We start from the raw sequence: 72,089 nt of genomic DNA on the forward strand, positions 1-72,089 counted from the left end.
GTTTAGCTGCAGGAGCTAGGGTGTACTTGTCCATGATGATCTGTCCATGGCACAGATTACCAGGTTGTATTAACAGAAGCCTCACTTGGCCATGGAAAGGATTCTTCCAACCTCCATCTGACAATGGTATTCAGAATCCTGTAGGAAAGCTCCTCTCCCAATATTTCATCGCTCCGCAGGTGCTGGCAGAGAGTTAGGCTGGTTCGTGTACAGCCTACATTCAGGATATTCCTAGATTTTCAGCAATACTCATATTTTGCTTGTGTACAAGGCTATGCCAAGAGGCTAAAGTCGGATATTTAACTGTGATTACCTTCCAACAGTATTCATTCGGTTACAAAAGCGAAGTACTGCAGACGCTTGAAATCTGAAAGAAAACATGGAGAATGCTGGAGAAACTCAGCAGGTCTGACAGCATCTATGGAGAGAAATTGGACATGTTACCAAACCTGCTGATTTTCTCTGAAATTCTCTGTGCTTGTTTCAGCATCCAGGCTTCATTCGATTTCTCTGTTACAATACTTCCCTTACCATTCTCTCTCTCACAATCTCTCCTTCAAACTTTGTACCCCCACAACCTCTCCCCTTAACCTTTCCCTCATAATCTGTCTTCATAATCTCTCATCCCTCTGCAATTTCCCTCTCAATCTCTCCCCAAAACCTTTCTTGCAAACACTTCTTACAATCTTTCTCTTGCAGCCTCGCTCTTTTGCAATTGCACCCCCACGATTTCTTCCCCCCGCAATCACTCCTCTTAAATCCCTCTGTCTCAATCCTTCTCCCCCAATCTTTCACTCACAATGTCCGACGTAATTTCTGCTCTGCAATCTCCACCTCAATCTCTCCCTCTCAAACTCTCTCTCCACCATCTCTACCTCACAGTTTCTTCTCTGCAATCTCTCCCACACAGTCTCTCCCCTGTAGTGTCTTTCCCAAAATTTCTCTCTCATGATCTCTCCCCCTCAAACTCTATTCTCATGATCCCACTCCCACCAATCATTCCACCCCACCATGTCTCTCTCACGACCACACTCTCATCTTCAAAATGTCTCCCCTTAGTTTCTGTCAGGATAATTGATGTTCAAATGGTCTTGATAAAATGTCCCGAAAAATCTTCCACTGTTTATCAAGGGGTCCTTCTCACATTTCCAGCTTTATCAGCACGAAATGGTGAGTTTTCCTTGAGGTGATGGCTCTTTGTGTGATGCTGCAAATTGACTTAACGCTGTGTTTACTCCTGAACAGCCAGTTGTTACTAGGTGAAGATATTAAGAGAAGCACTAACCATTAAAATGATGTGTAGTCTCTTAAATGAGCCTAGCAAGCACTTCATTTGGCAATCAACTGTTTAGTAAATCTCCAGATAACTGTTCTTAATGCGGACTTCAACTCCTGTAACAAGACTGTGGTGAACATAGATTAAGCCAGCCTTGCAATTTAAGACCACATCTTAGTCATCCTTTTTTTTTAAGCAGTCTAGCATCCAAACACAGCCCCGGGGCATCCTTCACAATCTCAGGGTGTTCCAAACCAATTAGAGCCATACACCAGTGTGTTTTGAAGTGTTAAAGTTACCATAGTCCCATAGGGCTGCTCTTTCATTAGAGAAAGAGAGAAAGAGAGAGAGAGAAAGAGAGAGACAGTTGGTGATGGTGTAGCCTGAGGGTCACCATGCCTGAGGTGAGGGGAGTGGTTGAGAAGAACAATCTTTCATGGTAGCCTCAGCCTGTGTGGGAATTGAACCCATGCCATTAGTATCACTTTCCATTGAGAAAGTGTTCCACAGAGAGAACACTGCAGCTCGTTTGTACAGCCCAAGTTCCCACAAGCAGCACAGAAATACATGTTCAGACCATTGAATCAGAGAATCATTGAATCCCACAGTGTGGAAGCAGGCCACAATGGGATATTTATTATTTTGAGTTCTCCTCATGAGAGAGTATGTACATGTATTCCTCTTCTCCAGGAAAGTCCCAGTTTTCCCAACACAGTTCATACAATCCCTACAGTGTGGAAGTAGGCCATTCATCCCATCAAATCCACACCGACCCTCTGAAGAGCATCCCACCCAGCCCCATCTTCCCACCCTATCCCTGTAACCCTGCATTTCCCATGGCTAACCCACCAAGCCTACATATCCCTGAACACTATGAATAATTTAGCACAGCCAATCCACCCTAACCTGCACATCTTTGGACAGTGGGAGAAAACCAGAGCACTCAGAGGAAACCTACAGAGACACAGGGTGAACGTGCAAACTCCACACAGGCAGTCATCTGAGGTTAAACTTGGACCCGGGTCCCTGTTGCTGTAAGGTACTTTGTTTAAACATAAATTGAACGATAAATATTTATCCAGGATGCTGGGGGGAAGTATTGCGTTATAAAGTTAAAAGTCACACAACATCAGATTATAGTCCAATAGGACGCTAGTGCTTGCAAATAAACTTGTTGGACTATAACCTGGTGTTGTGTGATTTTTAACTTTGCACACCCTCCAAATTTCATTATAAAGTGTGTTGACTGCACAGTCATGGCTTCAATTTGCTATCACATCAAAAGGAAACAGCAGCACTGACAGTGTAGCACCCTTCAGTGCTGTAATGAGAGTGCAAGTATGGTTAATGTGTGCAAGTCTCTGGAGTGGGACTTGAACTCCTGATCTTCTGATTTCAGAGCAAGAATGCTACAAATGGAGACAAGGCTGACATGTGGAGCATTGAATCTGTGACTAATAACTTCTATTTCGTTCTGACAAGACTAGATTATCCAGCAAATTACACATCTCCAAGTGTCACAGAGCTGCTCTTGGCTCCATTGTTGCCTGGCCTTTGTCCTGAAAGCAGAAAACTGCACTTGGTGTTCCACTTCATCAATCAACTGACGGTAATGATTATTGACCCTTCAGCATTGCAAAGTTAGAATCGTAAAGCTGTTGATGAGATGTTATTAGGGTGTCATGCTTAAAATCCATCGCAGTCTTAAGCAGTCAAACTGGATTTAGAGAAAAAAGGCAGTGTTTCATAGAATCCCTACAGTGTGGAAACAGGCCATTCAGCCCAACAAGTCCACACCAACCTTCCAAAGAGCATCCCATCCACAGTCACCCCCTTACCCTTTCCTTGCATTTGCTATGGCTAATGCACCTAGCCTGCATATTCCTGGACACTATGGCCAATCCAACTAACCTGCACATGTTTGGGCTGTGGGAGGAAACTGGAGGACATAGAGGGAACCCACACAGACACAGGGAGAACGTGCAAACTTCATACAGGCTGGCATTGAACCCAGGCCCCTGCTGTTGTAAGGCAGCAGTGCTAACCACTGAGCCACTGCGTCTCCTCATGCTTACCTAATTTCTTTGAAGTATCAGCTGACAATCTTTCCAAAGCTCTGGGTTGGCTGCAACTAGGAGGATTGTGTTCAGTTCTGGTCACCGCATTTTAGGAAGGAGTGTGAGGGTCCTCTTGTGGGTCGAGTGAAGATTTATCTGAATGATTCCAGGGATGAGTGATTTTTGCTCCAAGCTAGAGAAGCTGCAGACATTCTCTTTCGAGTAAGGGAGATTGAGGGGCGATTTCATAAAGTTGTGCAATATTACAACATGTTTAAATAAAGTGGACCAAGAAAAGCTGTAAACAGAACGGCTAGGTAAATACAGGTTCAATGTTTTGGGTAAGATGTTCAAGAGGCATGTAAGGAAGGGCCTTTTTTTAACACTGCAAGAGATAAGAAGCTGGAAGAACATTAGAAACAGGTAAAGGAGTAGCCATTTGGCCCCTCTAGCCTGCCCTGTCAGTCAATAAGATCATGGCCTCAGGCCTCAGCTCCATTTGAGAGTTGGCACATCATACCCCTCAACACCACCACCTCTTCAAACACGTCCAGTAATCCAGTCAAGGGTCGTGAATGGATGGATACTTAATGTAATATACTGTACTTACAGAGGTACAAAGACTGGGTCAATGACGATGACTGAATTGCCTGACAGAAAGTCAGCATAGACTTGATGAGACGCATGCCCTTCGGTGTTTTAATGCATCAATGAATCATGTGGTAAATTAAGGTCCTGTCTGCCCTCTGATTTGATTTAAGTTTTATTGTCACACGTACTTGAGTACAGGAGTACAGTGAAAAGTGTAGAATGTCATGACATAAGGCACCATCATAGGGATGAAGGGACCTCGGTACAAACCTTAGGTACAAGTAGCAACAGACAAGTTGTTCTTGTTATAAGTAGAAAAATAAATAAAGTTAAATATTAACCCTCTCCCTCTCCCCTCTGTGCTGCTGGACCCACTCTCGCTCTCTCTGTGCTGCTGGGCGCTTTCTCTCTCTTTCCTCTGCACTGCTGGACACTCACCTTCTCTCCCCTGTGCTGCTGGACCCTCTCTCTCTTTCCTCAGTTCTGCTGGACCCTCTCCCACTCTCCTCTCTGCTGCTGGACTCTCTCCCTCTCTCCTCTGTGCTGCTGGACTCTCTACCTCTCTCCCCAGTGCTGCTGGACCCACTCTCTCTTTCCTCTGTGCGGCTGGACCCTCTCTCCCTCTCTCCCCTTTGCTGCTGGACCCTCTCTCTCTCTCTCTCTCCTCTGTGTTGCTGGACCCTCTCCTGATGAAGGGCTTTTGCCCGAAACGTCGATTTTGCCTGTCCTCAGATGCTGCCTGAATTGCTGTGCTCTTCCAGCACCACTGATCCAGAATCTGGTTTCCAGCATCTGCAGTCATTGTTTTTACCTCTCCCTCTCTACCTAGTGCTGCTGGACCCTCTCTCCCTCTCTTTTCTGTGCTGCTGGACCCTCTCCCTCTCTCCCCTTTGCTGCTGGACCATCTCCCTCTCTCCTCTGTGCTGCTGGACCCTCTCCCTCTCTCCCCTTTGCTGCTGGACCATCTCCCTCTCTCCTCTGTGCTGCTGGACCCTCTCCCTCTCTCCTCTGTGCTGCTGGTCCCTCTCCCTCTCTCCTCTCTGCTGCTGGACCCTCTCTCCCTCTCTCATCTGTGCTGCTGAACCCTCTCCCTCTCTCCTCTCTGCTGCTGGATCCTCTCTCTCTCTCTCCTCTGTGCTGCTGGACCCGCTCTCTCTCTCCTCTGTGCTGCTGGAGCCTCTGTCTCTCCCCTTTGCTGCTGGACCCGCTCTTTCTCTCCTCTGTGCTGCTGGACCCTCTCCCTCTCTCCCCTTTGATGCTGGACCCTCTCACTTTCTCCTCTGTGCTGCTGGACCCTCTCGCCCTCTCTCCACTGTGCTGCTAGACCCTCTCCCTCTCTCCTCTGTGCTGCTGGACCCTCTCACTTTCTCCTCTGTGCTGCTGGTCCCTCTCTCTCTCTCTTCTCTGAGCTGCTGGACCCTCTCTCCCTCTCTCCTCTGTGCTGCTGGACCCTCTCCCTCTCTCCTCTGTGCTGCTGGACCCTCTCCCTCTCTCCTCTGTGCTGCTGGACCCTCTCTCCCTCGTTCCTCTGTGCTGCTCGACCACCTCTCCCTCTATCCCCTGTGCTGCTGGACCCTCTCTCCCTCTCTCCTCTGTGCTGCTAGACCCTCTCCCTCTCTCCTCTGTGCTGCTGGACCCTCTCACTTTCTCCTCTGTGCTGCTGGTCCCTCTCTCTCTCTCTTCTCTGAGCTGCTGGACCCTCTCTCCCTCTCTCCTCTGTGCTGCTGGACCCTCTCCCTCTCTCCTCTGTGCTGCTGGACCCTCTCTCCCTCGTTCCTCTGTGCTGCTGGACCCTCTCCCTCTCTCCTCTGTGCTGCTGGACCCTCTCTCCCTCGTTCCTCTGTGCTGCTGGTCCCTCTCTCTCTCTCTTCTCTGAGCTGCTGGACCCTCTCTCCCTCTCTCTTCTGTGCTGCTAGACCCTCTCCCTCTCTCCTCTGTGCTGCTGGACCCTCTCACTTTCTCCTCTGTGCTGCTGGTCCCTCTCTCTCTCTCTTCTCTGAGCTGCTGGACCCTCTCTCCCTCTCTCCTCTGTGCTGCTGGACCCTCTCCCTCTCTCCTCTGTGCTGCTGGACCCTCTCCCTCTCTCCTCTGTGCTGCTAGACCCTCTCTCCCTCGTTCCTCTGTGCTGCTGGACCACCTCTCCCTCTATCCCCTGTGCTGCTGGACCCTCTCTCCCTCTCTCCTCTGTGCTGCTGGACCCTCTCCCTCTCTCCTCTGTGCTGCTGGACCCTCTCCCTCTCTCCTCTGTGCTGCTGGACCCTCTCTCCCTCGTTCCTCTGTGCTGCTGGACCACCTCTCCCTCTATCCCCTGTGTTGCTGGACCCTCCCCCTGTATCCCCTGTGCTGCTAGACCCTTTCCCTCTCACCTCTCTGCTGCTGGATCCTCTCCCTCTCTCCTCTGAGCTGCTGGACCCTCTCTCCCTCGTTCCTCTGTGCTGCTGGACCCTCTCCCTCTCTCCTCTGTGCTGCTGGACCCTCTCTCTCTCTCTTCTGTGCTGCTGGACCCTCTCCCTCTCTCCCCTGTGCTGCTGGACCTTCTCCCTCTCTCCTCTGTGCTGCTGGACCCTCCCCCTGTATCCCCTGTGCTGCTAGACCCTCTCCCTCTCAGCTCTCTGCTGCTGGATCCTCTCCCTCTCTCCTCTGAGCTGCTGGACCCTCTCTCCCTCGTTCCTCTGTGCTGCTGGACCCTCTCCCTCTCTCCTCTGTGCTGCTGGACCTTCTCTCTCTCCTCTGTGCTGCTGGACCCTCTCCCTCTCTCCTCTGTGCTGTTGGACCCTCTCCCTCTCTCCTCTGTGCTGCTAGACCCTCTCCCTCTCTCCTCTGTGCTGCTGGACCCTCTCCCTCTCTCCTCTGTGCTGCTGGACCCTCTCCCTCTCTCCTCTCTGCTGCTGGCCTGTTCTCTCCTGCTGCCCCAGCCTTAAAATGACTTCAAAAGAAAAACGACAACAAAAGAAACAAAGAAAGCAGGTGGAGACGGACCAAATGCAGCCATGCTACTCCGCCACTATCAGCAGCACCTTCTCAAACCAACTAGAGACAGACAATCCAGCTGCCGGCCAATCAGCAACATCCATGTCCCACAAGTCAACAAAAAAAGAAACAGTGGACGAGTCTGCTCAAAATGAAAATGCTCAAAAATCGACAACATTACTACGGCCTCACTGCTGTCTGTGAGAGTCTATGGTACAATAGTGACTCAAACTCTCAATGCACTTCATAGAATTAAGAGTTTAATAGCCTCTTGAGTTTGTAAACGTCCTTAACGAATTCCAACTTTGTCTTCCAGCCTTTATAGACATTGCGTGCCATCCCTTTAAAAGGAATCTTGCAGCTCAACTAGTTCCCTCTGAGCCTGAAGGCCCTGAGCTCAAGTTCCCTTCGACTGGGACGGACGGCATGTTCATGACGTGGCCTGTCATGTTATTTGTATCTTGCAGAATCATCCAAAGCTCCCCACCATCCTTCGAAGGAGAAACACAAAGAAATGTGTTGTACAGGACAGTTAGTATCTGGAAGATTTCATTGATATCACAAGGTAAACGCTGATCATCAGGCTATAACAGACCGTTCCTGTGAGGAGCTAGGTGGTCTGTGAGAATTTGTGAGATTAGCTTCTTGCTGACCTGGTGTGAGGATGATTTTGTGACTGAAATGTGAACTTACTCTTAAGCTGAGTCTGATACCTTACAAGACACTGTGATTAATCACACTTGCTATGAAATAGCTATTAAGTACTATGTAATAAACTTGCACTGTTTCTAAACATTAGCCCATCTTCAGACAAAGACAATGTGTGTTATCATTCCATTATAACCTGTAACTCTCTCCTGACATTTAACCCAAACCCCAGATTCTGAGATGTCAACCTTCTGAGGGCAACCCGCTGATTGGTGACAAAGGTGAGTGAAATGAAATGGAGAAGGAGAGTATAAATGTTCAGCAGGTCTGGGAGCAGCTGTGGAGATAGAAACAGACTGGTGGAACTTTACCACAAATTGTCAGGGTACCCATTGAGGCCTAGTTCATACAGGGTTTCTCAGTGGCTGACTTTCTCCTGGTATTCTCAGAAATCTGTCTCCTGAGGCACATCTGTGGTACCCCAGTCATTCTAGCTTCTGTCTTGCCAGAGACTGAAATACTCATCACTTCCTGGAGCTCTCAGGATTCCACACGCTATTTACGTTAGGACTGAAGTAATCAATGGTAGTGCTTCAAGCCTCAGCCTCTCAAATTGGTTGACCACTCAACAAATCTTCATCTTCCCTCTTTGCTGCCCTCCCTGTCAACCCATTGGTTTTGATCTCCCTCGTGTTCCCATTCAACCTGCTTATTCAACTGATCCTTTCCCCACTTGACCCCCTGAGACCTGATGCATATGGAGTCATCGTTGTGCATTACCTCATTACACCTGTGTGGCCTCTTTCCCTCCCTTGTGCTCTCATGTCCGTCCTTTAAATGTTGAGACTCCCCCTTCACAATTCCACCCCCCCCACTCCCGCTCTGTATCCCAGCCTGCTATCTCTGACTGAGTTTCCCAGCTTCCTTACCACAGTGATGGCGATCCCAGGAAACCATTACCTGTGCCTCTCCTTGACTTTGAGTGACCAGACCTCGCTGGGACTGATGTATGTGCAGCTCTCTGGCTGACTTACCGTTAACCCCCACTCTGATTGCAGTGGACCTATCGGGCTGACACTGTCCCATTCCCCTGACCCTGACTGCCACAAGCCAGCTGACTGACCACATCCATGTCCCTGGACTAATAGCAGACATTGCCCTTGACTAACTGCGCTTTTGGGTGCTGACTGCAGACTGTCTCTCTTGACTTGATTGAAGACAAATCTCCTTCTACTTTGAGACATGGCCATTTCTCGTTGTACTTTTGTCCTTGAGTATATGTGATGATAGAATCTCATTCTAGTTCTAATTCTAATGTTGTTGAAACACATGCAGCCATGTTTGCCATGTATGCTGTGAGATTGGCAGAGATTGGCAGAGCCCAGCGCCATGCAGGAACACGTCCAGCCCCTTCGATGACTATTGACAATATTGAAAGTCTTCTTGACTTTGAGTCTATGCTAAAAGGATAAAGCAGGCATGCTGTGAGCCTTTATGCTCTGCAGTAAACACTGCATCGAGGCAAAGAGAATAGACACAAAAGAGTGAGTACCATGACAGGATGCGGCTCTGAGGTCAAACCCAGGAGATGCTGCCTATTCTTGCGCACACCTTGTCTTGGCAGTGAAAGGTTCCAGTGTGCTCCAAAGTGGAGCATTGAAACAGAGTAAGATAGTTCATGGATCAGCGGTGTGCCCTGAGGCTGGCACAAGTCTAATGCCAACATCCATGGATTAGGGTCCTCGTGGAAGCTGTGCCCATAGAGTGATGGTGGTGTCTGGTGTCCAAGGTAAAGGTGCAAAGGAGCAAGCAAGGAGGCTACAGTCACCAGGTACTTGAGAAATATCACCAATTAATTTCTATCCAGTTGTGGGAATAATGGGAAACAGCATTGTGGACCAGGATTATAAGGCCGGAAAAGCTCAGCAGGTCTGGCATCATATGTGAAGAGAAATTTGAGTTAACGTTTCAGGTTGAGTGATATTTCATGAATTCTTTGTCAGAAGTCAAATGACACCAGGTTATAGTCCAACAGGTATATTTGAAATCTCAAGCTTTTGAAGTCTTCACCTGATGAAGGAGCAGTGCACCAAAAGCTTGTGATTTCAAATAAACCTGCTGGACTATAACCTGGTGTCATGTGACTTCTGACCTTGTCTAACCCAGTCCAACACCAGCACCTCCACATCATGGCTTCCTGAGTCCTGAGGAAGGGTCACTCAATCAGAACAATTAATACTGATTTCTCTCCACAATGGCACCGTCCTCTTGACCTGTCCATCTTCCTTCCCACCTATCCGCTCCACCCTCTACTCCAACCTATCACCATCACACCCCCCCCCCCCCCCCACCTGCATCTACCAATCGCCTTCCCAGCTACCTCACCTCCACCCCTCCTATTTATGTCTCAGCCCCTTCCCCCTCCCGCCCTACCCACATTCCTGGTGAAGGGCTTATGCCCAAACTCTCGATTCTTCTGACCCTCGGATGCTGCCTGGCCTGCTTTTCCAGCACCACGCTTTTCGACTCCTATGTCAATGTGCCAAGATCATCTAATATTGATAGGTTAATGCATGCAAATGGAGAAACACCTTTTACTGGTCACTAGCAAGATTCCCATCTCACCATTCAACACTCAGTTGCAGAATCAAACCTTTTTTCGTCAATGTCAATAATCAAATTTCTCCCAATCTCACCCTTATCATCCCAACTGACTTGCCAATGGCCATGTCATTCAATTATTTCAGATTGATGAACTATTATCAGAACTGGAAGTAATTAATGATCATTGGGTTTTAAGCAAGTACAGAGAAAGAGCTAAAGGGTTTGAAAAAACAATTTGAAAGGTTTGTGACGGTGTTCAAGGGATGAAACATTTTATGACTAAAAGGACTTAATGGGAAAAGTAAATAAGCAAAAGGTAGGTCTGCAGGAGAGCTAAGCATCAGGAGCAGACCAATTCTAACATAAATGAAATATATTCTGAATTATGAATCATTCTTTGGCCTGACAGAAATTGATCTGAAAAAAAGACATGTTTTGCCAAAGTATTTACTTTTGCACACATCAGGACAATTCACAAGAAATCATAGCATAAGGGGAAGAGAACATTTATAAAGTATGAGAGGAGAATGCTGATTGGCTGACAAGTAAACTCCGATTTGCAGAAGCCGGTCTGTGGATAATGTATTAGTTGATTGACAGTTAACTGCCAAGTTTTGTTTAAATTTGACATCAGGCATGTTGACTCCGATTGTTTAAGACCTTACCCTGAGAAATGAACCAGAATCATGGAATTTTTATGGTGTAAAAGATTTGGGCCATTAGGTTTGCACCAGCTCTTTAAATGAGCATCGTCACCCAGCGCCAATCTCCTGCTTTTTCCCTTTCCCCTTACACATCATTTCTATTCAGGTAAAGGTGGCTGCCTCCTCTGTTATTGAGTGGAAACAGGTGCAGTATGTACATATTCTTTCAGTCAAGCACATAGAAGTCACCCGAGGGGATAATAGCTACCCAGAGCCAGTGTGAGCGCTATAATGTACAACACAGAGCCATAAAGGGGGAGAGTACTGGGGCACGTAGGCAAACATTAGTGAAACACAGTGGAATTAACTGTCTTAAAGGAGGAGAGTGAGGTAGTGCAAGAACATCCACTTGGTCTCAACGTTCTGACCTTTAATTTGGATATTATTGGCAGGTAACAATTTCAATCCTGCTCCACTATAAGTGTCTCACTTTTATTAAACCACTAAGCAATTGTGCAGATTCACAATGATGTTGGTTCCTTGGTAGCCTTGTGATTTAGAGTGTGTATCGAGCAGTCAATTTGTCAACAGATCCCTCCATGTGCCTCTTGAGACTTGTTGATTAGACCACTTTACCCTCTGAAGTAACAAAGTCTCTCTAAGTTCTCTTTCCTGCTATGGATGGCCAATTTATTGGGTTTTTAGTTACATCTCTGTCCTGTCCAGGAGCATCTGCCAGATGTCCTCTATCATTGGCCTTTTCCAGAGGCCATGCTTGAACCAACACAGGCAGTTATTTCCAAATGTTAATCCTGATACTCTTATCAATCTTTAATGTAAGATGGAAGGAGGCGTGTTTATTGACTTAAAGTCATAGAGTCATAGAGATGTACAGCACAGAATCAGACCCTTCGTTCCAATTCGTCCATGCCAACCAGATAGCCTAAAATAAATCTAATCCTCAAAGTTTGTGACAAGATTTGTAGCTCGGGTGCTCATTGCTGTGGTTCTGTTCGCCGAGCTGGAAGTTTTTGTTGCAAACGTTTCGTCCCCTGTCTAGGTGACATCCTCAGTGCTTGGGAGCCTCCTGTGAAGCGCTTCTGTGCTGTTTCCTCCGGCATTTATAGTGGCCTGTCCCTGCCGCTTCCGGTTGTCAGTTTCAGCTGTCCGCTGTAGTGGCCGGTATATTGGGTCCAGGTCGATTTGTTTGTTGATGGAGTTTGTGGATGAGTGCCAAGCTTCTAGGAATTCCCTGGCTGTTCTTTGTTTCGCTTGCCCTATAATGGTAGTGTTGTCCCAGTCAAATTCATGTTGCTTGTCGTCTACGTGTGTGGCTACTAGGGATAGCTGGTCGTGTCGTTTCGTGGCTAGTTGATGTTCATGGATGCGGATCGTTAGCTGTCTTCCTGTTTGTCCTATATAGTGTTTTGTGCAGTCCTTGCATGGGATTTTGTACACTACATTAGTTTTGCTCATGCTGGGTATCGGGTCCTTCGTTCTGGTGAGTTGTTGTCTGAGCGTGGCTGTTGGTTTGTGTGCTGTTATAAGTCCAAGTGGTCGCAGTAGTCTGGCTGTCATTTCAGAGATGTTCTTGATGTATGATAGTGTGGCTAGTCCTTTGGGTTGCGGCATGTCCTCGTTCCGTTGTCTTTCCCTTAGGTATCTGTTGATGAAATTGCGAGGATATCCGTTTTTGGCGAATACCTTGTACAGGTGTTCCTCTTCCTCTTTTTGCAGTTCTGGTGTATTGCAGTGTGTTGTGGCCCTTTTGAATAGTGTCTTGATGCAACTTCGTTTGTGTGTATTGGGGTGGTTGCTTTCATAGTTCAGGACTTGGTCTGTGTGTGTGGCTTTCCTGTATACCTTTGTGGTGAATTCTCCGTCTGGTGTTCTCTGTACCATCACGTCTAGGAATGGGAGTTGGTTGTCCTTTTCTTCCTCTCTCGTGAATCGGATTCCTGTGAGTGTGGAGTTGATGATCCGGTGTGTGTTCTCTATTTCTGTGTTTTTAATGAGTACAAAGGTGTCATCAACGTATCTGACCCAGAGTTTGGGTTGAATTTGTGGTAAGACTGTTTGTTCTAACCTTTGCATTACTGCTACACCCCCAGATTCTATGGATTACCTAAAGTGCACAAACCAGACATCCCACTCAGACCCATAGTATCACTACCAGGGACACCATCACACAAACTGGCTAAAGAACTACAGCAGAAACTGAAACACCTGATCAGCAGATCCAGACACTCTATACAATCAACACAGGAATTCTTGGACATCATCAGAAATATACACATAGACAAGGAAGAAACCATCGTCTCATTCGACGTAACGGCACTGTTCACCTCTATTGACAAAGCCCTAGCCAGAGAAACAATAGCCAACCTGCTGAACAGACATAACAGACAACAGGACGTTGAACCCATCAACAAAGACGGCATACTTAAACTACTGGACTTGTGCCTCACAACACACTTCACATTCAACAACCAGATATACGAACAAATCAACGGAACACCCATGGGCTCACCGATCTCGGGACTCATAGCAGAAGCAGTAATGCAAAGGTTAGAACAAACAGTCTTACCACAAATTCAACCCAAACTCTGGATCAGATACGTTGATGACACCTTTGTAATCATTAAAAACACGGAAATAGAGAAAACACACCGGATCATCAACTCCACACTCACAGGAATCCGATTCACGAGAGAGGAAGAAAAGGACAACCAACTCCCATTCCTAGACGTGAGGGTACAGAGAACACCGAATGGAGAATTCACCACTAAGGTACACAGGAAAGCCACACACACAGACCAAGTCCTGAACTATGAAAGCAACCACCCCAACACATACAAAGAAGTTGCATCAAGACACTATTCAAAAGGGCCACAACACACTGCAGCACACCAGAACTGCAAAAACAGGAAGAGGAACACCTATACAAGGTATTCGCCAAAAACGGATATCCTCGCAATTTCATCAACAGATACCTAAGGGAAAGACAACAGAACGAGGACATGCCACAACCCAAAGGACTAGCCACACTACCATACATCAAGAACATCTCTAAAATGACAGCCAGACTACTGCGACCACTAGGACTTATAACAGCACACAAACCAACAGCCACTCTCGGACAACAACTCACCAGAACGAAGGACCCGATACCCAGCATGATCAAAACTAATGTAGTGTACAAAATCCCATGCAAGGACTGCACAAGACACTATATAGGACAAACAGGAAGACAACTAACGATCCGCATCCACGAACATCAACTAGCCACGAAACGACACGACCAGCTATCCCTAGTAGCCACACACGTAGACAACAAGCAACATGAATTTGACTGGGACAACACTACCATTATAGGGCAAGCGAAACAAAGAACAGCCAGGGAATTCCTAGAAGCATGGCACTCATCCACAAACTCCATCAACAAACACATAGACCTGGACCCAATATACCGGCCACTACAGCGGACAGCTGAAACTGACAACCGGAAGCGGCAGGGACAGGCCACTATAAAGGCCGGAGGAAACAGCACAGAAGCGCTTCACAGGAGGCTCCCAAGCACTGAGGATGTCACCTAGACAGGGGACGAAATGTTTGCAACAAAAACTTCCAGCTCGGCGAACAGAACCACAGCAAATCTAATCCTATTTACCAGTATTTGGCCCCTATCCTTCTAAATCCTTCCTATTCATGTACACATCCAAGTGCCTTTTAAATGTTGTTATTATACCAGCCTCCACCACTTCCTCTGGCAGCTCATTCCACACACATACCACCCTGCGCATGAAAAAAGTTGCCCCTTTGGTCTCTTTTATATCTTTCTCCTCTCACCCTTAACCTAGTCCCTCTAGCTCTGGACTCCCACACCCCAGGGAAAAGACCTTGTCTATTTATCCTATCCATGCCCCTCTTGATTTTATAAACCTCTATAAGGTCACCCCCCCCCCAGCCTCCAACGCTCCAGGGAAAACAGCCCCAGCCTATTCAGCTGGTCCCTATAGCTCAAATGGTCCAACCCAGCAACATCCTTGTAAATCGTTTCTGAACCATTTTCAAGTTTCACAGCACTCTTCCTTTAGCAGGGAGACCAGAATTGAAAACAATGTTCCAAAAGTGGCCTCACCCATGTACTGTACAGCCGCAACATGGTCTCCCAACTCCCAAACTCAGTGCATTGACCAATTAAGTTACATATACCAAATGCCTTCTTCAATATTCCTCCTGCAACCCTACTTTGAACTAACTTTGATTTAGAGGAGCCAGTGTTGGACTGGGGTGGAAATGTGTTGCTGGAAAAGCGCAGCAGGTCAGGCAGCATCCAAGGAACAGGAGAATCGACATTTTGGGCATAAGCCCTTCTTCAGGAAGACTTTTCCAGCAACACATTTTCAGCTCTGATCTCCAGCATCTGCAGCCCTCACTTTCTCCTTGGACTGGGGTGGACAAAGTTAAAAATCACACAACACTGGGTTATAGTCCAACAGGTTTATTTGGAGGGACCACCTGTGATGAAAACACAGGTGATGAAAAAGCAGGGTTTCAAAAGTTAGTGCCTCCAAATAGACCTGTTGGACTACAACCTTGTGTCGTGTGATTTTTAACTTCAAGGAACTTGCATTCTAAGGTCTCTTTGCTCAGCAACACTCCCCACTAAGTGTATAAGTCCTGCCCTGATATGCCTTTCCATAAGGCAGCACCTCACATTTATCCAAATTAAATTCCATCTGTCACTCCTTGGCCCATTGGCCCATCTGATCAAGATCCTGTTGTACTCTGAGGTAACCTTCTTCACCTTCAATTTTGTTGTCATTTGCAAATTTATTAATCACAGCTTCTATGTTCACAGCAATTCTCCCACAATCCAAGGTTAGCTCTCCTGCACAGTTTGCTTACACTTTTGACTTTGCCAATATTGGCAAGGCTGTGTCTTGACTAAATTGACCACCTTGCCTTGTGTCTTACAATTCTTCCATGTCACCACTAGGAGACAGAATCTCACTGCAACCATTAATATAAGAGAAATAAACTAATCATTGCATGACTCAATGTGGTTAATGGATTGAAAGGCAATTGATGTATTTTGGTTTGCAGTCAAGAGGCCGAGAGATGTTGGAATGAAGTTCCAGAACCAAAGGGCTTGTCAACGAAGCAATGGTCATCAATGGGGGAAACGATTAAAAACGAGGAAACTCAAAGAGGTCATAATGACAGGGGCTTTTATGAGGACCTCAAAGGATTGTGGGTTTGATTAGATTCCCTTTTGCGTGGGAACAAGCCCTTTAGCCCAACAAGTCCACACTGACCCTCTGAAGAGTAACACAACCAAGCTCATTTCCCATTGACTAATGCACCTAACATTATGGGCAATTTAGCATGGCCAATTCACCTGGCCTGCACATGTTTGGAGACACACAGGGAGAACATGCAAACTCCACACAAGCAGTCACCCAAGGCTGGAACCGAGCCTGGGACCTGGTGTTATAAGGCATCAGAGCTAACCACTGAGCCACCATGCCACCAGTTTGGTGGAAAATACAGAGATAGAGGGATGAGGTGGGAATAGTGGGTCTGAAAGCAAGAATGAGAATTTCAACAGTAAGGCATTGCTGTTCCAGGTGCTAATGTGGATCAGCAAGAACAGGGGCCATAAGGTGAACAGGGCCTGGTGGAAATAAAGGCATTAGTTTTGAATGATGTCACATGTGTTGGGAGTAGAATGTAATTCTGCTAATATGAAGATTCAGCAATCTATTAGGAAGGCTAATGAGATGCTAACTTTTGTCGCAAGAGGATTAGAATGTAGAAGTATTGAAATCCAGCTTCAATTGTAAAGCAGCTTAATCAGACTGCATTTGGGAAACTACGTGCAGTTTTGGTCTCCTTCTGTCAGAAAAGATATTATTGCAATAGGGGGGAGCAAGGAAAGTTGACCAGACATGCTCCCAGGTTGGCATGACTGTCCTGTGCAGAGAAATGGGGCAAACTGTCCTGTATTATCTCAGGTTTTGAAGAAGGGTCAGTGATCGCATTGAAACGTACAAGATATTTAAAGGGATGAACACAGTAGATATGTAAGATGTTTCCCGTGACAGGGGAGTCTAAAGCTAGAGGACACAATTTATAAATAAGCTGAAAGAACTGCTGATGCTGTAAATCAGAAACACCAACAGGAATTGCTGGAAAAGCTCAGAGTTAACATTTCAGTCGAGTGACCCTTCCTCAGAACTCAGGGTCTAAGGAAGAGTCACTTTACATGAAGCATTAACTCTGATTTCTCTCCACAGATGCTGTCAGACCTGCTGAGCTTTTCCTGTAATTTCCTGTTAGAAATAAGTCACTTAGGTCAGAGATGGGAGGAAACATTTTACTCAGAGCACTGTCTAACAGAAAGACGTCAAGACTCAATTTGTCAGTGTGATTTGTTGCCCCTTTTATTCATTCACAGGCTGTGGGCATCTCTGGCTAGTCTAGCAATCATTGCCCAGAGGGTAGTTAAGAGTCAACCCCATTGTTATGGGTCTGGAGTCACATGTAAGCCAGCAGCTTCCTTCCCTACAGGATATTTGTGAACTAGATGGGCTTTTCCAACAAGCAATTCATGGCCATCATTTGAGCCCCTAATTATTTTTTGTTGAAACCAAATTCAAGCGTGGATGGACTTAAACCTGGGTCACTACGTGGATCTCCGGATTAACAGCCCAGCAATAATACCACCAGGCCACTGCCTCCCTCTGGTAGACAGAGGGTAGAGATTGTTAGATTTCTGATTACCAATGGCATAGCGGATTATAGAGATGGCATGAGTAAAAGACATTGGAGTGTTTGATCAGCCAAGCTCGCTTTGTACACCGGAGCAGGCTCGATGGGCTGAATGGCCTACTCCTGTTGCTGTGCTCACAACTGGTCCAGTTAATGTTTTAGATATGGTGCGCAGTCATTCATTTCCACTCTGTTTAATTCATTTTGGAAAGACATGTATTTGAAGCACCACTTGAGGTGGTGCCAGGTTATCATTCTGTCATCGGAATTAACCAGGTGGCAGCAGAGAAAATGCTGGCAGCAGGTGTTTAATTTAAAATAATAAAGATTGCTTTTTTTTCTTCTGAAAAAACAAGCTTCAAATCAATTTGGAAATCCAAATGGTTCTGAATTTGTGTTTGGGTTGCTTTCAGATTCGCTTCACTGAGTCCATGTTGTTACGGCTGTTATTCTGAAATTCTCTCTTGTCTCCAGCTCAGGTTATGAAAAGTGTCATGAATTTGATTTATTTGAACCTGACCTAATATATTACCTTTGTTGAGTATACAATTAAACAAATAGCAAGCAACTTGCATTGATAAAAACACAGAAATTGGGAGCAGCCTTGGCCATTTGGCCTGTTAATCCCATTACACTCCCACACTTTCTCTCTCATTGCTCCTTGATAATTTAGCCCATGGAACTTAAAAACTGGGAGTAGTTCCTTCAATTGAGATCAGAGAAGATGATAACTGGAAAGCTTCCAATATAGATGGCGAAATGGCCCTATATTTGCCCCCGAGTAGCACAATGAAACTCTAGTCCAGGTTTTTCAGGATACTGTAAATGGAGATGATGATATTTGCTGACTGACTTTGGCTCCTGGTTTGGCAATGCCATGGTCTTTAAGAACCTCAAGCTTCATCATGTCACCTCCTACCTACTTCAGAACATAAGAACCAGGAACAGGGGAAAGCCATTCAGCCCCTCAAATCTGTTTTGCTGTTCAATATGATCACGGCCAAACTCATCTCAGCTTCAATTCCACTTTCTTACCCGCTCCCATGATCTGTTACTATCAATGTTCCAGTAACCATCACACTCTGGGATAGTGAATTCCACAGATTCACCATCCTTTGAGAGTAGTAATTTGTCCTCATCTCTGCTTTAAATCTGCTACTCCTTACCTTAAAACTGTGAGTTCTTATTCTAGATTGCCCCAAATGAGGAAACATCCTCTCCACGTCTCCTTTAGCATTTTATCTACAACAATAAGATCTTCCTTCATTCCTGGAAACTCTGGACAGTCTAAACTGTTCAACCTCACTTCAGAAAGCCAACCTCTCAACTCCGGAATCAATCTAGTGAATCTCCCTCAACTGCCTCCAACTACATCTCTCCTCAGGTAAAGGGCCCATAATTGAATGGAGTGCTCCAAGTATGATCTCACCAATGCCTTAGATAGTTGCAGCAACATTTTCTTACATTTTTACTCCATTACTTTAGCAATAAATGCCAAAAAATCTGTTTGCCTTCCTTATCACCTGCTGGAGCTGCATACTAATTTTCTGCGATTCATACACAAGGACACCCAGATCCCTATGCATTGAAGCACTCTGAAGTTTCTCTTCATTTTGATAATAAGTTGTCTTTCTATTCCTCTGACCAAAGTGAAAATGTAGCTATTTCTCTCATAAATATATTCAGTGAATTGGCATCTATCGGTTCCTGTGGTAGAGATTTCCACAAGGCTCCCACCCTCTGAATGAGGATGTTTTTCCTCATCTCTGTCCAAAATGGCCTCCTGCATATCGTCAGACTGTGACCTTTCTTCTGGACTTCCTTGTCACCCCATCATCCCTGCATCCGGTCTGTTCAGAACTTTATATGTTTCTTTGAGATCCTCTCTAAATCCTCTAAGTTCTAGGGAAGAAAGTGAGGTCTGCAGATGCTGGAGATCAGAGCTGGAAATGTGTTGCTGGAAAAGCGCAGCAGGTCAGGCAGCATCCAGGGAACAGGAGAATCGACGTTTCGGGCATATTCCTGAAGAAGGGCTTATGCCCGAAACGTCGATTCTCCTGTTCCCTGGATGCTGCCTGACCTGCTCCGCTTTTCCAGCAACACATTTCCAGCTAAGTTCTAGGGAATACAAGCCAAGTTGACCAATCTCTCCTCAGATGACAAATGCTTTTAAAATTATTTGTGGGGCTTGGATGACACTGGCTTGTCCAACATTTATTGCCTGTGCCTAGTTGCACTTGAGAAGGTGGTGGTGAGCTGCCTTTACATTAGATTAGATCACTTACAGTGTGGAAACAGGCCCTTCAGCCCAACAAGTCCACACCGACCCGCCGAAGCGCAACCAACCCAGACCCATTCCCTTACATTTCACCCCTTCACCTAACACTACGGGCAATTTAGCATGGCCAATTCACCTAACCTGCACATTTTTGGACTGTGGGAGGAAACTGGAGCACCCGGAGGAAACCCACGCAGACACGAAACCCACAGAGAATGTGCAAACTCCACACCACTGCAGTCTACTTACTGTGGGCTGACCCACAAAGCCATTAGGGAGGGATTCCAGGATTTTGACCCAGCGACAGTGAAGGAATGGTGATATATTTCCAAGTCAGGATGGTGACTGGCTTGGAGGGGAACTTGCAGATGATAGTGTTCTCATGAATCTGCTGCCCTTGTCCTTCGAGATGGAACTTGTCATGTGTTTGGAAGGTGTTACCATCACAGGAATTAGATTGGTGAACCGTCACTGCATTTCATCTGAATTCCCAAGTATGTATTTTGTTAGATACAAAGTCTAAACCTGCACACAATATTTCAAGTGTGGTCTAGCCCCATGCAGTAAGCTTAAGGAAGACAGGGACTGAGAGAAAGTGAGGACTGCAGATGCTGGTGAGTCAGAGTCGAAAATGGTGGCGCCAGAAAAGCACAGCAGGTCAGACAGCATCTGAGGAGCAGGAGAGTCGACCTATCGGGCATAAATCCTTCATCAGGCATGTGGGGGGAGGGGAAGGGGGCTGAGAGATAATTAGGAGTGAGGGTGGGGGTAAAGTAGCTGGGAAGGTGATAGTAGTTGCAATTGGGGGTGATGGTGATAGGTTGGAGGGGAGTGTGGGGTAGATAGGTGGGAAGAAAGATGGACAGGTGGGACACTTTAAGAGGGTGGTGCCGAGTTGGAGTGTTGGATCTAGGATGAGGTGGGGGGTCGGGGAGATAACGAAACTGGTGAAGTCCACATTGATGCTGTGGGGTTTAGGACCATTTGGCGCAGCCCTTTTCGCGCGAGCGATTTGGCCCGGCCTGTTTGGTGCAGACCCATTTAGGTGCAGGACTATTTTGGCGCAGCTCATATTTATTCCTTTTCAGGCTGAGTTAAAAGCGTTAATGAAAGCAATAAAAATAAAAATAATGTTTATTCTCTTTAGTAAAAATGTTAGAAAGAAAATAAAGAAATAAGTTAATTACGAAAAATCTAAAATATGACGTTTATTCAAAATTAAATGGATAGAGAGAGGGGGACACAGTGAGAGGGGGACAGATAGGGGTCAGTGAGATGAGGGGACAGAGAGGGTGGCAGAGCGAGGGGTACAGATAGAGTGTGACGTAGAGAGTGAGGGACAGAAAGAGGGGGACAAAACAAGGGGGACAGATAGAGGGCGAGAAGGTGGGGGCAGAGATGGGTGGATAGAGAGAGGGGGACAGAGGGAGTGGGGACAGAGAGGGTGGACAGAGAGAGGGGAACAGGGAGAGTAAATACTCAACATCATTTTTCTCACTAAATCTTCTTACGAGTGTTTGTATTCTAGTCCCTGTTTCCCTGAATTACTTTAATTTCAATGGAACATCGTGCCCTGCTATGAGATGCTTATAGTAAATGTCCCTTCCTTTCTGAACTTTTCGTAAACTGTCAATAAATTTCCAAATAACTCGATGTTCCACTCCAAGTTCACATTGTAATCTCCTGTGGGCAGCTTTTGCATGATTGACTGTTCTGTCCTCTTTGTTTAAAGTTCTTTTATATAAATTCCACATTCCAACTGGAAAAAACTTTGTTATCTTATCAGCAGCACATCTATCAAATATATATATGAGCAGTTTTCCTTTCCACGTTTTGACAAAATTGTTGATGGCATTTTAATGGGTTATGTTTTCTTTTTTCTTAGAAATTTTGAGGAACCATGGTTGATGACTACTTATTTAAATAATAACTACAAAGTACTGGAAACTATCCATTTAATAATTCTACCATTATGTTGATTTTCATTGATGACTACCGTATATCTGCGCCAAAACAGTTCTGCACCTAAATGGGTCTGCGGCAAAATAGGCTGCGCCAAACAGGCCGCGCCAAATTGCTCATGCCAAAATGGCTGCACCGAATGGTCCCACTTCGGATGCTGCGTGGTTGGGGGTACCAAGACAGAAGATGAGGCATTCTTCATCCAGGCATTGGGAGGCTTAGATTTGGCAGTGGATGAGGCCCAGGGCTTGTGTGTCCTTGGTGGATTGGGAGGGGGAGTTGAAGTGGTCAGTGAAAGAGTGGTGGGGTTGATTGGTGCGTGTGTCCCAGAGATGTTCCCTGTAAGTGAGACAGGGATCTGGACTGACACCAGTAGCTAAAACATCGTGAGAAAGGAAGACTGTGCCCTTCTGAGACAGCACAACAAAGAGGAGAGACAGCAGATTTACACAGAGATGGAGGGGAAGCTGAGTCAGCAGCTTCTCAAACAGCATGAGAGAGCTGGTCATCAACTTCTTATACAAAAGCAAGTAGCTGTGTGAGAAGTACAGTGATGATGGGCGATAGAAGCCAGTGACATAGAATCATTTCATGCTGTTTCTCCTGTCAGAGCTGAAGTCTGATATCAGTAGAGTTAGAAGAATTAGGGCTTTATTTGTAGAAACCAAAAAGTTTCTAACAGGAAAGATGTCCCTCTTGGCGGGTAGTCCAGGACTGTGGGTCACGGTTTACGGATATGGGGAAGGTCAATTAGGACTAAGATGAAGAAGAGATTTTTCACCCAGAAAATAGTGAGCCTGTCGAATTCTCTGTCACAGAAAGCCAGGGATGCCAAAACATTGAATGTTTTCAACAAGGAGCTAAAAATAGTTTTTGCGATCAAAAAGATCAAATGGTATGGGCAGAAAGAGGGAGTAAGGTTAGCCAGTTCTGAGAAGATTTATAGCTCAGGTTGAGGTGCTAGAAGTAAGCTTGCTCGCTGAGTTACCATACTAGGTAACATCATAATGAATCTCCAGTAAAAGCAATGGTGTTAGTGACACACTTTCTATTTATGTGCTTAGGTTCCCTTGGGTTGGTGATGTCACTTCCTGTGGTGATGCAATTTACTGTTCTTTTTTTCCTCAGAGGGTGGTAAATGGAGTCCAAGTCAATGCGTTTGTTGATAGAATTCCGATTAGAATGCCATGCTTCTAGGAATTCTCATGTGTGACTCTGTTTGGCTTGTCCTAGGATGGATGTGTTGTCCCAGATGAAGTGGTATCCTTCCTCATCTGTTTATAAGGATACTCGTGAGAGAGGGCCATGTCTTTTTGTGGCTAGCTGATGTTCATGTAGCCTGAATGCTAGTTTTCTGCCTGTTTGTCCAATGTAGTGTTTATTACAGTCATTGCAAGGTATTTTGTAAATGACATTCTCTGCAGGAACTGACATCACCATAGGAAATGACATCACCAACCCTAGGAAACCTATACACATAAATAGAAAGCTGGTCACTAACACCAGGGCTTCACCAGAGGCTCACTGATGATGATACCTACTATGGTGACAGAACATCTGAAAATGAATCTTCCAGCTCTTACATCCAGGGAATAAAGTCCTGAGATGAATAATCAGCCATCACTGAAAAGCAGAGCAGGCTCAGTTAGCAGAATGACCTACTCCTATTTCTAATGTTGATGTTTCCATACCACAGAAAAGCAGTCAGGTGTTAAATTGTGAAATATCGAATGGTCGGTATTTCGTCTGTGTCTGTTTTGATTGGCCAAGTAGTTTAAAGTTGATATTACGGTTGAAGACTGCAGTTAAGAAATTCACTTTTAAAATAGTTAACATCTGAATTAATTAATTGAAATGCATTAAGATGGGGGCAAGTGATGTGTTGCAACTACAGTATGTAGGAGATGGTGGGCACCAATGCGATCCATGCTGACAAAATGAAGTGGTGGTTGCTCAAGGAACCTTGAGTCAGAGTTCATGTGGTGGAGTCAGATCAGTGGGCACTGTGATACATCAGGGATGGGAAGAGGCACTTAGACACTGTATTTCAGGAGACAATCGCATCCCTTGAATTAATTACACCAAACTTGGTCCATGGGCAGGGAGAGGAGGGTGTCATTGCAAGTGAGGCAGGTGTCGGGTTCCAGAATTTAGATTTGGAGGAGATTCAGCCACTGATTTGTTCAATTTTTTACTTGCTTCCTGTGTAGATAAGGGCATTGGCTACAAGAAGGGAGAGCAAACTGACCATAGCACAGTGAGATCTAGAGTTCCACTCATGTGGGACAGAGAAAAGAGTAATGTAGTCATAATGGAGGGTAGCATAGGAACTGCTCTCTGCAGCAAAGACTTTGTTGCCCTCCTGATGTGGAGGTGCCCCTGTTGGACTGGAGTGGACAAAGTCAGAAGACGCACGACACCAGGTTATAGCCCAACAGGTTTATTGAAATCAAAGGCTTTCGGGTGAAGGTCACTTGACAAAGGAGCAGCGCTCCAAAAGCTTGTGATTTCAAATAAACCTATTGCTGTGTAACTTCTGACAAGATTAGATCAGATCCCCGACAAATGGAAACAGGCCCCCAACCCAATAAATTCACACTGACCCTCCGATGAGTAACCCACCCAGGCCCATTCCTCTACCCTATATTTGCTCCTGACTATGGACAATTTACCATGGCCAATTCACCTAACCTGCACATCTTTTAGTTTGTGGGAGGAAACCCACGCAGACACTGGGAGAACACGCAAACTCCATATGTACAGTCACCTGAGGCAGGAATTGAAGCTGGGTCTCTAGTACTGTGAGGCATCACTGCCAACCACTGAACCACCATGCCACCCTTGAAGGGTCAGAACATCTCTTCCAGGTTAGGAAGAAACTTGGAGAAGGAGAAGATGGTTCAATAACAAAAGTAGGACTCAGAAAGAGATTCTGCTGAGAGATTATGAGCATCCTGGAGTTCATTTAAAAGAAAACAGAATCACATAGGTAATAATCTCAGGATTACTACCTGAATCATGTGCAAATTAGCCCAGAATGAAAAAAAGGTTAGAAAGGTGAATGCATGGCTCAAAGGTTGGTGGGGAGGAGTAGGTGTTTAGATTAGAGTAGTGCTGGAAAAGCACAGGAAGTCAGGCAGCATCCGAGGAGCAGGAAAATCGATGTTTTGGGCAAAAGTCTTTCATCAGGAACATGATGAAGTAGGATCAGGAGTAGGTTCCAATTGCTGGGGAATTGCTACACTGGAATGAGAGTGCTGTTCCTTTGGGATGTTCCTTCATTTGAATCATATTGGGCGGCACGGTGGCACAGTGGTTAGCGCTGCTGCCTCACAGTGCCAGAGACCCGGGTTCAATTCCCGCCTCAGGCGACTGACTGTGGGGAGTTTGCACGTTCTCCCCGTGTCTGCGTGGGTTTCCTCCGGTTTCCTCCCACAGTCCAACGATGTGTAGGGTCAGGTGAATTGGCTATACTAAATTGTCCGTAGTGTTAGGTAAGGGGTAAATGTAGGGGTATGGGTGAGTTTCGCTTCGGCGGGTCGGTGTGGACTTGTTGGGCAGAAGGGCCTGTTTCCACACTGTAATTTAATCTAAAAAAATATTGGAACCAGTGTCCGAGTGAACTGTAAAACTAGGGTTGTCAATAGGGCTTTAAGGTAATTCATGAGAGAAGGGTAGAATTGAAAGTAAATTTTTTAAAAAATCAAAAAAAAAATTGAGAGTGCAGACGACCAGGTTTGTAAAGAGGTGAGGGATAAAGTGTGACAGGAAGGGGTAGAAAATATAAGCAGAAAACAGAACCACAGTTAGTAATGATGATTAAAAAGTCAAAGCTAAAGACTGAATACACACAGAATTGATAACAAGTGTTGGCAGCATAAATACAACTAAATTAATATGGTTCAATGAGCAATATGGAACCTCAATAATTAAGGATACCAGATGTTCTTGAAAAATAGGCAGAAAGGAAAAGGAGGTGGTATAGCTTTAAGAATTAAAAAGGGTATCAGTGTCATGGCAGGTCATGCACAGGAGTAAGAGAACATGGTGAGGAATCGGTTTGGGTAGAAAAAGAAAAAAAATGAAAGAAGTGACCAATAGGAGGCAGTACAGGGCCCCAACTGGCAGATAAAATAAAACTCAGGATCTAATGGAGGGGTAAAGGAAGGACACTACAATTGTCATGGGTGACTTGGTTCTGTAGGTTCACTGCAAAAATAAAATCAGCAAAGGTAAAAAGGAAGTCAAATTTGTACAGTGCATGAGGGATTGTTTCTTAGAACTGTACTTTGCAGAACCTAACCAGGGACAAATTATTTTAGATTTAGTAACGTAGCAAGGTACAATTAATAAAAGATTGCACAGTCAAGGATCCTCTAGAGGACAGCGATCACAGCATTTCAAATTTCCAATTCAGTTTGAAGGAGATCAAGTCGAACTCAACCCAGTGTCCTTTGTTTAAATAAGGGCAATCACAGAAAGAGTTGTTGAAAGCAGGCTTGGAAAATAGACCAAAGGGAAGATCAATAGACGAGCAGTGGCAGACATTTAAACAGATGTATCATCATGCTCAGCAAAAATTAACTCCAATCAAAAAAAACGAGTTGATAGGAAGGATGAAGCCACGATGGTTAACACAGGCCCTCAAGGAGAGTATCCAATTGAATATAAAGCAGTGAAAATTAGAGGATTGGTTTGTCCCACTGTGTGAAAAAGGGGAAAGTGAGGACTACACACGCTGGAGATTAGAGCCAAGAGTGTGGCGTTGGAAAAGCACAGCAGGTCAGGCAGCATCCGAGGAGCAGGAGAATCGACATTTCAGGCATAAGCCCATCATCGGGAATCAGGGTGAGAGGTTGGAGTGGATGAGGGATGTGGACAGGTTGAGGTGGTCTATGTCACGGTGGCAATTCCTGATGAAGGGCTTATGCCTGAAGTGTCGATTTTCCTGCTCCTCGGATGCTGCCTGACCTGCTGTGGTTTTCCAGCAACACAGTCTTGACTCTTATCCCACTATGTGCACGGTGAAAGATTGCTCCAGATTGCTAAGGCTTGAATGGGTGCAAAGAAAATGTTGGCCTGAGTGATTCAGGGTATCTTGGCTTTGTCTTGCTCCTATCAGAAGGAGGTTGTGAAATTTGAAAGTTTTCAGAAAAGATTTACAAGAATGTTGCCAGGGTTGGATTGCTTGAACTTTAGGGAAAGCCTGAGTAGGTGGAGGCTGTTTTCCCTGGAGCGCCGGAGGCTGAGGAGTGACCTTATAGGGGTTTATAAAATCATGAGGAAATAGATAGGATAAATAGACAAGGTATTTTCCATGGGGTGGGGGAGCCCAGAACTAGAGGGCATAGGTTTAGGGTGAGAGGGTATATGCTTAAAAGGGACCTAAGGGTGAATTTTTTCGTGCAGACAATGGTGCGTGTATGGAATGAGCTGCCAGAGGAGGTGGTGGAGGCTGGTACAATTACAGCATTTAAAAGGTATCTGGATGGGGATATGAATAGGAAGGGTTTGGAGGGATATGAGCCAAATACTGGCAAATGGGACTAGATTAGGTTGGGATATCTGGTCGGCATGGATGAGTTATGCCAAACGTCTGTTTCCGTGCCGTACATCTGCGACTCTATGACTCTAATGGTGACCAACAATGAACTAGAGAATCAAATGGGAAGAACACCATCGGAATGGAGTTCATGGCTAATTAGAAGAGTTTGTGACTATTGTGTGAGAAAAGTCACTTGGCCTAACGGAGAGAAACCCTCCACAAACCTCAACAAAAATGACACGTAGTCAATTCTCTGGGTCATGTGCAGCTTGTTCATTTGGAACTGTCATATACACACGTACCAGCAGAGGGAGTCTAGAAGTAAGTGACGACTGCAAATGCTGGAGATCAGAGTCGAGAGTGTGGTGCTGGAAAAGCACAGAAGGTCAGGCAGCATCCAAGGAGGAGGACGGTCGATGTTTCGGACACAAGCTGTTCATCAGGAATGTGGACGGGGGTTGGGGTCTTCCAAGGGGGCTGAGGGAGATAAATGGGAGAGGGGTGGGGCTGGAGAGAAGGTAGCTGGGTATGTGATAGGTAGGTGAAGGTGGGGAGGTGATGGTGAGTGGAGGGTGGAGCAGATAGGTGGAAGGAAGATGGATAAGTAGGGCAGTTCAAGAGGTGGAGGGAGGGGAGGTGAGGAAACTGGTGAAATCAACTTTGAAGCCATGTGGTTGGAGGGTCCCAAGGCAGAAGATGAGGTGTTCTTCTGCCAGGAAGAACATAATAATTTCCAGACTGAGATCAATGATTAACAACTCCTGTGGCTCTGATTTTGCACATCTCAGATTGGATATATAACTGTTATTGTTCCGAGTACTTCAAAGGGTCTCCAGGGGTTTTGAGAAGCTGGCTTCAATTATTTCTGTCAAGTGACAATCCCAACAGACCATACCAGTGTAGATAATCTTAGAATACAGGGGCTTCACTCCAAATAAATGGGTGCCATTTTAAATTTAAATGTGAGAGTCTAACATTTATTATCTGAGAATAAACAGGCGTCAATTCAAAATTGAGATAAGGAGATATTTCTTCTTTGAGAGGGTTGTGAGTCTCTAGGATTCCTTTGCCAAAGAGCTGAGGAGGTGGAGTCCTTTTGTAAATTTAAGGCTGAGATGGATTATTGATCAGTACGGGAATGAAGGTTACAGGGAAAGCGCAGGAAAGTAGATGTGAAGACTGTTGATTAGCCATGATTCTATTGAATGGTGGAGTAGGCTTGAGGGGCTGAATAGCCTGCTCCTGTTCCTACTTCTTAAGAGCTTACTATGGTTTTTTTAAATAGCATGAGGTGTCAAGATCAGCCTGAAATGGTTTCTAACCCATTAGAGGGGAAAGTCGGAGTAATGAGAGCACAATTCCAAGAGGAAGTTAGTTGGAGAAATGTAAGCACAGGGGAGTACATGCTCTCACAGAGGAGTCCAGACCAGGAATCATACCCAAAGGAGTAGGTCATTTAGTACTGAGATGAGGATAAATCACTTTATCCTCAGAGTCGTGAGCCTGTCACAGAGACCACAACATTGGATGTTTTCAAGAAGGAGTTAAATATAGCTCACAGGGCTCGAGGGATCAAAGGGTATGGTGAGAACAACAGATGCTGGAGATCACTGTGGGTCAGGCAGCATCCACGGAGAGACAGCAAGCTAATGATTTAAATCTAGGTGTCGCTTCATAAGTGGGAACAGAGTAGGATGATCAGCAATGATCATATTGAACGGTGGAGCAGGGTCAAAGGACTGAATGGGACAAAAATGAGGACTGCAGATGCTGAAGATTAGAGTTGAAAGTGTGGTGCTGGAAAAGCACAGCAGGTCAGGCAGCATCAGCGGAGCAGTCCATCTCTGAAGATCTTCTCTGAAGTGCTCTGCGAGTAGACGTCCTGTCTCCCCAATCTACTACAAACACGCCGACTCCCACAGCTACCTGGACTTCACCTCCTCCCACTTTGCCTCCTGTAAAAATGCTATCCCTCATTCCCAATTCCTCTGCCTCCACCGCATCTGCTCCCAGGAGGACCAGTTCCACCACAGAACAATTGATATTTCAGACAAAAACTCTTCATCAGGAATGAGGCTAGGAGCCTTAGGGATGGAGAGATAAATGGGAGGGGGGTGGGGCTGAGGGGAAGGTAGCTGAGAGTGTGATAGGTGGATGGGGGTGGGGTAATAATGATAGGTCGGAGAGGAGGGTGGAGTGGATAGGTGGGAAGGAAGATGAACAGGTGGGACGGGTCATGAGGGCGGTGCTGAGCTGGAAGGTTGGATCTGGGATAAGGTGGGGGAAGGGGAAATGAGGAAACTGGTGAAATCCACCTTGACACCCTGGGGTTGGAGAGTCCTGAGGCGGAAGATGAGACGTTCTTCCTCCAGGTGTTGGGTGGTTAGAATGTGGCGATGGAGGAGGCCCAGGGCCTGCGTGTCCTTGGCAGATTGGGAGGGGGAGTTGAAGTGTTTGGCCATGGAACGGTGGGGTTGGTTGGTGTTGGAGTCCCAGAGATCTTCTCTGAAGTGCTCTGCGAGTAGACGTCCTGTCTCCCCAATCTACTACAAACACACCGACTCCCACAGCTACCTGGACTTCACCTCCTCCCACTTTGCCTCCTGTAAAAATGCTATCCCTCATTCCCAATTCCTCTGCCTCCACCGCATCTGCTCCCAGGAGGACCAGTTCCACCACAGAACAATTGATATTTCAGACAAAAACTCTTCATCAGGAATGAGGCTAGGAGCCTTAGGGATGGAGAGATAAATGGGAGGGGGGTGGGGCTGAGGGGAAGGTAGCTGAGAGTGTGATAGGTGGATGGGGGTGGGGTAATAATGATAGGTCGGAGAGGAGGGTGGAGTGGATAGGTGGGAAGGAAGATGAACAGGTGGGACGGGTCATGAGGGCGGTGCTGAGCTGGAAGGTTGGATCTGGGATAAGGTGGGGGAAGGGGAAATGAGGAAACTGGTGAAATCCACCTTGACACCCTGGGGTTGGAGAGTCCTGAGGCGGAAGATGAGACGTTCTTCCTCCAGGTGTTGGGTGGTTAGAATGTGGCGATGGAGGAGGCCCAGGGCCTGCGTGTCCTTGGCAGATTGGGAGGGGGAGTTGAAGTGTTTGGCCATGGAACGGTGGGGTTGGTTGGTGTTGGAGTCCCAGAGATCTTCTCTGAAGTGCTCTGCGAGTAGACGTCCTGTCTCCCCAATCTACTACAAACACGCCGACTCCCACAGCTACCTGGACTTCACCTCCTCCCACTTTGCCTCCTGTAAAAATGCTATCCCTCATTCCCAATTCCTCTGCCTCCACCGCATCTGCTCCCAGGAGGACCAGTTCCACCACAGAACAATTGATATTTCAGACAAAAACTCTTCATCAGGAATGAGGCTAGGAGCCTTAGGGATGGAGAGATAAATGGGAGGGGGGTGGGGCTGAGGGGAAGGTAGCTGAGAGTGTGATAGGTGGATGGGGGTGGGGTAATAATGATAGGTCGGAGAGGAGGGTGGAGTGGATAGGTGGGAAGGAAGATGAACAGGTGGGACGGGTCATGAGGGCGGTGCTGAGCTGGAAGGTTGGATCTGGGATAAGGTGGGGGAAGGGGAAATGAGGAAACTGGTGAAATCCACCTTGACACCCTGGGGTTGGAGGGTCCTGAGGCGGAAGATGAGACGTTCTTCCTCCAGGTGTTGGGTGGTTAGAATGTGGCGATGGAGGAGGCCCAGGGCCTGCGTGTCCTTGGCAGATTGGGAGGGGGAGTTGAAGTGTTTGGCCATGGAACGGTGGGGTTGGTTGGTGTTGGAGTCCCAGAGATCTTCTCTGAAGTGCTCTGCGAGTAGACGTCCTGTCTCCCCAATCTACTACAAACACGCCGACTCCCACAGCTACCTGGACTTCACCTCCTCCCACTTTGCCTCCTGTAAAAATGCTATCCCTCATTCCCAATTCCTCTGCCTCCACCGCATCTGCTCCCAGGAGGACCAGTTCCACCACAGAACAAACCAGATGGCCTCCTTCTTTAAAAACTGCAATTCTCCCCCCCACGTGGTTGATGATGCCCTCCAGCACATTTCATCCATTTTCCGCACCTCTGCCCTCAAACCCCACCCTTCCAACCGCAACTAGGACAGAACCCCTCTCTGGTCCTCAAATTCTACCCATCAACCTCCATATACATTGCATCATCATCCGCCATTTCTGCCACCTACAAACAGACCCCACCACCAGAGATATATTTCCCTCCCCACTCCTTTCCGCCTTCCGCAAAAACCATTCCCTCCATGACTAACTGGTCAGGTCCACGCCCCCTTACAACCCACCCTCCCCTCCTGGCATCTTCCCCTGCCACCGCAGGAATTGCAAAACCTGCACCCACACCTCCTCCCACACCTCCATCTAAGGCCCTAAAGGAGCCTTCCACATCCATCAAAGATTTACCTGCACATCCACCAATATCATTTATTGTATCCATTGCTACCGATGTAGTCTCCTTTACATTGGGGAGACTGCACGCCTCCTCGCAGAGCACTCTAAGGACCATCTCCGGGTCACCCGCATCAACAAACCCCACTACCCTGTGGCCCAACATTTCAACTCCCCCTCTCATTCTGCCGAGGACATGCAGGTCCTGGGCCTCCTCCATCGCTACTCCCTAACCACCCAGCGCCTGGAAAAAGAATGCCTCATCTTCCGCCTCAGGACCCTCCAACCCCCCCAACATCAATGTGGATTTCATCAGTATCCTCATTTTCCCTCCCCCCACCTTATCCCAGATCCAACCTTCTATCTCAGCACCACCCTCATGACCTGTCCATCTTCCTTCTCTCCGACCTATCACCTTTAGCCCCCACCTCCATCCACCTATTGCACTCTCAGCTACCTCCCCGCCAGCCCTACACTCCTCCCATTTATCTCTCCACTCCCTTGGCTCCCAGCCTCATTCCTGATGAAGGGCTTTTGCCCGAATTGTCGATTCCCCTCCTCCTCGGATGCTGCCTGACCTGCTGTGCTTTTCCAGCACCAAACTCTCTAATCAAAGGGCCGAATGGCCTACTTCTATTTCCAAAGGGATGGGAGGAATATTTGGGCATGAATTGAGAGTTGATTAATGGACAGCACGGTGGGCGGCACGGTGGCACAGTGGTTAGCACTGCTGCCTCACAGCGCCAGAGATCCGGGTTCAATTCCCGACTCAGGTGACTGACTGTGTGGAGTTTGCACATTCTCCCCGTGTCTGCGTGGGTTTCCTCCGGGTGCTCCGGTTTCCTCCCACAGTCCAAAAAAAAGATGTGCAGGTCAGGTGAATTGGCCATGCTAAATTGCCCGTAGTGTTAGGTAAGGGGTAAATGTAGGGGTATGGGTGGGTTGCGCTTCGGCGGGGCGGTGTGGACTTGTTGGGCCGAAGGGCCTGTTTCCACACTGTAAGTAATCTAATCTAATCTAATCTAATCATAACAGATCAATAAATGAGTTGGGGGATCTTGTGGCACATTGGTCATGTCCCTTCCTCTGAGACAGTAGGACTCGCTTCAAGTCCCACCAGCTCCAAAGGTGTATAATAACATCTTTGAACCAATAGATTGGGTGTATTTCAAGAAATAGGTCATTCTGGGATTATCAGGCTGTGCCTCATGGGGTACTGCAGGGATCATTACTTGGGCTCCAGCTACTTACAGTCAATGTCAGTGATGCGGGTATGGAGGGTAAATATAAAGGGACTGTGGCTTGCTTTTCTCTCTATCTCTCTTGCTCCCAGAGCCCTGTTACCTTCCTATCTCTCACTCGCCAGGTCCTTGCCTGCAGTTCCAATTCCATCCACTCTACCTACAGCAAACCTGTGATTGTATTTCCCTGGGTGTTTTGGAAGTGGATTTTCTCTCCACCTCCCATGTCTCCAGTGCTGCTTCATGAACAATGAGTCCAAATCCCCTGAGCAGATGACCACAGTCATTAATACCGTATGTATTTCCCTCTCGCAGGCTCCAGTCTCCGAATGAAGACAAGGTCACGTCGAACTGAGATATGATAACCTTGACGGTTGTAAATCTCTGTAATTCTCTATCCTAAAGGGCTGTGCTGGCATTTAGTAGATTCAAGATGGGGCGGCACAGTGGCTAGCACTGCTGCCTCACAGCACCAGGGTCCTGGGTTCGATTCCAGCCTCAGGCAACTGTCTGTGTGGAGTTTGCACATTCTCCCCATGTCTGCGTGAGTTTCCTCCCACAATCCAAACATGTGAATTGGCTGTGCTAAATTGCCCATAGTGCTTGGTGTGTTAGTTAGGGGTAAGTGTAGGGGAATGTGTCTGGGTGGGTTACTCTTCGGAGGGTCAGTGTGGATTTGTTGGGCCGAATGGCCTGTTTCCATACGGTAGCAATTCAAATCTAATTGATGTATTTATAGATATTAAAGCTATGAAAACATATGGGAGTCATGCAAGAAAGAAGGCAAGAGAATGGAGTTCAGCCATGATTGAATGACAGAGAAGACTAGATGGGTAAGTGGTTACGAATATGCTTTGATCTTATGGAAATTGCATTGCAATCGATCAGCTATGATCTGGCTGAATAACCATCCCTTACTTTTCATCTCAGACAGAGACTACACACTGCAACATCCCTTCATTGGCAGCAACATACAGTGGGGGCCATCCTGAGGTTGTGACATGTCAAGGAGTCTAGAACTAAAGGGTAATGGTTTAGGGTGAGAGGGGAAAGATTTAAAAGGGATCTAAGGTACAACCTTTTCACGCAGAGGGTGGTGTGTGTATGGAATGAGCTGCCAGAGGAAGTGGTGGAGGCTGGTACAATTACAACATTTAAAACGCCTCTGGATGGGTATGTGAATAGAAAGGATTTTGAGAGATATGGGCCAGGTGTTAGCAAGTGGGACTAGTTTATTTTAGGATATCAAGTCGGCATGGATGATTTGGACCAAAGAGTCTGTTTCCGTGCTGTACATCTCTATGACCCTATATGAAAATGCAAGTTGCATTTTGTTGAAGTTTACCATTGATTTTTATGCCATCATTGAATCTGCAACGGCCACCCTGAAGCTAAGAGAGTCTTACTTCAAAATAAGACAGCCAACAACTTCACAGAACACAATTGCTTCATCCCAATTCATCCATAATGTATTTTACACTAAATTACATTTGCTGTAAGATTAATGCTTGGCGCCTAAAGAATTCTGTCCATATTTCAGTTGGGAACAGAGTGAAGCCATCTGAGTCTCTTGGAGCTTTATCGACCAAAGAAGCTGATTAAAAGAAAATATAAATTGAAAAGTAAATCTGAGTGCCTTCACTTGTTTGCCCAATGCTCAGGAACGTTTGAGTTTTCAGTGTGTTTCTTCAATTTAATGAGCAAACCACAAGGTAAGATCACTAACAGTTGGTTTTACACTCACTACAAAACTGTAATGAATTAACATCCAGCCACTTGCAAAGGCTCTCAATGAACTGTCCTTGATCTCCTTCCAGTTTTTTACCTATGTGCTGTCCCTTGATGAGATCATCCTGAATCATAACATCAGGTTTTCTTTTTATCATATTCTTTTATGGGACATGAGCATCATTTGTTGCTCCTCCTTAATTGTTCTTGAACTGAATTTGGCATAAAAATGTGATCTGGTTTGTTGTATGATCTCTACCATAGGGTGGTGGTGGGGGGCATCTTATTTCAGATTTCCAGCCAGTTTCAATAAAGCCATATTCACTCAATACATGGTGCCTGAAGTAGAGTTGAGATTGAGTGTTGAAAAGCTGTGAAAAAGCAAAGCTTTCAGTCGGAGGTGGACAAGTACAGTTCAGGCTGTGAAACCTACTGCTGTCAACTGAAAGAAACTGCAAAAGGAACAAGCCACAACCTGAACACTGGATAAGACACATTTGCCTTGCCCAGCTTTGATCTAAGTGAAAAGTGACATGGAGGAGAACTGGCCGTTTTTCCACATGCAGTTACAAAATTCTGAAATCGTGACAGAGCTGTTTAACAAGCCAGAGCAGCTATGCAGAGCTATCCCTGTTAGGTGGAGTCTGCTTCAATGTGCATCTCCCTAAATCGTTCTGAAGAATGGGGAAAATAAATCACAGAAAGAAGCTGAAGCAAATTTCTAGCTTTATCCTGGAAGCTCTTTGGGAGATGCACATGGTTGAGAATCCTGCTTGACACTTCTATGGCTCTGCAATAGTATTAATACAGACAGCATGACATAATTAGAGATCTTCCTGGAGTCAAAGCTATAATGGATACTCTGTGGAGACACAATGGTAGAAGTCATTACTGAACGTGAATATACTCTATTAGCTCTGCTCGATAGAGCTCACTAGATCAACTTAGCGCTGAATAATTAAAGATACCAAAGATGAATGCATTGTTCATGTACTGACAGGAAAATATCCTTGTCTGCATCCTGAAAAAGTGAGAACTTTAGCAGTAACGAACAACAGATGTAAAAGGATTGCAATGATTTAAAAGAGAACAAAGAAAATGCTGTAGAAACTGAGCAGGCCTGGCAATAACTATACACAGAGAGAGAAATCGAGTTAATGTTTCTTCAGAACTAGAGTTCAAAAGGAGACCCCTCCCATTTTACATCTTATTTTACCATCAGGAGTTTTAATTTCTGATTTCCAGCATCCACAGTATATTGCTTTTATTTCAGTGTAACGATTTCCTGGATTTTTCAATTACTTGACATAATTCTTGCCCAATTAGTGAGAAGGCTATAAGATATAGGAGCAGAATTAGGCCATTCAGCCCATTGATCTGCCAATTGGTCATGGCTGATACATTTCTCAGCATCTGACTCACCGCCAAAGAGGTGAGTGGTGCTGGAAGACAGAATAAGAAGTAATGGTCACTAAAGTCAACCAAATGATGATGATATATCGTGATGTAAATGATGGAGTCATCATGCCATGTGATGCTAGTGAGACAGGGTGTGGAGGAAGGTCAAATGCATCTCAATCCAAATGGTCAATACAAATGGATTTGGAGATGCCGGTGTTGGACTGGGGTGTACAAAGTTAAAAATCACACAACATCAGGTTATAGTCCAACAGGTTTAATTGGAAGTACACAAGCTTTCAGAGCGCTGCTCCTTCATCACATGGTTCACCTGAAGCTAGTGTGCTTCCAATTAAACCTGTTGGACTATAACCTGGTGTTGTGTGATTTTTAACTTTGTAACACAAATGGGGGATCACTCTGCTCTGACTGGGAAAGAGTGTCTGGCTATTGTCTTTGCTTGTGAATAACTTTCTCAACACCTACTTGGAAGAGACAGTGTGACAGCCTATTCTGACCACAAACCACTTAGAAGCATTTTTATCATGGCACTGCTATCTGCCCTGAAGTGTTTGCAGGGAATGTTAATCATGACAGAGATATTAACTGGATGGGGCACACAAATGGGGGCAAATTGAGTCTTCCATATAGACATGACAATGCATGACATTTTGGGCGTTCCTTCATATGAAGCACAAACCGAACTAAGCTGGCTCCAGGTTTTCCAGAGTCACGTGACCTCTACCAGGAAGCACTGACTCGAGGCTGCCATCTAATCAGAGAATCACATGGCACCGGAAAGGCCTTTCGGCCCATTGAGCCTGCCAAAGCTGCACTGAATCTACACGCATCCCACTTTCCAGCACAAGAAAAATAACCTTGAATGTTGCGGCATTTCAAGTGCTCACCCAAGTACTTGTTAAAGGTTGTAAGGTTACCCCCTTAACAACCCTCTCAGGCACAACTTTCCAGAGCCCCCAACCATCCACTTGGTGAAAAACAATTTCCTCAAATCCTCTCCAAACCTCTATCATTTCACTTTAAAAATGTGACCCTTTGTTATTGGTTCTTCAAGCAAAAGGAACAGATACTTTCTGCCTGCTCTGTCCATGACCCTCACAATCTTGTGCACCTCTTTCAGGACACCCCTCTCAAACGTCTCTGCTCCAAAGAAAACACCCTGAGCCTATCCAACCTCTTCTTCCGAGCTGCAATGCTCCATCCCAGGCAACATCCTGGTGAATCTCCTCTGCACTTCCCTGTTCAGTGAAATCACACCCTCTCTATAGTGTGCTGATCAGAACTACACACACTTGTAACCAGTTTCAACAGAGCCACAGACTGTCATCCAGACACCTTAGAGCCATTTCTCTCTGCCATTGATGAGTCAAACACATTGCTGTGGATCTGGAGTCACATTTAGTCCAGAGTGGGTACGGGCAGTGAATTTCCTTTGTGAATGGAGATTCATGAACCAGATGATTATTTTATAACAATCAACAGCAGTTTCATGGTCAACATCAGATTAGCTTTATGTTTGAGATTCATTAACTTCATTTAAAATCCATCCATCTCTCTATCTATTTATTGCCATGTGTATTTTGTTACAAAATACAGTGAAAAGTATTCTATAGTGTGGCCGCTCTCCAGCATCATTTTAAAACACAGAGAAATAATACTAGACATTTTAACAGCACATCAGCATGTGGAATGTGAACACTACATCAGTGCCATATCCTCTATTTCTAATTTGTTTCATTGCTTGTCTGATATCCAGGACTGGAGGAGCAGAAATTCCTTGACCCCAAATATTGGCAAACCCATTGCCACAAACTGACCACCGACTCATCTCCTCAACAACTGTCTGAGGCTAGAGTCAGACTGTTCACAACCTTGATTTCACATTTTATCCCATGACGGGTTTCCAAATATATACTCATGGGATGAACATTAATTTTCAAGTCCCCAATATCGCTGCTGTCTCTATTCAACTGCTACTGAAACCCTGAATCATTTCATTTTTGTCCTTTCATGAGATGTGCGAGTCACTGCCATTTTCCTGATGGTTCTGGATGGAGTCTGCTCACTGAGCTGAAAGGTTCAGTTTCAAATATTTCATCACCATACTAGGTAACATCATCAATGAGCCTCTGGTGAAGCGCTGGTGTTAGTGACCTGCTTTCGATTTATGCATTTAGGTTTCCTTGAGTTGGTGATGCCATTTCCTGTGGTGATGTCATTTCCTGTGATTATGCCATTTTCCATGCATAACCTTCAGACAAACCAAAGGCACACCTATGGGATCTCTGAAATCAGGGTTCTTAGCAGAGGCAGTAATGCAGAGACTCGAACAAACAGCTCTGCCAAGCATCCAACCCAAACTTTGGGTCTGTTACGTGGATGACATCTTTGTCATCACTAAACGAAACAAATTAGAGAAAACCTTCAGGACCATCAATAATATCGTTACTGGCATAAAATTCATTAAAGGGGAGGAAAACAACAACAAACTGCCATTCCTAGATGTCACAGTAGAGCAAACAGTCAATGGGAAATCTCAAACCATCGTCTACAGGAAAACAACACTTATGGACTAAGCACTTAACTAAGGAAACGATCATCCCAACACCCACACACAAAGCCGCATTAGAATACTATTTCAATGAGCCACCACACACTGCAGCACACAGGAACTACGCAGAGCAGAAAAAGATCACCTATACAACATATTCAAATCGAATGGGTACCCAATGAATACAGTTCACCAATCTCTCAGCAACAAACCCAAACAAGCAGTCAAAATACATCCAGAAACGCTGGCCACTCTCCCCTACATCAAAGACATCTTGGAAATGACTGCCAGACTACTCAGACCTCTTGGCATCATGGTAATCCACAAACCCGCCAAAACACTAAAACAGCAGCTAATGAACTTGAAAGACCCCATACAGACAACAAACAAATGTCATTTAAAAAATACCTTGCAAGAACTGTCACAAACACTACGTTGGACAAACAGGCAGAAAACTAGCCACACAGGATACATGAACATCAACTAGCCACAAAAAAACATGACTCACTGTCACTAGTATCCTTACATACAGATGAGGAAGGACACCATTTCGACTGGGACAGCACATCTATCCTAGGACAAGCCAAACAGAGACACGCATGAGAATTCCTAGAAGCATAGCATTCCAACCGGAACTCTATCAGCAAACACATCGAATTGGATACCATTTATCACCCTTTGACAAAAACAGGAAATGATATCACTGCAGGACGTGACATCACCAACCCATGGAAATTTAAACGCATAAATAGAAAGTGGGTCACTAATGCCTGTGCTTCGCCAGAGGCTCACTGTTGATGTTACCTGGTATGGTTACAAAACGCCTGGAAATGAACCTTCCAGCTCAGCGAGCAAACCTGCATCCAGAACCTCAACCTGAGCTACAAATCTTCTCAAAACTTGCTAATTTTACTGATGGGACTGGACAGGCTGGATGCAGGAAGAATGTTCCCAATGTTGGGGGAATCCAGAACCAGGAGTCACAGGCTAAGAACAAGGGGTAAGCCAGTCGGGTCTGAGATGAGGAAGAATGTCTTCACTCAGAGAGTTGTGAACCTGTGGAATTCTCTCCCATAGGACGCTGTTGAGGCCAGTTCTTTAGATACATTCAAGAGGGAGCTGGACATGGTCCTTGTGGCTAAAGGGATCAAGGGGCATGGAGAGAAAATGGGAATGGGATACTGAGATTGTATGATCAGCCATGATCATATTGAATGGCGGTGCATGCTCGAAGGGCTGAATGGGCCTACGCCTGCACCTATTTTCTATGTTCCTATGTTTATCATGAAAGAGCATTAATGAACTAAGCTGGTTTTATTACTAGATTATTGATCCAGAAACTCAGCTCATGTCCCAGTTTCAAAACCCACCATGGCAGAACTTGAATTCACTGCAACAAAAATCTAGAATTAAGAATCTAAGGATGACCATTGCCGATTGCCAGAAAAAAAACCATCTGGTTCAGTCACATCCTTCAGGGAAGGAAATCTGTTGTCTTCACTTGGTCTGATTTACGTGTGACTCCAGTCACACAGCAAGTTGGCTGACTGCCCTGTGAAATGGCTGAGCAAAGCCACTCAGTTCGAAGGCAACAAGAGATGGGCAATAAATGCCGGCCAGCTGGCAATGTCCACAGTCCATGAGTGAATAAAAAAATTGGGTTTTCAGAGCAAACAGTGATCATTGCCATCAACACTATTACTGAGTCAGGATTTATCTAGATTAGATTAGATTAGATTACATTACAGTGTGGAAACAGGCCCTTCGGCCCAACAAGTCCACACCGACCCGCCGATGCGCAACCCACCCTTACCCCTACATTTACCCCTGACCTAACACTACGGGCAATTTAGCATGGCCAAGTCACCTGACCTGCACATCTTTGGACTGTGGGAGGAAACCCACGCAGACACGGGGAGAATGTGCAAACTCCACACAGTCAGTCGCCTGAGGCGGGAATTGAACCCGGGTCTCCGGCGCTGTGAGGCAGCAGTGCTAACCACTGTGCCACCATGCCGCCCATTTATATTAGTGATTAATTGAGTTCAAATGTCATCAACTACCATGGTGGAAATAGAACCCATGAGCTAAAAGCAAAAGCCTGGGCCTCCAGAGACATTACCTCTGGTCACTCATTTAGTTCCATTCTGTTGTTTGCACTGGGCGTCTGATAGTCCATCCTCCAACTACTTCGGCTCATCTGAAAATCTACTGCTTGGATCCAAACCCATACCTAGGCCTTAAGCTGTGGTTCTCAGAGGTTATGAGCTGAAAGACATGAAGGGAACTTAATTATGATTTGGAGGTGCCGGTGTTGGACTGGGGTGTACAAAGTTACAAATCACACAACACCAGGTTATAGTCCAACAGGTTTAATTGAAAGCACTAGCTTTCGGAGCTCTGCTCTTTCATCAGATACTCCACAACTACCTGATGAAGGATTAGCGCTCCGAAAGCTAGTGCTTCCAATTAAACCGGTTGGACTACAACCTGGTGTTGTGGAACTGAATTAGATTGCTTGCCCACCACAACCAGTTTCTCACCACCACTCAGGTTAAGTTAGGGATGAGAAGATCCATGGTAAAAGCTTCCCATCCTGCCCCAGATTGAGGGTATTAAGTGGTCAGTTGAGGATCCCACAAAGGCCTTGATCCTCCATCGCTAGGATTAAGTCAGCCACAGATTGGCCTGTTGCCATGTGATGCATGTCAACTGCATGGGTTCATTGATCAAGGGCAATCAATACTTGAGTGAGGGTCTGGATAGAGGGCAGGCATGTGTCTGCTGAGAGCCAAACCTCCTACCCTTGTTTACAGGAGAAAGTGAGGTCTGCAGATGCTGGAGATCAGAGCTGAAAATGTGTTCGAACTCAGCACCGCCTTCCTAACCTGCAATCTTCTTCCTGACCTCTCCGCCCCCACCCCAGTCTGACCTATCACCCTCACCTTGACCTCTTTCCACCTATCGCATTTCCGACGCCCCTCCCCCAAGTCCCTCCCCCCTACCTTTTATCTTAGCCTGCTGGACAAACTTTCCTCATTCCTGAAGAAGGGCTTATGCCCGAAACGTCAATTCTCCTGTTCCCTGGATGCTGCCTGACCTGCTGTGCTTTTCCAGCAACACATTTTCTACCCTTGTTTACAACCAGACTGCACTTTGCACCCCCAATCTTCTCCCATACACCCACTTGCTTCAGCCTCATCCCTTCAGCACCCACCCACAGATCACTTACCTCACTCCTTGCTCCTCTGTGAACCTGCGTGCCCTCTTGGGAGTACCTGCTGCCCTGTCTGTGATGCTGCCCTCTCACTGGACAGCACATCCATCCCTGGGTCTTAATTCCTTGCTAAGGCCTGCTGGTGGCCTCACATATGCCTGATTCAGTGGGGTTTGCCATAATGCATCAGTTGCATGATGAGACCCCTGCTTCCTCAATAAGAGTTTGCTTCCAGTCCCATTCAACAACCAACCCTGTACCCCACCCTCTCTCCTCCTTTAAGATGTTTCTCAAAACCTAACCTTTGGCCACATTTTTGACCACGTCTCCTAATAGCTCTGATGTGTCTAAGTGTCATCAATTGTTTGACAGCTCTTCTGAGAAGTGCTTGCGGAGATTTTTTTATAGCTGCTACATTAATGCAAGCTATTGTTGTTATAAATGCAATGGATTATACTTCATCAATGTGTAAAGGAGCCTAACTTTCATAATGGATGCATATATTAAGGTTGGTATAGCTATTGGCAGCTTAGGTAGTCAGGTTATTGAAGCTGGTATATTGAATATTTGAATAAACAGGGAATTAACTCCAAAGATTAGGAGTCGTGTCATGATAAATTCCTTGTTTAAACCTGAACATATAACTGTTTCAAGGATGATGTGTACTAACGAGCAAATTAAAAATAGCTTTTATTTGGTCAAAGGCTAATGCTGCACTAATGACGCATTGTTTAGAAAAGTAACAATTAGAAATGAAACACTGCGGGTACTCCCTTGTTTCCTTTCATTGTCAATGATGCTGGGCTATCGAATTGGGAAGGTCATAGCCTCCAACTTTGCAGAATTGCAGAATTATAGAACTTTGCAGCACTGAAGGAGGCCATTTGGCCCACTTAGTCCGTGCCAGCTCCTGGAAAGGATGATCCAATGTGTCCCAATTCTGTGCTCTTTCCCCAATGCCAGACAATGTGGCTTCTCTTTAGCCGAGTATTATCCAATTTTGAAAGCTTGTTTTAAACAAAAACAGAAATTTAAACAAAACAGGTCTGGCAGCATCAGGGCTGAGGAAGGGTTGCTTGACCCAAAATGTTAACTCTGATTTCTCTGCACAGATGCTGCCAGACCTGCTGAGCTTTTCCAGCAATTTCTGTTCTTGTTTTTGAGTTACAGCATTCGAAGTCTTTTCGGTTTTTATGAGGTGTTTTCAACTATTTCTTCCCTCTTTAGACACAGGGTTTTTTTTTTGTTTGAATATGCAGTGGAGCTGTGCATATCAAAAGATGACATACAGCTCAAACCTTATGACAAAAACAAAGAGTCTATATAGTTTCTCCCAATAATGTTCGAATCAGCTGTTTCTACAGATAATAATTCGAATTCAGCAGGTTACACATTAACTCACCCATTTCTCCATCCAACCATGTTCACATAGTCAGTATATGTGACTGTTTTATCCAATTATATTCACACCAGTACGCATGATTATATTATCTAGTCGTATCATAACATGTCCACCCTTCTAACTGTTGATAGGTGATTGCAATTTCCAGAAAACTTCCATTGTCATTTCTTTTCCTTTTTGAAATTCTATCTTGAATGCTATGATAGAAGTTGTTTTTACTGCCTTTTCAAACAGTCTGTTCAACACCATAACAAAATCAGCAAATCCAGAGAACTTTAAATGTTAAGAGTTTGTTAATGGAACAGAAGGTAGCATCTATCAGGTACAGTGCATTAAAAACAGGGAAGGCCCGTCAAAATTACAGAGAGTGTAGGGAATTGCTTAAAAGTACAGAAGCAGGGCAAGGAGAGGTCACGAAACATCAAATACTGAAAGAACATGTGATATATGCATCAAGACCTGGACAACATCTCAGCTTGAGTTGAAAAGCTGCAAATAACAGGACAACTTCCGGGTAATGACTGTCCCCAACAAAAGAGAATCTAACAATCATCCCTTCATGTTCAAAAGCATTGCCACAACTAAAGCCACTATGAACATCCTCAGGGTACCAGTAATCAGAAGCTGAGCTGGGCCAGACATACTATATGGTGGTTACAAAACCAGATCACAGGCAAGGGAATAACCTACCTCCTGACTCCCCAAGGCCTGACCACCATCAACAAGGCGCAAGTCAGGAATGTTTGGGAATACTCAGTACTTAAAAGCACACACACATGCACACGCATGCACACACCCACACACAGGCATGCCCACACATGCATAAATGCACACATACTTACACATGTACACATACATGTGCACACACATACACACGCACGTGCGTACACACATGCAAACGTACAAAATGTGCAAAGAAGTTGTCATTTTACTGTATATAGCTGGGCATTAAAAAAGCCATTGTGTTAGATTCCTCCATCATCCAAAACTGACATTTCCAAAAGCAAACAGATTTAAATTATAATCTCCTTTTCTTTGCAGAAGCCTACATTTGCTGAATGGTATTAATTTCAACTAAAAGAAAGCCCCTGGTTTGTCACTTGATATCCAATCTTTATTTTTCCAGCAGAATTTCATTTTGGAGGCGGGCAGAGGAGGTAGCTTGTGTTTTGCGTTGAAAGCATCAGTTTAATGGTTCGCTTCTACTTCGACACATCCCACATCAATTTCTATTCTCCATTTATCAAATAAGTGTGGCAAAGTTGGAAGATATCTGAAGCAGATCATTTGCAGACAAAGGCTAATGACAATGCTCTCTGAATTCAGATGGAAAGCTGGTCATCGGTTCATATCAAAATAAAAGAAAGAGAAGGGCAGATGTTAGCTAAGTGTTGAAAATTTAATTGATTTTGTGGTTCTAGAAGAGACAGAGCTTCCAGATATCTGATCAGTGGAGTTAGTTAGATAGCTGTTTCAATGTGGAATGCAATCTTTTTGTGCTTTGTCATTCAATGATCTAACAGTACTGTCCTTGTCACATATAAAGGTTATGGTCGCTGATGGGAGTCAAGTGCAATGAATCCATCTGGAATATAAAGTAAATGGCTGCTCTGACAACTACCATGTACAGACTCATCTGGTTCAGTAGACTTGATGGGCTGAATGGCCTAGATTTTCTCTTATGTTTTATGGCTTTAGTAAAGCCCATTTGTGAAGGAAATCTACCTTTCTTACCTGATCTGGCCTACATATGACTCCATGTCGGAGCATCTCCGCAAGAGTTCCTCAGGGTAGTGTCCTTGGCCCGACCATCTTCAGCTGCTTCTTCAATAACCTTCTCTCTATCAGAAGATCAGAAATGAAGATGATCACTGATGTTTCCACAATGCTCAGCACCATTCACAACTCCTCAGATCCTGAAGCAGTCCTTGTCTAAGTGCTGAAAGACCTGGACAATATGCAGGCTTCAGCTGACAAGTGGCAAGTAACATTCGTGCCACATTCATGCCAGATTGTGACCATCACCAACAAGAGACAAACTAACCACCACCCCTTGGCATTCAATGGTGTTACCATCATTGAATCAACAAGCAACAACATGAAGATTACCATTGACCAGAAACTCAAATAAACTTGCCACATAAACGCAGTGGCTACAAGAGCAGGTCAGAGGCTAGAAATTCTGCGACAAGTAACTCACCTCCTGTCTCCTAAAAGCCTGTCCATCATCTACACTGCATCTACATCAATATTCCCCACTTGCCTGGATGGGTGCAGCTCCAACAACATTCAAGAAGGTCAACACCATCCAGGACAAAGTAGCCCATGTAATTGATAGCATATCAACAAACATCTGGTCCCTCCACCAGCAAAGCTCAGGCGCAGCAGTGTGTACTATTTACAAGATGCACGACAGACATTTACCAAAGATCCTTTGATGCCAACTTCCAAACCCAGGGGCACTTCCATCTGAAAGAACAAGGGCAGTAGATACATGGGAACACTACCATTTGATGTTCCCCTCCAAGCCATTCACCATCATGACTTGGAGATATATTACCATTCATTCAGTGTTGCTGGGTCAAAATCCTGGAATTCCCTCGCCAACAGCATTATGGGTCGACCTGTAGCCCATGGTTAGCAGAGGTTCAAGGAGATAGCTGACCATCACTTTCTCAAGGGGCAATAATTGCTGGCCGAGCTAGCAACACCTGTGCCCTAGAAAAGGAAAAAAAGACCATCAATGATGCAGTTGACTCTTAACTGCCCTCTGAAGTGGTACAGAACTCGAAGTGTCAAAATATTCATGGCATTGGCTAGTGCAGGAATGTGAGGCCAGTGTAGGCAGTAATATATATTTTGATGGTATAGACTTGATGTGTGAAATGGCCTCTTCTGTATAATTCTGTGATTCTATGATTCTACTCAGGCAACAGCTGATCCTTGACAAAATAGCTGCGCCTCTTAATCTCAAAGTGGTATTCAGTACGATGGCAGAGTAGCAGCCAATTGTATCAGTTTCCTTTGATTAAAGTGCTCAAAATCTTTTATCCCCAAGCCTCCTTTGGAAAGTGAGTTCCCTTGAGTCAAATGGTCATACAGCACAGAAGCAGACCCTTTGGTCCCACTTGTCCAGACCGACTAGGTTTCTCAAGTGAAACTAGTCCCATGTGCCTGCATTTGGCTCATATCCCTTTAAACCTTTCCCTGTCCTCATACTTATCCAAATATCATTTAAAGTTGTGACTGTACCTGCATCTACCACTTCCCCTGGCAGTTCATTCCACAAACAAACTTCTCTCTGTGTGAAAACATTGCCCTTATCCATCTGGTCACGGGTTTGGAAGGAGCCTGAGTTAAGTTGCTTTTTGATTTCGTTCCCCAGAATAATCCCACTTTCTTGACACATAGACGTCATTCTCCTTGTATCTAACTTTGTGCTAAATTCTCTTGAACATCTCAAACACTTCAAGTGATTTGCCCCTTCCTTTGTATTAACGGATTGCGAACGAAGTTGACGTGACCTGTCCTCATAAATGAACACTGTTTGCACAGTTACGCAGTTTCACCAGTGACGCAGTGTGGCATCTACAAAATCCAATTTTATTGTTATTAATGATAATAGAGGGGTGTCATTTTTCTTCAGCTTTTATAACCAGTGTCTATCTCATGCTCCTGCAATGAGCTGCTCCTGGCTGATAATGACCAAATGGCCCAGAAAATTGATACCTCTGCTCAGTCAGGAGACTGGCATTTTATAGCATTGATGTAATTTTATAACAATTGGAAACCACAAGTGGCTGCTGGCTATTTAACAGAACAATTGTACAGTGCTGAAGCGAAGAACAGAAATTTTATCCAAAGTCCCCGATCCTAACATTTATTAGTGCGTCTCGATTCAAAGAGACACCTTGTTCTGACAGGTATTCCATCACCTTTCGTGCATAATATGCACTCAGGAACACAATGGATGGGAAATCATGAGGCAAAAAGAAACCATTAAGCTATTATAAGCTTTACATCTTCAATAAAATTAATGGGAGTGCAGTTTTCACAAACACTTGTGCCCATTAAGCTTCACAATGGGCAAGTTAAAGGAAGATGCAATTGAGGTGTTCAACATATGGGAAACAGGGAGCAAAGTGCTTACTTGCACACACAGGAGGATCAGTCACCCGATACACAAAACCATTGGTCAAGTGGTGGCTCAGTGGTTAGCGCTGCTGCCTCACAGCGCCAGGGATCCAGGTTTGATTCCCACCTCGGGCGACTCTCTGTGTGGAGTTTGCACGTTCTCCCTGTGTCTGTGTGAGTTTCTTCTGGTTTCTTCCCACAATCCAAAGATGTGCAGGTTAGGGTGAATTGGCCATGCTACATTGCCCTTGGTGTTCAGGGATGTGTAGGTTAGGTACATTAGTCAGTGGAAAATGTAGAGTGGTCAGACAGGTGAATGGGTGTGGGTGGGTTACTCTTTGAAGGGTGAGTGGACTTGTTGGGCCAAATGCCCTGTTTCCACACTGTGGGAATTCTATGTTTAAAACTGAACAGGATAATGAGAAATCTGTTGATGCAGCAGGTTGTTGTGAATTGTTTCTATAAACAGTTAAAGCCGATTCAATGCCACCTTCCAAAAAGTTAGATATCGACATAACATTAGTGTCACATAAATTGAAGCTCACCTCATGATATATAGGCATGTGGTGAATCCTGGGCAGGGTTTCACAGTCTTCCCAGAGTTAGCAAGTGGCCGACTTGCTTTGCAGCAGTTTTTCTCTTAGCGGCAGTGATCTCTTTCAATCTGACAGGTTTGCTCGGTTGTAAACGCTGTGTTGTGGGTGAGAAAGGGGGAGGGAATGGGGGTCCTCTTTTACAGCTACCCTGAGGCCATCTGATTACCTGGCTGTTCAGGATCTCCTCCCCTGATCATGTTGAGGGGGTGGGAATGATTTACCCGTAGTCACTTAATACTCTTTTGAGATGCTCTGCAACCCACCAGCAGCAGAACATCCATCAGGGGAACAGGAAACCCAACAAAACATAAAATTGTGCCCCTGAGGTAGCAATAAATCAGTAAAACTCATCACAGTGCAAGAATCTGGTGGCCCAGTGGTTAGCACTGTTGCCTTACGGCGCCAGAGACTTGAGTTCGATTCCAGCCTCGGGAAACTGTCTGTGTGGAGTTTGCACATTCTCCCCGTGTCTGTGTTGACTTCCTCTGGGTGCTCCGGTTTCCTTCCACAGTCCAAAGATGTACAGGTTAGGGTGGATCCGTCATGCTAAATTGCCTTTAGAATCCTGGGATGTGCAGGCTAGGTGGGTTAGTGATGTGCAGGGTTACAGAGATAGGATAAGGTTTGAGTGGAACACTCTTCAGAGGGTCAGTGTGGACTTGATGGGCCAAGTGGCCTGCTTCCATACTGTAGTGATTCTATAAATACAGAGAGTGTCCACATAGATCACATCTTGAAAAACCTCCACAGTCCAAAGATGTGCAGGTCAGGTGAATTGGCCATGTTAAATTGCCCATAGTGTTAGGTGCATTAGTCAGAGGGAAATGGGTCTGGGTGGGTTACTCTTTGGAGGGCCGGTGTGGACTTGTTGGGCTGAAGGGCCTGTTTCCACTCTGTAGGGAATCTAATCTAATGTTCCAAAACACTTTACAATGAAGGCAGGAGCAAATTGCCTGCAGATTTGTATTGCAAACAGAAAATACTGGAGATCACAGTAGGTCAGGCAGCATCCATGGAGAGAGAGCAAGCTAACGTTTCAAGTTTAGATTACTCTACATCAGACTCAAAAGGTTAGCTTGCTCTCTCTCCCCAGATGGTGCGCGACCCGATGTGATCTCCAGCATGTTTTGTTTTCAGTATTTTATATCCAGTTATGTCATGAGATTTACAATCCAGAATCTCAGACTAATGTTCTGGGGACATTGTGTTGATGTGTTCAAACTGGCTTCTCTAGTTGCTACACAAACCGAAGAAATGCTGGTGAAACGCAGCAGGTCTGGCAGCATCTGTGGAGAGAGAAGGCAGTGTTAATGTTTCTTAGAACTACGAACATTTAAATAAACTGTTTTGCTCCCATGCTAACATTTTTGTCTTGCGCCTGTTGCAATGTTCCAACAATGCTCCGCGCAAGCTCAGAGAACACGACTTAATTTTTCACTTTGGCACTTTACAACTTTGAGGTCTCAATATTAGATTCAGAAACTGACTGCATCATGAAATAAAAACCTAAAGAACTGCAGATGCTGGAAGTCAGAAACAAAATCACAATTGCTGGAAAAGCTCAATAGGTCTGGCAGCATCTGTGGAGAGAAATCAGAGTTAATGTTTTGGGCCCTTCCTCAGAACTCAAAATGTTTCTGAACTAAACAGTTCTGAGGAAGGGTTACTGGATCCAAAACTCTGATCTCTTTCGATAGATGCTGTCAGACCTGTTGAGCTTTTCCAGCAATATCCAACTGCATTATGTCAGTTTTCCATTTTCCTTACATTCTTTCCCGACACGTCCCAGTACCATGTTGTTTTCATGTCTTGTTCATTTTGCCCTCGGTGGAGATCAACTCTCTGCCTTTCACAAGTCAATTTGTACCCTTTTCATGCCTCCTTCTCTCTCCACCATTAAAAAAAACTTTTGTCTTTTGTACTGAGGTTCTCCACCATCTGTCCTCTTGCTCCTTCTTTGCCTCTGCCAAAGTATGACAAAAAAGACCCACTTTCCAACACCTCAGAGGCATCAGCTTTACCACATGGTGATACATTTCCAATTGACGGCTTCAGGACTTTCCCCTGACCTGCAATGCCAGGGAGGTTGCTGATGCATATTTTATAGTGTAGCCCCCACGCAAACGATAATGACACACGTTGTGACAATCAGAAACCCCATTACATGGCCTGCTGAGTTTTGCTATTATTCTGCAGCCCTACATACACAAGTGCAACCATCCATGAATCCCAAAGCGGCACATTGCTGAGATGCAGAAGGAGATGATTCGTGTTTGTAAATGTAGACTTCCAAAATAAGCTTGATATTAAAGCCATTGAAATTCAGACCGTGGTCTCTGCTTGAACATCTGCTCCCAGGAAGCAGATCTCTGCAAATTGCTTAGCAGCTCTTCAAACAGATAATGTACCTCTTAGACTCCCTCTTATTCTTGACCTTGGCAATCTAAGTTATTGAGCGAGAGGCACAAAGTATAATTTTTTCCATAAATGTTCTGTGTTAGAAATTGAACTTTTGATTTTGCCATTTCCTTTAAGGTCTCATAAGTTTTATTTTCCTCTCTGTGTTTTTTGAGATGCCATTTACCAAGTAGAAAGGACAATGAACCTGCTGATGCTTTACTAAACAGGAGGTGCCTGGGCTGGGCTAGAGTGGGCAAAGTCAGAAGTCACACTATACCAGGTTGTAGTCCAACAGGTTCATTTGAAATCACAAGCCTTTGGAGCGCTGCTTTCAAATAAATCTGTTGGACTGTAACCTGGTGTTGTGCGACTTCTTGACTTTTACTAAACAGGTACATGTATCTCAGATGAAGGAAATAAAGCTTGAACGATCCAGACATGTCGCTCTCTCTCTCTTCCCCTTTGCTCATTCCCATTCGATACTCTGGCCTGGATTATTGTTTAATTTTCCTCAAGTTTTATGTTTGTTCTTTCAACATTTTAGGGTGACCTTTCTATCTATCAAGACAGCCTTTGTCCATGTCAATAGATGGTCTCAGGTTATTGGATTCACTGACAAATATGATGCCTCTGTCCAACCACATATTGCAGACTATACCCTTCCCCTCCAGATGCTTGAGACCCATTATTCCCAGGATATCACAAAAGTTACAGGCTTTACGAAGTACATGAAGTCTTCAATTTACCTGTTCAATCTACTCAGTTATCTCTTTATTTTTCTACTTTTATTCTAAGAAGACTGTAATGTTGAACTTTTTTAATTTATGTCTTTAATTTTCCACTTCTGTAACTAAGAATTTGTACCTGTGTACTTTGTATCTATGCTGGTGCTATGTGTGGTGACATTTTACACTTTTCAGTGTACTCTCTACCATACTTGAGTACACATGATAATAAAACCTAAATCTAAAAAAGTTAACCAAAGAGACTGGCCAGGTTTCTGTGCTTAACAAGACCTGGTATTTGTTAAAAAAACTAAATAAATAAATTATTTACTTATAATTCTACCAGTTGAAACTCTAAACTCCTTTCAAAACCTATAGACACACAGACAGACAGAGACAAGCCATCTAAAACATTGCTGTTCTGGATGGAAGGGAAAATAAACTGGAGAAACACAGTTCAAAGGCACCAATTCACAGGATATAATAAGGTGTTACTTTTTCATAGAATCATAGAATCCAAGGAGCATCTAAGGTGAAAGCAGGACATTCAGCCCATTGAGTCCACACACTTACCTTCTGAACAGCATCCTACCCAAATCCACCCCCTCTATCCTATCCATGTTACCTATATTTCCCATGGTTAGCCCACCTAGCCTGCACAGTCCTGGATACCATGGACAATTTAGCGCGGCCAATCCACCTAACCTGCACATATTTGGACTATGTGGGGAAACCAGAGCATCCAGAGGAAACCCAAAGCCTTCTGTTCTCCAATTTCCCTTGTTCCTTCCAGATTCTCTGTTCTTTGCCAAGTACCCAGAAGATTTACACACTATTGTCTAATTTGACAGTCACTGGCTCGTGCCAACAGCCCTATAACTCAGATTGGAAGCAGATAATTCAGTTTTGTGTTACTCACTAAAGAGAGACATAGGGACAAACACTGCCTCTTTCACTGTGGACGATTTCTGCCAGTGCATTGTTCACACACACAAGCTGTTATCTGCCAATAAATGAACAAAGAGATATCATCAGACCTATGACGTCTGGAACTAACAACTGGTCACAGTTGCACAAACCAATCATCAACCTACTGTGGACCAAATCTTATTTTATGCACAGACCCTCGTGCTGTGTCATCTTATCTCACCTCCCCCATAGCCTGTGAAAGGCAGCAGGACAAATACAACTCACAAAGAGTGACAGCAACATCTTTTTAGAAAAGTGCAATGGCTCCTCCACATGCCTTTGATTTTCCCAACTTACTCCACAATAAAAAAAAGCTGAAAAATAAAACCATGCAGCCTTTAAGCTTCTAAATACACATGCATAGCCTATTAATTTGAACTCACTGAAAACACATAGCACACAAAATAACCACAGGAATCCTTAAATTGACTTCTGAATTTAAAAAAACAAAGCAACAAGAATATGCAACATTACATGGCCAGAGCCATTCTCACATTTGATAAAACATTTCATCGTTCACCTATCTTAAGATATTCAACTGGAAAAGAAGATTAGTACAATCTAACTTCTGTAATTCTTATCTGAAAATGATCCAAACTGCCACAGATGAAAACGCCAAGGTAAAGTGGGAGTTGAATTTTGCTGGTTACAAGATCTCCAGTAGAGCTAGAGTTGGTGAGAAGAAAAGGGAGCAGAGAGTTGTTTTCTTCAAAGAATCTGTTCCAGTCATGCATGATATGTGTGTTGGAACATAAGCTGAATTCTTTGATAATGGCATAAGAAAGAAGTTACTCCCTGATGAGGTGCGCACTGCAGGTGCTGGATGCGTAGACAAATTTACCAAAAGAAAATGCGAGAACAGCAAGGCTAATTTTACAGGGGACATGAATTATTAAAAGATGAACTGGGCTTAGTATAATGTGTTAAGGAAAAAGCAGGGAATTCTTTGAAGTTTTCCAGGATGTTTTCCAGATTATTATTAGTCCAGCTAGGGATGTGTAGGAATTTGGAGTTCAGTTTAGCTATCCTGACGCTGGGCAATGGCTTCATGATCATCATTTAATACTTAATTCCAGATTTCTTTTTGTTCCATTGAATTCAAATTCTAGTGGTTACCAAGACAGGATTCAGACTCAGGTCACTACAGCATTACCTCTATATTAACAGGCTCATGGCCATCACATCATCTTGCTCTCCTGTCATCATGACACTGATTGTCTAAGCGCAAGTCTCTTGTTTAACTCTGTTGACTGATGTTTTTCTTCTGCCTTTGAGCTTCTTTCTTATGCATCAAATCATTAAAAACCCAGACGTTATTAACTTTACATATCCTTGACCCCCTCACTATGATCTGCCACATCCTCAACTCCAATTAGTTTATTAGTACATGAACAGTTGATGGTCAGTCTTGAATTTGCTAAACAGTGTGTACCCAGTCTCTTCCCACCTACATTGATGATGCCTACAATATTTTATGCACAATTTACAGCTATCAGTTCCCAGCTGCCTCCTCTTCATGATGAACATCCAATCCCTCTACACATTCACACCGTCACGCAGAAGGTGGTGCGTCTGTGGAATGAGCTGCCAGAGGAAGTGGTGGAGGCTTTTACAATTGCAACATTTAAATGGCATCTGGATGGGTATGCGAATATGAAGGGTTTAGAGGGATATGGACCAAGTGCTGGCAAATAGAACTAGGGTATCTGGTCGGCATGAACGAGTTGCACTGAAGGGTCTGTTTCTGTGCTGTACAGCTATCTGAGTGTATGACTCATCATTATAATCTGAAGACTGTCTACCTTTTCCTTGAAAGGAGACCTGATCAGTCACCACTCATCCCCTTACTTCTCCACCAACCCCTTCTCCTGGCTGAGATCATTCTCACTTTGAAGCATTTCCCTTTAACTTGTCTCACATTTTCTCAGTCAAAGGTGTACCAATGACTTGCCACGTGCTTGGACCTTTCTGTTTGTGGGTAATGTAGGATATTACTGTTTCCAGTCCTGCTTGGGCCTACTCCCCCAACTCTTTCTCCAGCACCTCAATGTCAGCATTGGTGCTGTTTCCTGCTCTTATGTGGAACTGGAAAAATTAATCAAGTTTGCTTCAAATTTCTCTTTGTTTTCTAGCTTTACCTAATCCATATCTGATTCTTCCCTTCCATGCATCCACCACCATCCTCTGCAAATCTGAGCTCATTCAAAACTACTGATCACACCCTCGTCTTGTACCAATCCAACAACCCTTGTGCTCACTGTCCTAAATTGGTTCATACATTCAAGTATGCCTCCAACATAGTTTCAATGTCTCCATGACATTGACCTTCTCCAAACTGAGAGTGTAGTGGAGGAACAATTGCAGTTTTCAAAACAGAATTTAATAATTGTCTTTTGTTTTATTCATTTGTTGGCTGTGGATATTGCTAGTTGGAAAAGTGTTTATGGCCGATCCCTAGTTGCCTTTGAGGCAGTGGTGGTGAGCTGCCTTCTTGAATCGCTGTAGACCATGTGCTGTAGGTGGATCCACAATGCCCTTAAGGAGGCAATTCCAGGATTTTGACCCAGTAATAATGAAGGACCAAGTCAGGCTGGTGAGTGGCTAGGAGGGGAGCTTGCAGACTTTGGTGTTCCTATTTATCTGCTGACCTTGTCCTTCTAGATGGAAGTGGCTATGGGTTTGGAAAGTGCTGTCTAAGGACCTTTGAGGAAGTCTGTAGGGCATTCTGTAAATAGTACACATGGCCACTACTGAGCATCGATGGTGGACAAAGTGAATGCTTATAGATGTAGTGTCAATCATGTGGTCTGCTTTATCCTGGATGATGTCAAGCTTCTTGAGTGTAGGTGGCAGTGTACCAAGCTAGACAAGCGGGAAGTATTCCATCACACTCCTGACTTGTGCCTTGTAGATGGAGGACAGGCTTTGGGGAGTCAGGAGGTGAGTCACTCACCATAGCATTCCTAGCCCCTGACCCACTCTTGTAGCCACTATGTTTATGTAGTGCATCCAGTTGAGTGTCAGTCATGGTAACTCCAAAGATAGTGATAATGGGGGATTCAGTGATGGTAAAACCATTGAGTGTCAAGGGATTGTGTAGATTGTCTCTTGTTGGAGATGGTCATAGCCTGGGATTTGTGTGTTACAAATGTTACATGTTACTTGTCAGCCAAAGCTGGACTATTGTCCAAATCCTGGTGCATTTGAACAGGGACTACTTCAGTACCTGAGGAGTCGTGAATGGTGCTGAACATTGTGCAATCATCGGCAAACATTCCCACTTTTTGACCTTAGGATGACAGGAATGTCATTGATGAAGCTGCTGAAGATGCTTGGCCCTAGGACACTACGCTAAGGAATTCTTGCAGCATTGTCCTGGAGCTAAAATGACTGACCACCAAGAACTGCAATCACCTTCCAATTCCAGATATGACTCCTACCAGTGGAGAGTTTTGCTCTGATACCTATTGATTCCAGTTTTGCTAAGGCTCTTTGATACCACACTCAGTGGTCTTGATGTCAAGAACTGTCCCTCTCCTCTCCCTTCTGAAATTCAGCTTTTTGTCCATGTTTGAACCAAGGCTGGAATGAGCTCAGGAGCTGAGTGACCCTGGTGGAGCCCAAACTGGGTGTCACTGAGCAGGTTTTTGCTGAGCAGATGCTGCTTGATAGAACTGTTGATGACACGTTCCATCACTTTACTGACGATTGAGAGTAGACTGATGGGGTGGTAATTGGCCATGTTGGATTCGTCTTGCTTTTTTTATACAGGACATACTTGGGCAATTTTCTACATTTGAGTTGAAAAATGTGGTGCTGGAAAAATACAGCAGGCCAGGCAGCATCCGAGGAGCAGAAGAATCGATGTTTCGGGCATAAGCCCTTCTTCAGGAAGGCTTATGCCCGAAATGTCGATTCTCCTGCTCCTCGGATGCTGCCTGGCCTGCTGTGTTTTTCCAGCACCACATTTTTCAACTCTGGTCTCCAGCATTTGCAATCCTCACTTTCTCCCAATTTTCCACATTGTCGGGTAGATGCTCGTGTTGTAACTATACTGAAACAGCTTGGCTAGGGGAGAGGCAAGTTCTGGAGCACAAGTCTTTAGTACTATTGCCGCAATATTGTCAGAGTCCGTCGGCTTTGCATGTCCTGTGCCTCCAATCATTTATTGATATCATGTTGAGTGAATCTAACTGACTGATAATTGGTATTCATATTGGTGGGGACCACAGGAGGAGGACCTGATGGATCATCCACTTGGCACTTCTTCCTGAAGACTGCTGCTGTGAAGGGAAAGAACTGTAGGACAACAGGGATAAAGTGGGCAAGTAGATTGTTGTAAGCTGCTCTTTCAGTGGGGTCATTTAGGTCAGTTGCTGAAAATGTGTTGCTGGAAAAGCGCAGCAGGTCAGGCAGCATCCAAGGAGCAGGAGAATCGACATTTCGGACATGAGCCCTTCTTCAGGAATAGGTCATTTAGGTCAGTTGTAATGCCAACAACCAGATGACGCTATGGTGAAAGATTTTCCTTCTCAATCTCTCCCTTTACCTGAGGCTTGGGGCCCCCAAGTTCCACCAGTCATCTCTCTCAAAGGATAGAGTGGGACTAGGTTGACTTTACTTTCTTGCATGGATACAAAGGGCCAAGCCGACTCCTTCTACGTTTTAACTATTCTGTAAGAAAGAAACCTATTTGATGAATCTTTTAATTCTCAGGTGAATCTAGGGAAAGCATGTCATGAACTGGATGAAACTATTAGATTAGAAACCGAAAGCACTGTGGATGCTGCCAATCAGAAACAAAAGCAGAAGTTGCCAGAAAAGCTTAGCAGGTTTGGCAGCATCGTGAGGGGAAATCAAATTATAGGTGGGTAACCTGAAATGTTAACTTAGATTTCTCTTCGCAGATGTTGAAAACCATTAAGTTGATGCTCTAAAGCAGTGAGAATGAGAATGAGACAGTGCGCTTCTCTGATTTTGACGGAATATTCATGACAATCCTTTGCTGGCAAAGTTGCGAACTGTGCAGTACTGTGCATTGCAAAATCTCAATCTAGAAACTAAAATAAAGTCCTGTAAATCTAACAAAGTTCAATTTGTTCATCATTGATTTTCCTTGCCCAAATTATCATGTAGAACCACTTCTGAAATGTTCCAGGCGCTGTGTGAAAAGACAAACCTTGCGTGCACATTCATGGAAAATGAGAGACTTTATTAAGTCAGCTCTGCATGCATGGAAAGCAGCTTGAAAACAAGAAAGAATTACCATGGAGATCTCCAAGGTTTACATGCTTATAAAATTAATTAATTTTTGATCCGATTTTCTCTGCTTGAAATTAGTCGCAAAATTGTTTACAATACATTGTAATAACAAACTTAGACACACTTTCAAACAAACGACTTTGATCTTGAACACACTGGGGGTGAATTTCCTCAGTGATTTTCTGACCTCAATGCTGACATGGAGTAGAAATTTATTTCTTTAATATGTCGAAAAAAAAACAGTGAAGTTGAGTTCCATGACTTGTCCATGTCCCCACGATTCTCCAGTTGATTGCACACTGTTTCTGTGCAAACGCAGTCAATAAGAAATTTATTTTCTCACATTGAGTGTACAATATCTGATTCAAGAGCCACCATCCCCACTCCGAGAGTAACATCCTTTCTGCACCAATTCTGACGAACCCTGTAATAATTTTGTATCCTTTGAAAAGATCAATTCTCATATTCAGGATAATGCATGTCTGATTTTCCCTCATAGGACACATCTGGTTTACCAGGAATTAATCATGACCAATGCCATCAGATCTCTTTCCTTAGGTCAGGAATTGAGCATTACACTCTATGTTGATCCCATCAAGGTTCTATACATTTGGAGTGAGATTACTTCTCCACTCAAACCCTCCTGCAATAAAGGACAACATACCTTAGCTTTCCTAATTGTTAACTAAACCAAAAGGCTACCTTTTAGAGTGTTATGGACATTGACAACCATGTCCTGTTGGACAGCACCACTTCCTCACCTTTTGTTAAATACTTTTTATTTGTTTTTTTTTTCCAATCAAAGTGAATGACTTCACGCCTTTCCCTGTTATATTCTTCCTATTGAGGTTACCATAAAGTGTTCTCCCCTCAACCTCTCCCCTCACCTGAGGCATAGTGACCTTTAGGTTAAGCCACCACTAGAATTATAGAATCCCTAGAGTGTGGAAACAGGGACTTCGGCCCAACAAGCCACCACTGACCCTCCAAAGAGTTACCCACCCAGGCCCATTCCCCTCCCCTATTATCTGATATTTACATCTGATTATTGCACCTAACCTACACATCCCTGAACACTATTTAACATGGCCAATTTACGTAACCTGCACATCTTTGGATTGTTATCTCTCTAGTTATCTCTCTCTCTCCCTAATGGGCCCTATGGTCAAACAGGAGTCTTTCCTTTTCGTTAATGCATCTTCAAAATCACTGACAGGTTTTTCAAGGGTACTTCCCTTCCATTAATCCATACTTTATTCTGCCCAATCTTACCAGTGCTAAGATTTTTGTGCTTAATAACTGGTTCCAGCATTTTCCCTCCCATTAAAGTCAGGCTAACAGGTTTGTAGTTTCCTGTGTTTTCTCGTCTTCCTTTCTTAAGTCACTGAGCTACATTCTGCATGAGCAGTCCACAATCTATAGAATTTTGGAAGATGACCACTAACGAAGCTGCTATCTCTACAGCTTCCTTCAACACTCTGGAATGTGGTTCATCAGATATTGAGGATTTATCAACTTTCGACTTGATTTGTTTCACCAATACAATTTTTATTTTAAACTAATACGGATTTCTTTACATTCCTCATTCTCGATTCTATTGTATTCTTGAAAAGTGATGTGTTTCTCAAAACAAAAAGACAGACACAAAAATGCAGAACATTATAGGGATCTGACTGACATGGCTCATATAGGATAGAATCGGCCAACAATTGCAGTGAGTGCATCTTGACATCAAATTCATGTTGCTCTATTTTTACTAATAATATAAAGACCTGCAGATTATGGAGATCTGAAATAAAAACATAAATTGCTGGAGAATCTCAGCAGGTTTGGCAACATCTGTCAAGAGAGAAACAGTTATCGCTTTGAGCCCAGTTACCTTCATTCAGAATTGATAGCAGTGAGGTAAAAGCTGATGAGGGTGATGGGTTAGGTGGAAAGAAATGAATGGATAGGCGGAGAGGGAGGCCAGAGAGAGAAAGAGAAAGAGAGAGAGAGGGATAAAGATAAGCATTAGTACTAAAAATGGGGTGAGAAAGTTTGATATCATTGCATTTGTTGCCCTATTATGTCACACATCTCCCCATAGCCCACACCATTCAGATCTCTGTAAGGTTCTGCTTTTTGTGTCTCTCAACACCAAATCACTTTGACAGCAAACCAGGGAAGAGGAAAATGTATTTTACCCAACCCCCTCATCTCAGCTCCTTCATGAGATGAGTTGCTTTCAGCACAGCCACTCATAGTCCCTATTCTTATCTATCTAGTATTGTTTCTTCCCTTGCTTACTATCAACGATCCCTTAGTCTGCCTAAATGTTAACTTTGCCTTCTCTCCATGAATGCTGCCTGAGCTGTTGCGTCATTCTTCAGCAATTTCTGTTTTTGTTTCTGAAGTAACTACAGAGAGAGACCGTTACCCCACCACCAAGTCACCCTCTGTTTACATGTGCACAGTAAATGGGCTCTGGCCAGTCAGCTCAGAGCTCATCCTTAGACTGAGCAGACCTTCTCTATCTCCTGTTTATATCTGTCAGCCAGGGCTCCCTGATTGGCCCAGGCACAGCAAGCCCAATCAAGGATCTCATAGTCAATGAGATCCACCTACGCATGACCCCAATCCCTACAGTTTCAAATTTCCAACATCTTTGTTTTATATTTGTGAATGGTTGAAAATGGGTTAACTGTGTTGGAAATAACTTATACAGGACCTGGGGTTGGAGGGAGTGTGGGTTGGTGCTGGAATGAGTACAGAGGGAGGAGAAATCATTAAACTCATTGTTCAATCTTGAAGGCTGTAAGGTACCTAGGCAGAAAATGCAGTGTTATGCCTTCAGTTCCATTGAATGTTTTTCACAAGTGGAGTGGCAAGATTCTCATAACATTTCCACTTGCTAGAACCTACATATCCTCACTCAAGTGACCTGTATTCTGCATGTTAAAAAGCACAGGCATTACACAATTTATGAACTGAACAAAAATGTGGGGGGAGGGGAGGAGTGGGGGGTAACAATTCCCAGGAACATTCCTCATGAAAGCGCCTTGAACAATAAGAATCAAATATCCAACCACACATCATCCTTTCCTTGGACACTAAATTATTGAGCCTTTTAAAATTTATCATTATTTAATCTTTCCTGATGAATGAAAAATGAAAACCTTCAGCAATGTTCTTCTTTTTATTAAAATCAGAAATGACTTTGAATTCTTCTAAACCTTGGTTATACATTCTGTTGCAATGCAGGGTTTTCAATAATTGCTTGAACAACTCAACATAGTCGTAGGATCATACAGCACAGAAACAAATCCTTTGGTCCAGCTCATCCGCACTGACCAGACATCCCAATCTGTCCTAGTCTCATTTCCCAGCACTTGGCCCATATCCCTCTAAACCCTTCCTATTCAAGTACCCATCCAGATGCTTTTTAAATGCTGTATTTGTACCCAACTTCACCACTTTGTTTGACAACTCGTTCCGAACATGCACCACCCTCTGTGTGAAAAAGTTACCCCTCAGATCCTTTTTTAATCTTTGCCCTCTCACCTTAAACCCATGCCCTTTATTTTTGGATTCTCCTACACTGGGGAAAAGATCTTGACTATTCATCCTATCCATGCCCCTCATGATTTTGTAAACATCTATCAGCCCATCCCTCGGCCTCCGATGCTCCAGGGTAAAAAGAGCCCTAGCTTATTCAGCCTCTCCCTATAACTGAAACAACATTGAAGATGTTGTTTTCTGCACTCTCTCGGGATTAGTAGCATCCCTCTGATAGAAGGATGACCTGAATTGTATGCAATATTCCAGAAGTGGCTTCACTAATGTCCTGTACAATCACAACATGATATCCAATTCCTCTACTCAATGTTTTGACCAATAAAGGCAAGTGGGTGAAACACTTTCTTCACCATCCTGCCTACCTGTGACTCCACTTGCAATGAGTTATGCACCTGTACCCTAGGTCCCTTTGTTAAGCAACACTTCCCAAAGACCTACGATTTACTGTATAAATTCTGCCCTGGTTTGCCTTTCCAAAATGCAACACCTGACATTCATGTAAATTAAGCTCCATCTGCCACTCCTCTGCCCATTGGCCCATTGCATGAAGGTCCCATTATACTCTGAGATAATCTTCTTCACTGTCCACTGCATCACCTCTTTTGGTGTCATCTACAAACTTATTAACTATGCTTTCTATATTCACATCTAAATCATCTACATAACTGATGAAAAGTAGTGGACCCAGCATTGATCCTTGCAGCACAACACTGGTCAAAGGCCTCCAGTCCAAAAAACATCCCCCCACCACCACACTCGGTCTCCTACCTTCAAGCCAATTTTGTAACCAATTGGTGTGCTCCCCCTGCATTCCATGTGATCTAACCTTAAGAACTATGAAAGAGTCTATCATGCAGAACCTTGTCAAATGCTTTACTGAAGTCTATGTAGAAAGCATCTACTACTCTGTCTTCATCAATCTTCTTTGTTACCTTTTCAAAAAACTCAATCAAGTTAGTGAGGCATGATTTCCCATGCACAAAGCCATATTGACTATCCCAAATCAGTCCTTGCCTTTCCAAATATATGTAAATCCTGTCTCTCAGGATCTCCACCAACAACATATCTTCAGGAATTCCTGAAGAAGGGCCCATGCCCCAAACATCGATTCTCCTGCTCCTTGGATGCTGCCTGACCTGCTGCGCTTTTCCAGCAACACATTTTCAGCTCTGATCTCTAGCATCTGCTGTCCTCACTTTCTCCTAGAAGATTTTAACCTAGTGCGAATCCTCTAGCAAGGATGCCTTCCTTGAAGAAGCTCTCTTCCTCCCTCTACAAGGATTTCAGTGAGTCCCTCTCTCACTGCACACCCCAGGTCATCTCCTCTGACCATTCCTGAAGAAGGGCTCATGCCCGAAACGTCGATTCTCCTGCTCCTTGGATGCTGCCTGACCTGCTGCGCTTTTCCAGCAACACATTTTCAGCCCAGCAATCACTTCTCTAGCTTCCCACAAAGTTCTGGTTCACACCTGATCAGGTCCTAGGGATTTGTCTACCCTTATGCATTTTACGATGTCCAGCACCACTTCCTATGTCATATGGACACTTTCAAGATATCGCTATTCATTTCCCCAAGATTTCTAGCTTCCATTTCCTTCTCCACAGTAAATAACGTCATGAACTACTCATTTAGTATCCTACCCCGTATCTCATGTTGTTCCACACATAGAAATCTTTGTTGATCTTTGCTCTTTTGCTCTAGTTACTCTTTTGCTGTTAATGTATTTATAGAATCTCTTTGCATTCCCCTTAATTTTATTTGCCAAATTTGTCATGTACCCTTTTTGCCTTCCTGATTTACCCTTATCCTACTGCCCTTATACTCCTCCAGGGATTCACACAATCAGAACTGTCGATACTTTTTCTTGACAGAGCCTCAATTTCTCCAGTCATCTAGCATTCCCTACACCTACCAGCCTTGCCCTTTACACTAACAGGAAAATATTTTCTCTGAACTCTCGCGATCTCATTCTTAAAGGCTCCCACTTTCCAACTGTCCCTTTACCTGCAACCAGCCTCCCTCAAACAACTTTGGAAAGCTCCTGTCTAAAACCATCAAGAATGGCCTTACTTCACTTTACAACTTTAACTATTAGATTCTGTCTATTCTCTCACCAGAACTATTTTAAAACCAATAGAATTATGGTCACTGGACCCAAAATGCTCCCCCATTGACACCTCAGTCACCTGTCCACCACCTTATTTCCCAAAGGTAGGTCAAGTATTGCTCCTTCTCCAGCAGGCAAATCCACAGATTGAAAAAGAATGTTTTCTTATACACCCTTAAAAACTTCCTCCCCATCCAAACCCTGAACACTATGACAGTCCCAGTCTATGTTTGGTAAGTTTAAATCCCCTCCCATTACAGCCCTATTTTCCTGACAGAAATTTGAGATATCCTTGTATATTTGCTTCTCAATTTCATGTTGACTACTGAGGGGCCTGTAATACAATCCCAACAAGGTGATCATCCCTTTCCTATTATTAAGTTGCACCCATATAACTTCACTGGACAATCTCCCACAAAAATCCTCCCTAAGTACATCAGTAATAATCTGTTTCTTTTTGCTATGGGTAGCTACAATTGAATTCTGAATGAGAGCAACAGTGACTGTAAAATATAATTGATGCGTATTCTCATTGTTTGGTGAATATAGCTTCTTAACAGTGCCCTTTTCAGAATGAATTTGCTTGATTGGTGGAAAATAGGAATCTGGGATGTTTAATCCTTACCAAAAGGCTGTAATTATATTTTACAGCATATTGTTATAAACCTCAGTCACACAAAGACAACACTTTAAAATGTTCTGTTCGTGTACTTCCCTGTGTTTGTCATGTTCCAACAACCTGTTGAGATCTGGGTTCCCCTTGTTTTGTAATGTTGTGTGCCTCCAATCTTGATTAAACAAAAAGCAAAGAACAATACAGCACAGGGAGAGGCCCTTCGGCCCTCCAAGTCTGCACTGATACATTTTGCCCTGCCATATTAAAACTGTCTTCACTTACAGGATCCGTATCTCTCTATTCGCTTCCTCGTCACGTATTCCTCCAGTCACTTCTTCAGTGCTGCTATCTGCATCTACTACTTCCTCTGGCACTCCACCACTCTTTGTGTGAAAAACCTGCCTTACGTATCTCTTTTAAACTTCCCTTTTCGCACCTTGAACCTGGGTCCCCTAGTGATTGACCCCTCCATCCTGGGAATATACTTTCCACTCTATCCATGCCATTCACAAGTGTGGCATTGGAAAAGCACAGCAGGTCAGGCAGCGAGGAGCAGGAGAGTTGACGTTTTGGGCATAAGTCCTTCATCAGGAATGTGGGAGAAGGGGGGCAAGGGTGGGGGGAGGGGGTGCTGAGAGATAAATGGGAGGGTGGGGGTGGGGCTGAGGTAGCTGCGAAGGTGATAAGTAATGCAGGTGGGGGTGATGGTGATAGGTTGGAGGGGAGGGTGGAGCAGAGAGGTGGAAAGGAGGATGGACAGTTAGGACAGTTCAAGAGGGCAGGGCCATGTTGAAGAGTTGGATCTAGGATGAGGTGGTGGGAGGGGTCATAAAGAAACTGATGAAATCAACGTTGATGCCATGTGGTTGAAGAGTCCCAAGGTGGAAGATGAGGCATTCTTCTTCCTGGTGTCGGGTGGCTTGGATTTGGCAGTGGAGAAGGCCCAGGACTTGCATGTCCTTGGCGAAGTGGGAAGGGGATTGAAGTGGGCCACAGGGTAGTGAGGTTGTTTGGTGCGTGTGTCCCAGAGATGTCCACTGAAACATTCCGCTAGTTGGCATCCTGTCTCCCTAATATAGAGGAGACCACAGAGCACTTTAGGGAAGTTCTCCGGGACACCCGCACCAATCAAACCCACCGCCCTGTGGCCCAACATTTCAACTCCCCCTCCCACTCTGCTGAGGACATGCAGATCTTGGGCCTTCTTTCTCGCTGCTCCCTCACCACCTGACGTCTGGAGGAAGAACACCTCATCTTCCGCCTCAGAACACTTTAACCCCAGGGCATCAATGTGGACTTCATCAGTTTCCTCATTTCCCCATCCCCCACCTCACCCCAGTTCCACCCTTCCAGCTCAGCACTGCCCCACGGCCTGTCCTACCTGCCTATCTTCCTTTCCACTTATCAGCTCCACCCTCCTCTCTGACCTATCACCTCCATCCCCACCCCCAATCACCTATTGAACTCTATGCTACATTCTCCCCTCCCTCACCCCCCTCTCATTTATTTTGGTGGTCTGAAGAGCATATGCATTAATGCAAGGTGTATAGTTGGTAAGGCAGACAAATTTGGGGCTTAGATTGGTGCCTGGGAGTATGGTGTTAATACGATTACAGAGACTTGGTTGAAGGAAGGGCATGATTGGCAACTAAATGTTCCAGGATATAGATGGCAAGATAGGGAGGGAAGTAAAAGGTGGGGAGGAGTTGCATTGCTGGTCAGGAATGATATCATAGCTGTACTAAAGGAGGACACTATGGAGAGCTTGAACAATGAGGCATTTTGGGTAGAGTTGAGAAATACTAAGGGTGCAGTTACATTGTTGGGGCTGTACTACAGGCCTCCCAACAGTGAGCATGAGAGAGAAGATCAAATAGGTAAACAGATTATGGAAAGATGTAGAGGCAATAGGGTGGTGGTGATGGGAGAGTTAAATTTTCCCAACATTGACTGGGATACACTTAGTGTCAGAGGTCTGGATGGGGCAGAATTTGTAAGGACCATCTAGGAAAAGTTTCTAGAGCAATATGTCAATAGTCCGAAGAGGGAAGGGGCCATATTGGACCTGGTGTTGGGGAATGAGCCAGTCCAGGTGGTAGAAGTTGCAGTGGTGGATTTCTTTGGGAATAGTGACCACAATTCTGTAAGTTTTAGAGTACTCATAGACAAAGATGAGAGTGGTCCTAAGGGAAGAGTACTAAACTGGGTCAAGACCAATTATATCAAAATTAGGCAGGAGCTGGGAAATGTGGATTGGGGGCAGCAATTTGAAGGGAAGTCCACATTTGATATGTGGGAGGCTGTGAAAGATAGATTGAAGATAGTGCAAGATAGACGTGTCCCTTTGAAAACAAGAGATGGGAAAGACAAGATTCGTGAACCATGGATGACAGGAAAAATCATGCGACTAGCCAAGCAGAAAAGGGAAGCGTACATAAGGTCCAGGCAGCTAAGAATAGAACAGGCCTTGGAGGAATACCGGGTGAGTAGGAACAATCTTAAACAAGGAATTGAGTGGGCTAAAAGGGGTCATGAAATAACTTCAGTGAGCAGAATTAAAGAGAATCCCAAGGCCTTTTATTCTCATATAAGAGGTAAGAGGGTAACAAGAGAAAGGGTAAGGAAGGAAGGTTGTGTGTCAAACCTGAGAAAATGGGTGAGATTCTCAATGCTTACTTTGCATCAGTGTTCACTGAGGAGAGGAACATGATGAATGTTGAGATTAGAGATAGAAGTTTACTTACTCTGGATCACGTTAACCCAAGGAGAGAGGATGTGTTGGGTAGGCTAAAGGATATTAAGGCGGACAAATCCCCAGGACCGGATGGGATCTATCCAAGGTTGCAGAGGGAGGTGAGAGAGGAAATAGCTGGGGCCCTGACAGATATCTTTGTAGCATCCTTAAATACAGGTGAGGTGCTGGAGGACTGGATAGTTGCTAATGTTGTCCCCCTGTTCAAGAAGGATAGTAGGGATATTCCAGGTAACCACAGACCAGTGAGCCTGATGTCAGTGGTAGGAAAGTTGCTTGAGAAGGTACTAAGAGTTAAAATCTATTTATATTTGGAAGAGAATGGGCTTTCAGTGAGAGGCAACATGGTTTTGTGTGGGGGAGTTCCTTATCAACTTACTAGAGTTCTTTGAGGAATTTACCAAGTTGATAGATGAAGGAAGGACAGGAAATGTCATATACATGGACTTTAGTAAGGCATTTAATAAGGTTCCCCATGGTAAACTAATGGAGAAAGTGAAGGCACATGGTGTGCAGGGTATTCAAGCTAGGTGGATAAAGAACTGGTTGAGCAACAAAAGACAGACAGTAGTAGTTGAAGGGAGTCTTGAAATGGAGAAAGGTGACTAGTGGTGTTCCACAGGGATCAGTGCTGGGGCCACTGTTGTTTATGATATACATCAACGATCTGGAAGAGGGCATTGGTGGTCTGATCAGTAAGTTTGCAGATGACACGAAGATTAGTGGAGTAGCAGAAAGCATAGGGAACTGTCAAAGAATACAGAAGAATATAGATAGACTGGAGAGTTGGGCGGAGAAGTGGCAGATGGGGTTCAATCCGGGCAAATGTGATGTAATGCATTTTGGAAGGTTTAATTCTAGAGCGAATTATACTGTAAATGGAGGAGCCTTGGGAAAAGTTGATGAGCAGAGAGACCTGGTAGTACAGGTCCATTGTAACTTGAAGGTTGCTGCAGAGGTGGATAGTGTGGTTAAGAAGGCATATAGTATACTTGCCTTCATCGGATGGGGTATTGAGTATAAGAGTTGGCATGTCATGTTAAAATTGTACAAGACTTTGGTTCAGCTGCATTTAGAATACTGTGTACAGTTCTGGTCGCCACATTACCAAAAGGATGTGGATGCTTTAGAGAGGGTCCACGGAAGGTTTACAAGGATGTTGCCTGGTATAAAAGGTTGCTAGCTATAAAGAGAGGTTGAGTAGGTTAGGATTGTTTTCATTAGCAAAAAAGGACTTTGACGGGGGATCTGATTGAGAGCTACAAAATCATGAAAGTTATAGGTAGGTGGATAGAGATAAGCTTTTTCCCAGGGTGGGGGATTCAATAACAAGAGGTCATGTGTTCAAGGTGAGAGGAGAAATGTTTAAGGGGGATACAAGTGAAAAGTATGTTACACAGAGGGTGGTGGGTGCCTGGAACGCATTGCCAGCAGAGGTAGTAGAGGTAGGCACGGTAGATTCATTTAAGGTGCATCTGGACAGATGCATGAGGAGGTGGGGAGCAGAGGAATACAGATCCTTAGAAATTGGGTGATAAGATTAAACAGTGGATTTGGATCAGCACAGGCTTGGAGGGCCGAAGGGCCTGTTCCTGGGCTGTAAATTTTCTTTATTCTTTGTTCTAGATGTCCGTGTTGAGTCGGTCACCAGAGGTGGAAGCATTCACAATCTTATAAATGTCTATCGGGTCGTTCCTGCGTCCCAGTGAAAACAAACCCAGTCTATCTAACCTTTCTTCACAGGGTAACATTCTGGCAACATTCTGGTAAACCTTTCCTGTTCCCTTTCCAAAGCATCCACATCTTTCTGGTAGTGTGCTGACCTGAACTGTCTGCAATTGCTCCACAACTGATGACTGTCAACCTGTGGACTTGCCTGCTTCTTTCAACACTCATTGAAACTGACATCAGTGCCGAACATGGATCCCTGTTGAATGTTGTCAGGTATTCCCTCTTGTGGAGCACCTTGTGTGTATATCACAAGAGTAAGGGTGCTTTGTAAAGCTAAGTTCTTGTGCATAAAGAAGTTTCCCACACCTTCTAAATACTCCTTTTGCAAGATTCAAGGTGGATCCTCAAAGGGGAGGTGATGGTTTAGTCATATTATCGCTGAGCTATTAATCCAGAGACCCCTGGTAATGTCCTACGGACACAGGTTCAAATCTTACTTTAGTAGATGGTGAAATTTGAGCTCAATAAAAATCTGGAATTAAGAGTCTAACGATGACCATGAATCTATTGTTGATTGTTGGGGGAAAATCCATCTAGTTCACTAATGTCCTTTAGGGAAGGAAACTGCCATCCTCACTTGGTCCGGCCTACGTGTGACTCCAAACCCACAGCAATGGGGTTGACTCTAAGTCTGCCCTGTAGACAACTAGAGATGCACAATAAATGCTGGCCTATCCAGTGACACCCTCATCCTGTAAATGATTTTTAAAAAACGTGTCCTCTTGAACCAATGTATCTGAAACCTATAAGGTAAAAACAATGACTGCAGATGCTGGAAACCAGATTCTGGATCAGTGGTGCTGGAAGAGCACAGCAGTTCAGGCAGCATCCAAACAGCTTCGAAATCAACGTTTCGGGCAAAAGCCCTTCATCAGGAATAAAGGCAGTGAGCCTGAAGCGTGGAGAGATAAGCTATAGGAGGGTGGGGATGGGGAGAAAGTAGCATAACTGACCTGGGAGTTGTAGTGGGAGAGGGACTCCCTGAGATTCTTGCAGTCATTGTTTTTACCTCGTTGATTTTAACCCTACTACGAATCCTCTTGCAAGGATGCCTGCCTTGAAGAAGTTTTCCTCCTCTCTCTACAAAAATCTCAGGGAGTCCCTCTCCCACTGCAACTCCCAGGTCATTTATGCTACTTTCTCCCCACCCCCACCCTCCTCTAACTTATCTCTCCACGCTTCAGGCTCACTGCCTTTATTCCTGATGAAGGGCTTTTGCCCGAAACGTCGATTTCGAAGCTCCTTGGATACTGCCTGAACTGCTGTACTCTTCCAGCACCACTGATCTGAAACCTATACCCTGTTCACAATTTTAAATGAATGATTAATGCCCAGTCTGCCAAATGTTTAGTTGAATTCTTTCAACTGTATTAACTGCAAAATTATGTTTATTCTGGAATAAATACTTCCAAAGATCATTTGCAAAGGTGACAATTGGATTGATTCAACGGCTGAATATTATTCGGGATAATTAAAGAAAAACATTGGCTTGTTAAACATTTCCCACAGGAAATTTGTTAGCATCTGATTTCGGCCAGCTAGCAGACACTGTTGGTTTCTGCTTGGTGACAAAACATATTTATCTTCTGAGCTTTTAACCTGAATTGGGATAATTTTCAGTTCCTCTACTTTTTAGAACATAGGACACCACAAGGACAGGCCTTTCAGCCCACAATGTTGTGACGAATATGGCGCCAAGTTAAACTAGTCCCTTCTGCCTGCCCTTGATGTACGTCCCTCCATTCCTTGCTTACTCATGTGCTTATCTAAAAGCCTCTGAAATGCCCCTATCATATCCGCCTCCTTCACCACGCTGGCAGCGCGTTCCAAGCACCTCCCACTCTTTGTGTAAAAAACTTGCCCCTCACATCACCTTCGAACTTTCCCCTCTCACCTTAAATGCATACCCCCAGTGAATAGTTTCAAGAATAGCTAAAGCCAAGTGACAGCCTTGAAAGCCCTCAATTAATCAGAGACAAGGAAGGCTAATGACGCATTGAATTTCATTGCAATACATCAATGTATTGATCCTTGAGGTACGTATTAATAAAGTAGAATATTCATCCCAAATTTTGCCACAAACATTGATGTTTATAAATGCTGTGTGTGGCTATAAAAGGTCTTGCATTGATGTGGCTTGTCACATCTTTCAGGAACATCCATAGCACCTGATAAAATAAATTTGTTTGACATTCAGGAACTGTTCAGAGATTCAGGCACAGCAGCAATGAGATTAGTGGGCAGTTAATCCGATCTCAATGGTGTTATTTTAAGGGATTATTGTTGGCTGGGACACCAGGTGAACTCTCTTTGACTACAATGGAATCCCTGGCATTTTATCCAATCAGTACACTTGGCGCCTGTGGAGAAGATTGGGATGGGAGGCAAAGGTTTAGTGGGGGACTTGCAGAATCTCAAGGGAGCAGATTTTTAATTTTCTACCTAAGTTCACAAGTGATATTGTGACAAAACCACCAGATTTGCTTTCAGTTGAGGCTAGAGAAGATGACAGACAGATTCCAAACCTGAGGACCAAGTGGCAAAATTGTATTTCCCCCAGAGTGGCACAATGACACGCTATCCTAAAGTTTGTAGGCCGCTGGACATGGAGGTGACAGCTTTTGCTGACTTTCTCTGACTCCCAACCAAAGCAATGTCTGGTTTTTAAGACTCTCAGCCTCCATCATGCCACCCACCCCTATCTCAGAACTTAAGAACTAGGAATAGGCCATTCAGCCCCTCAAGCCTGCTCCGCCATAAAATACAATCATGGCTGATCTCATCTCAGCCTCAACTCCACTCTCCTGCCTGATCTGCATAACCCTTCAACCCGTTACTGATTAAACATCTGTCTGTCTCCCCTTTAAATTTGCTCAATGTCCCAGCATCCACCATAGTCTGGAAGCATGGATTCGACAGATTCAAGAAAAATGATTTCTCCACATCTCTATCTTAAATGTGCTACCCCTTAACCTGACCTCATACCTAAATTAACTTTCCTCTGATTCTTCTCACCTCCAGAGACTTTAGGCCTAAACTGCCCAGTCTCTGTTCATAAAACAAAGCCCTCATCTCTGAGATCAATTTAGTGAACCTCATCTGAACTGCTTTCAATATAACTACATCCCTCCTCGATTAAGGCAACCAGAATTGTATGTAATGCTCCTTTACTCTCCTCCAGCCTTATCAACATCTAAGACTTCTAATTCTGTTCATCACTGATTTTTCTTGCTCCAGCCCTGGTGCCCTCTGTGTCTTCAGCTGTGATTACCCAGCTCTCTGGAATTCCTTCCCTGAGCTCCCATCACCTCTCGACTTCCCAATATGCCATTAAATTGGCCTCTAGAGCATCCCTTTGTGGTCACCCATCTAGGTATGTAGGGCAGTGCCCAATTTTGTTCAATATTGCCCCTCTGAAACATCTTGGAACCTGAAGTGCTATATAATTGGAATTGAAGATTATTGGACCAGCCTCAAACTCATTGAATGGTGGAACAGATTCAATGAGCTGAATGGCCTATGTCAGCTATTCCGTCTTAAGATCTGAGAAATGTTTGCTGAATATCTTGTGTGATGAATGGATGCTCGGGCATGGTGGAAGACAACAAATTTTCAGAAGAATACTTTAAGAAGTTGCCACAAAAGCTCTGGGAAAAAAAAACCTCCTTTGATTCATTACCCATGAACATTTTGTGTGGGTTTGGTATTACATTTGCAAGCTACCAATCCTAATACTCAAAAACCCTTTGGAGATTGATGCAAGCAGAGTTCAATATAAGACATAAACAAGTGAAAGTACGAGTCTTTTTTAAAATGTACTTAAAAAGTAACATTTGAGAGACTGGGATTATTTGTGTTTCTACAGTACCGTGGTGTGCTTTCATGCGCAAGGTCATCAACTGGAAGTGAGCAAGGTCACCACAG

At 44.6% G+C, this 72,089-nt stretch overlaps 1 long non-coding RNA gene across 3 annotated transcripts; it reads left to right on the plus strand.

The window, feature by feature from the left end:
- The first annotated feature begins 6,797 nt into the window (after positions 1-6,797).
- Positions 6,798-51,494, plus strand: LOC122550926 (uncharacterized). 3 transcript variants are annotated; one of them, XR_015757493.1, is made up of 4 exons: positions 6,798-7,459; positions 7,775-7,823; positions 34,538-34,709; positions 50,989-51,494. It is a non-coding gene; the product is annotated as an uncharacterized LOC122550926 (long non-coding RNA). The 3 variants fall into 3 exon arrangements; XR_015757491.1 differs by lacking the exon at positions 50,989-51,494 and adding an exon at positions 44,861-44,971; XR_015757492.1 differs by lacking the exons at positions 6,798-7,459; positions 7,775-7,823; positions 50,989-51,494 and adding exons at positions 33,726-33,830; positions 44,861-44,971.
- Positions 51,495-72,089: the final 20,595 nt, after the last annotated feature.

This window comes from Chiloscyllium plagiosum, unplaced genomic scaffold, assembly GCF_037043375.1.
Source record: "Chiloscyllium plagiosum isolate Xiang-an unplaced genomic scaffold, Cpla_swu_hap1 HiC_scaffold_6, whole genome shotgun sequence".
Classification (NCBI taxonomy): domain Eukaryota; kingdom Metazoa; phylum Chordata; class Chondrichthyes; order Orectolobiformes; family Hemiscylliidae; genus Chiloscyllium; species Chiloscyllium plagiosum.